At 39.7% G+C, this 72089-nt stretch overlaps 1 protein-coding gene across 4 annotated transcripts; it reads left to right on the forward strand.

Annotated features, from left to right (window-relative positions):
* Positions 1-677: 677 nt before the first annotated feature.
* On the forward strand, positions 678-58071 carry GPAT3 (glycerol-3-phosphate acyltransferase 3). Of its 4 annotated transcripts, none has more exons than XM_082838756.1 (13): positions 678-817; positions 1404-1690; positions 9282-9348; positions 38359-38629; positions 41888-41962; positions 42493-42582; positions 45133-45226; positions 49614-49729; positions 50577-50632; positions 51178-51263; positions 52125-52253; positions 52754-52833; positions 56840-58071. In XM_082838756.1, the coding sequence occupies exons 2-13, from the start codon at positions 1550-1552 to the stop codon at positions 56949-56951; spliced, it is 1317 nt and encodes a 438-aa protein (XP_082694882.1). In that variant the 5' UTR covers positions 678-817; positions 1404-1549; the 3' UTR covers positions 56952-58071. The 4 variants fall into 4 exon arrangements, with proteins under 4 accessions (XP_082694882.1, XP_082694883.1, XP_082694881.1 ...); XM_082838757.1 differs by having other exon boundaries at positions 678-804; positions 1411-1690; XM_082838755.1 differs by lacking the exon at positions 678-817 and adding an exon at positions 989-1265.
* Positions 58072-72089: the final 14018 nt, after the last annotated feature.

A 72089-nucleotide genomic window follows, 5' to 3' on the forward strand; every position in this document is an offset into this window, starting at 1 on the left:
GGTGCAGAAGCCAAACATTTACATTCTTTGCAGGGGGTTCTCCTCTCTTCCGCTCTCCATTTCCTCCACACCCTGGGCCGAGGCAGCCTCTTTCGCAGTATTTGTTGTCAATACTCTTTGAATTCAGTTTGCTTGCCGTCCCAGTTTTTCTAGCTTGAAATTACACCCGAAAGAGACCTGTACGAGATTTTGGTCCCATTCAGTGACGATCTGGAAACGCTGGGAGCCTGATTTTCTTATCTACTACATCTCAACATCCCTTCTCAGGCTTACTCTTAAAAACAGATCAGGTTTCTAAGAGGCATGAACCGCAGTGAAGTAAATACCCGTACAAGCTTTTTGCCCTTTACTGTTCTAAGAAGGGCTAACGAGGCAGCGATGCGGGCACTGAATTCCCTGGAAGCGCGCGTCAGCTGGATGAAGCTTGCGGGGGCCCGGTGTTTTTCTGTGGCTTCTGTGAGAATCGTGTTGGGTGAAAGGTAGGGGAAGCTGTAGTTGGAATCTTGCCCCAGGAAGAGAGCGACCCTCGGCGGAAGGATTTCTGTGCCAAGGAACGGCGGCTGAGCCGGGAAGGCGACTCGTGGAGAAAACTTTCCACTTTCAGGAAGAGCAAGATCTCGCCCGGTAGCTCCGTAGAGTAGGGAGGGGAAGGAGGAGGGAGAAGAGGGAGTGGGAGACCTGGAAGCGGAGGAAGCCGCAGCTCAGCAGCGCCGCGGGCATTTCCCTCTCCTTGACAGCCCTGCCGAGAGGTCGTTTTATACACACACAAGCAGGACCTTCTCAAGCGTTCCGGACACTTCAGTAGTTCATTCCGGGGGTGAGAAAATTCTAACGTGTTGCAGATGAAAACTCTGTTCCCTGAAGAACCTCCTCTGGGAGTGCTGGCGAGGCGGGGCGCGGGGAAGACTGGAGGCCGCCCGGGAGGCTGCGGCGCTTTCCGTGCAGATCCCTACTAGAAGCTCCCCGTTGGGTGGCGGAGGAGGTGGGGCGAGGGCAGGGTGCAGAAATTGGGCGCTGGGCGTCCGAGCCAGCCCACCAGCAGCGCAGTCCTGGACCAGGCGTCAGTTCCGCCAGCGGCTGGTGTGAGGTGGTGCGGTGCACGGCGCCGCAGGGATCCTCGTTCCGGGAGGGCCTCCGTGACTCAACGCTGAGTTGCCCCAATCACCACCCAACTGAAATCAGGCACAGGGTGGGATACGTTCCCCGCTGCGCTCGCGTGTCTCCACGCTCACCCCCAGCCCTGGTCGCCTGGCGGGCGCTACCAGGTCTGCGCAAGCGGCAGCAGGGGGCCTGGGCCTCCAGCCCAGAAAGAGTCAGCCGGCCGCGGCGAGGTGGAGCCCGAAAAGGAAGGAAATTGCTGTCCTCCTGAAAGTTTTTCCCGTCCTCTCTTGTTTTCCCTGCAGAGGTGAGTGGCAGGCGGCGGCGGCGCTGACTCCGGGGAGCCGGGCCCCGCACCTCTGCTCCCGGAGCTGCCAACCGACTAGCTGGGGACAGGGAAAGCTGTCGCGCTCGGACCTCCTCCGTGGACCCCTTCTGGGTGCGCCGAGCCATGGATAGCGCGGAGCTGGCCGGGAAGATCGTTTACACCTGGCTGACTCTGGTGCTCGGCTTCATACTCCTGCCTTCGGCCTTTGGGTTGTCTTTGGGCATCTCCGAGCTCTACATGAAGATCCTGGTGAAAACTTTAGAGGTGAGTGCATGGGGGCATGCCGCGGCCCCTCCTCCGAGGGCTTTAGGGAGATCCTGGGGCGATGCGAAACGAAGGTAGAGCTGAAAGACGAGTAGACGCGAGGGGACCAGTGAGGAAAGTCAGTGGTCTGGAGGGGTGTGCGTTTTAGTTTATTCGCGGCTGCATCCCTCCTCTCCCGCAGAGCTGGAGGGATTCGGACTAAAACCACTGGACCACCCTGTTGTTGCTGTGGTTGGAGGCAGAATTACTTCCACCCCCTGCTGTTGTTATTATGATTTTTACTGATCAGAATATCAATGCAACCACCTTTTCTATCACCGAATTTCTTTATATCCTTTCTTCGGGGCAGCTGTCACCTCAGTGTCCTTAGTTTTTACAGCCCCAGGTTTCAGAGGTCCTTTCGTGGACTAAGGCATCCTGTCCAGAAAGGCATCATGTTCTAGTGTATGCTCAATATAAGAAACCAATTGCTGGATGGTAGAAAGAAGTCTGATTATATTTTAACAGAGTCATGGAAATTTAATCTAACCAATGGCACTTGAAATGTCATTGAAAATCTATATTCCTTGACCTCAACTCTAAGTGGGCCGGATGGGGAACAACTACAGCTTACCCTTAATACAGGGCTTTGTTAAATCACAGAGGTTTCCCTGTTGATCCTCTCATCAGATGCTCCCCAAAGCCTTGGAAGGTAGGGAGAGCAAGTGTTATTCCCCCTTTTACAGGTAAGGAAACTGAGACTCTGAGACGTTCAGTGGTTTGCTTGAATTAAGTGGTGGAGACAGGAGTCTTAACTGAGGAGAGGGCCTGCAGCTATTGGTTAATAGTGCAGACTTTGGATGCAGATTTGCTTTGATTTGGTACCAAAATCACAGCTCTGCTTCTCAGTATATGACCACAGGGAAGTCACCTACTTCTTGTGCTTCATTTGCCTCATCTATAAAATAGGAGTAACAATAACAACTATTTCCATAGGGTTGTTTAAGTGAGTTAAAATATGTCAAGCATCCTAGAATGGTATCTGTATGTGTTTGCTACTATTAAAAGAATAATATTATTTTTATTATTAAAGTAATAATAAAGTAATAGTATTATTACTTAGATTCTAGCATCCTTGTTTCTGTAGCTACTAAAGTACCTTCTAATACGGTTTGCAGTTTTCTGCCCTTATTCTATGTCTGCCCCCAGGCGTGGCTTTATTTGCTGTTCTCCCTCAGGCAGGAGGGTGGCTCCCAGATATACATCTCTAATCTTTTATCTCTTACCTGGAGATTACCAGCAGATCTCCCACCAGCTAATCTCCTGCAAATCTATTCTAGCTGCTTATCTCCTGTTTTACCCCACATTTTTGTTGTACTTCTCTTTGTGGCTATTTTTCTGTCTAGTCTTTGAAGTTATATTTGATTCTTCATCCTCAGCCCTCATGTTTTAAAAGTTCTGTTGTTTCTACTTGGGAGATATTTCACAGTCTTGAACTTATCTTGTTGATGTCACACTCTGAACTTGGTCACACTCTACTGTGAATTTCTTAGCTACCTCTTACTGTTAGATCTTCAGAATACTCTCCCTGTAGCAGTTGATCCTCTTCAGCTGGTGTTCACTCTTTCTCAGAACTGAAATGATTGAACTGTTCTCCCATGTAGCAATGTCTTTTGGAATTGATACCCCAAGTGAGGATAGAGTAAAGTAAGTTGCACACCTGTCTTCCAGGTGCTGACTCCTATATGCTTGCTTGAGTAAGTCAGGATACAGCTAAAGAGATGTCAAGGAGAGAGGCCTGCTAGTTGCTGTTAGCCTGGCAAATAACTATTATACTTTGAAGGGATGTCTCCAGTCCAGGGTCTGGCTTCAGTGTGGCAGGGCCTCAAGTTTTAATTTTTGTCCATCTAGACTTGAAGAGACTTAGAGGTGCACTCCTTGTTCATCAAACTCTCAAGAATGCTAGTTTTCTAATTATAGTGGGAGATACACCACCTAGCTTGGAAACCAGGTAGATGGCAGCATAAGGAACCATCCTCTTAGCTCAGACCAAAGTTATTAGGTCAGAGAGATGCTTGGCATATATGGAATTAGAATGGGGATTCATTTTGTGAGCCAACTCTGACTTGGTGGTAGCTGCCTGGAGTGCCTGTGTTTGGAAGCAGCTGGGCCCCTCAGGAAAGAGCTATCATTCCATAGCGATATCTGCTTTAGGCACAGAAGAGGGAGATGGCAACCCAGGGTTTTCCATCCTCTAACCAGAACAGCGTTAGATGTTTCAGAGACATTTCTGTTAGGCAGAGGTTGGTACAGTGGATTGCTTTTTTTTTGCCAACTATGGGGATAATTCTCTTAAAAAGTGTGCTGGTTGTTTAATATTAGAACATCTTTAGATCTGGAAACATACCCTGCCTTTTTGTAGAGTCCATTCAAGGCCCTGCCCTTCTGCTACTCATTATTCTTTAGTATGTTCTCAACTGATTTGCTTCTTTCTTTCTTTTGCATTCCAGTCCCAAGAATATTCTTTGGGCTCTTTGATTGGAATTAGCTATTTCACAGGTTTCCTTGGTCACAATTTATACACCATTTTAAAAGGTCATTTAGTTTGGTACATGATGTGTTTACTTTGATAAGTTTTCTTGACAATGGTTAGATTTTTTGTGATCATAAACTCAAATTCTGGAAGTTGCAATGTGTATGGGGTACCTTCAGAATAGCTGACTGTGGTAACTGCTAATTGTCAAGTAACTCAGCCAGCTATATGCTCTTCTTGGGCCCTTTCTTAGCTCATCAGTTCAGGTAATAATTATTTATTGAGTACCTACTGAATGCTGCCTTCTGCATTGCTGAATATCTCTAGATGTGTTCATAGGTCCCTGATATGGCAAGCTGCTTGAGGGTAAGGCTTGAATTCTTAGCCTAGAGTAAGTGTAGTGATTCTCTAAACCAGTGATTTTCAAGGGGGATATAACAATTTCTTAGGAGTATATATGCCAATATGGTAGCAGTATATTAGAGAAAATTGTTTTAGGAATACAAACCATGAAAAGTAAAACTTTTGGCTGAGAGGATTTGTAGAGGGTAGTCCGTCTGCATGGTGGGACGTATATATCTGAATCTCTGGGAGAGTGTGTGTGAATTTTTTATGTTTGTCAAACAGGAGCATGGATTAAAGGTTGAAATATGCTGTTCTCAGCCCTGCAAGGTTAATGATGCTTCCTATTGATTGACCTAAGGATTGCTATTCATTGGCCTAAGGTTCATAGAGGGAAATAAAGAATGGGAAGAGAATATAGGATTGATGGAGAAGAAGGCGGCAGGGGAATGATATGTAAATTATCTAATCTAACCAGATAATACAAACAATAGACAGAGAAGATAAATGTTAATGGACTGATTTTTCCCTCAACTTTTGAGGAATAAGTTGGACGCATGAACAACTTACTCCAAATTTCTGGCATTGTAACCTTGGGCAAATCACTCAACATCTCCACCTTAGTTTCTACATGTGTGTACAGGAATATGCCTCACAGAGTTATTGTGCAGATTAAATGAAGAGAAGTGAATAAAAGCACTTGATACATAGTAGGTGCTCAAATCTTAGTGGAGTTTGAATTGGAACACTCTTTGGTTGTGTTTTTTTGGGGTTTGTTTTGCTCCTGTGTGGCTAAGATTTAACCTACCTTCAGATCTTTGATGGGTCAGCACACATACATACTCAGAACAGCCTACTCCTGCCTTTTATTTTAGTTATTATTCTTTCCCTTACCATTTCCTCCATCCACCAATTAGTTTTCTGTCATTTTAAAAAGGCAGGTCAATAATTTTCAGATGATAAACACCTCTTATTATAACACTCAGGTATTATCCCTGGTGTTGGAAATATAATAAATCTGCTAGAAGGCCATGACTCTTTATGACAGAAAGTAATAATAAAAGCTACCAAAGCAATATGCTTTTCAGATAACTTAATTCTACAGCACCTCTCTGGGTTAGGGTCAGTTACTATTCCCATTGATAGACTGGAGAATGGAGGTTCAGAGAGGTGATTTGTCTGGACAGTCGCATACAGCTGTCAGTGGTAGAATCAGGATTTTAATCTGAATCTAGAGCCTGAGTTCTACTCTGCTAAAATGACAGACTCTGCTGAGAGACTTTTGTTTTGCTACAGATGATGGCCAGCTATTATTTGAGTAAGCCTAATATTTTGAATTTTTATATAATTTTATACATTTTTCCTTTTTTTCTTTCCCTCTATTTAGTCAATTCTAAAATGTCTTTTTAGTGTGAAAACTGAAAGTTAAATTGTCTAGGTGACAGTGTCTCGTTTTTGCAAGCTTTTGGCCTAAGCTTTAAAAATTATACTTAACCCTTTATTTTGGTGAATTGTGGACAGCTACTTATTTTCTTCCAAGAGGATTTTGAAATTAAGTGGGGGTGAAAACCGGATTCAAAGTTGTCATCCTTCTTGGTAGGCGTAGTGAGATGGGGAGTGGTAGCCAGGATTGTTCGAAGCTGCTATCTTCAGGGCCCTTTGCAGACAGAGCTGCGTCTTTCCTGGTGCCTTGAGGTAGATGCGTCCTGAGATACCTCAAGAGATTTAGAACCTCTAAAGAGATATTCTTCCTCTGTATTTGGGCTTACCTGATCAGCTAGAGAAGCTGGCGTGGTGAAAGAGAAATAGCAATTTATTGGGAGATGCACTGATGGTCTGGAAAACAAACTGATCATTTTGGCACCTATATAGATGTAGGGAGGGAGGAGAAAGCCAATGTTTTTCTACCTTGTGGCCGATTGTGTGATGGTCATTGGATAGATTATCTCCTTTAATCTTTACAACAGCCCTTGGTATTGTTCAGAGATGATGAAACTTAGACCCCAGGAGGTTAAAGTCTTATCTGAGATGATTACAGCAAGGAAGTGGCAGAACTGCAGTTCACATGTACTTCTGTCTGTCCAGCTGCAGAGCATAGGCACTTGGTCATTTTCACTGGAGAGTTAGCCCAAAGAAGAAAACCGTTTTCCAGCACAAATTCCTTTTGGCATTAAGTGACTTCTCCTCCAACCTTAAAACTTGCTAATCTTGAACATTGTAACTACATTTTGGAGGATAGACCTCAGAGTTAGCATTTCAGGAGAGGGTCTGTCTTCTGAAACTTCTGATGATGGCACAGGGAGCTCTTTGGAGCACATAATGTTATTGGAGGAATGCCCCCATATTAGTTTGCTGCCATAACAAAGTCCCATAGACTGGGTGGCTTAAACCATGGAAATTTATTTTCTCACAGTGTTGGAGGATAGAAGTCCAAAATTAGGGTGTCAGCAGCTTTGGTTTCTTCTGAGGGCTCTCTCCTTAGATTTAGATGGTGCTGTCTTGCTGTGACCTTACATGGTCTGTCTTCTCTGTACATGACCCTGGTTCTTTTCCTCTTGTTATAAGGACACCAGTCATACCGGATTAGGGCCTCACCCTAAGGGCCTCATTTTAACTGAGTCACCTCTTTAAAGGCCCAGTTTCCAAATATAGTCACATTTTGAGGCACTGGGCGTTAGGGCTTCAACACATGAATTTTTGGGGCGCTTTGTGTGGGACACAATTCAGCCCATAATAGCCAAAGAATACTAATGTTTTCCATCTTATAAGCATGGACTAATTGTTCTAGTCTAAAGTAATTACCATTTATATAAAATATAAAATCACATGCCCACAATGAAAAAAGTGAGCTCCAGGATAAGGATGATTGATTGTTGACAGAGTTTTATTTTAATCATGTCTTAGGTCTCCTTACAACTGATAATAGGTAACAAGACTTTAACGTGAAAAACTGTGGAAATAAACCTTTACCTCTATTGAGAAGAGATGGGAGGTAAAGTCCGGAGTTTGAGAATTCCTGCCTAGATCAGCAAGGAAGAGAAAAGGACGCAACCAGGTTAAGACTCTGAGCCTATTATCATTTGTGACTTGCCACTTGAAGCTGGGAAGATTAAGCCTCTATTCATAGGCTGTTTTCTAAGCACCCATGGCATGTTCCTACTTTGCTCTTTGGGATGTGCAGGGGTCCTGACGTAGTCAGATCATGCTTTGCTCCTTGACCTTCGTGTACATGTTTTAGGTTATTTATTCTCTACTACTTATTTTCTTATTTATTTGAGAAAAAATGTTTACCTCTCTGCTTGAGCCCTTCAAGCCCAGCAACAACTGAGGTTTTTGCCTTGACATATTTAATAAATTCTGTCTTTTTGCCCCTTCAAGTGTGCCTAAGTCGTAATTATAATTATAGTGCCTTTTACCTCTTGTTTTGCTCTTCTCCCACCTCCCCAAATAAGGTCAATTTAGACATTGTAGCTTCTAGAATTGTAGTCATCTAGATAATATATATATAGATTTTTAAAATTAAGTTATTTATTTATTTATTTTTGGCTGCGTTGGGTCTTTATTGCTGTGCGCGGGTTTTTCTAGTTGAGGCGAGTGGGGGTTACTCTTTGTTGTGGTGTGCAGGCCTCTCATTGCGGCGGCTTCTCTTGTTGCGGAATACAGCCTCTAGGCGTGCGGGCTTCAGTAGTTGCAGGACGTGGGCTCAGTAGTTGTGGCTTGTGGGCTCTAGAGCACAGGCTCAGTAGTTGTGGCACTCGGGCTTAGTTGCTCCACGGCATGTGGGATCTTCCTAGACCAGGGCTTGAACCCGTGTCCCCTGCATTGGCAGGCAGATTCTCAACTGTGCCACCAGGGAAGCCCCCACATGTCTTTTTAACTTTCTGTTTGTTTGTTTTTAAAACTTTTATTGGAGTATCGTTGATTTACAATATTGTGTTAGTTTCTGCTGTACAGCAAAGTGAATCAGTAATATATATATATCCACTCTTGTTTAGATTCTTTTCCCACATAGGCCATTACAGAGTGTTGAGTAGAGTTCCCTGTCCTATACGTAGGTCCTTATTAGTTATCTATTTTATATATAGTAGTGTGTATATGTCAATCCCAGTCTCCTGCCAGATGTCCTTTTAGTTAGTGATTTCATGGATTCCTTTCCAGCTTTCCAAGTCTCACACTGCTCCTTTTGAAAGCTTTTGTCTGATACAGGCAATTAGGCATCTTTGAGTGTGTCTCATCCTTGAATGCCTAATTTCTTATGAAAATAATATTCTTTGTGCCCTGTGTTTATGTCTTTACATGTGTTAATCTCATTTAATCTTCATAGCAACCCTATGGAATAGGAACTATTATCCTCATTTTACAGATGAGGAAACTGAGGCTGAGAGGGATTAAGTAATTTTAAACCCAGATAGACTTGATGCCATAGTCTATGCTCTTGCCCTTCATGCTTTCTGACTTTTCCAAGGAGTAATTTATTGGGGTACCAGGTGTGTGTGAGGGTTTTTTAATAGGGTAAACATGATCTTTTCCTCCTTTTATTTGGGCATTACCAGTAACTAATATAAGAGTATACCTGGGATTTGGAATACTATTATATCAGAGATTCAGTGGGGTATCTCTTCAATTCACATAACACCAGGGCTTAATGATTAATTTCATGTCTATATAAGCATGGTTTAAATATCTTGCATTGTGTCTGTGGCACAGTTTACATTAATACTTGTTGTTTTTGAACAGTGGGCCACGTTACGAATTGAAAAAGGAGTCTCAAAGGAATCGGTTCTTAAAAGCTCAGCTTCTGTTGGTAAGTCTTCCTTTTCATTTTAATGGTTAAAGTATCCAAATTGGGTAGATGTATCTACCCAATTTGAACTTCAAATATGCATAGAGTAGTATATTTTATGGCCTTGGATTGTTCATAATTCTGACCGTTATGCAAAATAGCCGCCTTCTGACTTTTGGATGAGTTTTTACTGTAAAGTAAAGATGTAATATGTGCTGGTTCATCTATGTGTTCATATAGGGTATTTCTAAAGGTATGTATTTAAAGGTGGTTGCCCATGGTAGTTAATGGTCTTAAGAAAAAAAAGGCTAATCGGACTACCTGGTGTTAAGTTAAACCTATGTCTGAGGTTTCATTAGCACCTTATAACTTGTGGTTCTCAAAGTATGTTCCTCAAAATATTCTTTCCTGCTAAAAACTAATTAGTAATGCATGAAAGAAAAAAATAACTCCCTTGTGAAATAAGCTTGGGAATCACCACATGCTACACATTCCTTTTGGAGACTAATAATGTATAGTAACAAAGGCTCAGAAAAGTCCTGTAGTAAAGAAACTCACTTAATTTTTGTTAGAAGTGAGTTAACAAGTCAACCGAGCTAAGCAGTCCCTGCTTCTATATGTGTGCTTTGCCTTTGTCCCAATAAACCCTTTCACTTGGGTTAAGAATTTTAAGAATTTTTAAGACACTGGGTTCAAAGGGGAGTAGAATTCTGTGGAAATGCTGGCTGTGAAATTAAGGAGAAATAAACCCTTGATTTAATTAAAAGATTAAGGCTTTATGTGTTTTTCAAAAATAATATAGAAACAATTTTGTGCGCATCTGATTTAGGGTTAAAGATGGTCAAAATGTCAAACACTTCACTAGAAGGAATTTATCTTCTGAAGGCTTGTCTAAGAGGAATTGTAGAAATTATATGCTATAGTGCATTTAGGAAATAAAGAATCTGAGTGAAAACATCTGTGCATTTTTGTGTAATTAGATTGTTATGTTCAAATGATTAAAGCAACTAGTAGAGCTTCATGGTGTCCACTTAAACACCAAAGGGTTAGCACCAATAACATGTTAACCAAGATTGGATATTTCTGGCTCTACTTGGTCCTCTTCTTATTGACCTGAGAGATACCTTCTCTCAGGTGTAGCAGATATACTAAATTTTTTTTCTGGGTTCTTTTTAAATGTGTGCCCTTGTGATTTAAGGAGAGAACAAACTTTATTGCTGATTTTTTGTTGTACTTGGTGAGATTTTGGGCTGTCATTGTTCTTGGGTGAAATTCTATGGGACCCTACAGGTTGGGGTGGTGGTGGCGCATGTCTTGGGCCATGAATTTAAAAGGGCACAAAGTGTTTCAATTTGGTAGGTTAAGAGGATTAAAAAACCACTAGCTGAGGGTGTTTGTAGCGTTGTTTTAGGTTTTTCAGCCTAATGAGAGTGAATATTTCCACTTGTTGGATTTTTTTTTTTTTTAATCATGCATCTGTCTTTTCTATTTTTGGTCTTTGCCTTTTTCTTGGTACCTCCAGGAAAGAGTGGAAGTGAGTAGGAGGAGAAAATATATATAATAATGGTTTAGAGTGTGGCTAATGCCTACAGAATATCATATTTCATTCAGAGTGGCTGCTCTCCCTTTTAGCCTGTGCAGTTGGGAATTGACTATTGTAGTTACTGAGCATTTGCTACCTGTGAGGTTGACAGGGGATCCCAAGATGATTAAGACATGGCTCCTGTGGGGAGACAGGCATCTGATAGGACACTGTGATAAATGCTAAAATAGTGGCATAAGCAAAGGATGAGGTGAGATCTCATTTAGGCTCTGCTATGTGCTGCTTTCATCTGTATTAATACCTCAACTGTACATGGTATGCACCTCTACTCCCATCCTGACTTACATCCTGCTTGAGTCGCCCTGTGGCAGGGTGTGTGCCCTGTTGAGAGTCAGTCTCAGCTGACTCTAAACACCTGTACATTCTGGTGTTTAGAGTCAGCCGAGAGGTAGTATCACAGTCCTAGACAGAGGCAGAGGGTGATGAAACACTGAGCACCTGTGTGCCTGGCTGGTGCAGTCGCCTGCCCTCAGAGCATCGTGTCTCTGTACCGCAGCCAACCGAGCACAAGTCAATGTTGAGCCGGCCAAAGTTTAGGCAAGGGTCACTGGCAGACCGTGGGTCCCAGGGGTGTGGGTGCAATTTTGAGATGTCGAATGATACAGTGCTGATGATAGGTTTAGGGAATTGAGAGGGAGAGATGAGGTAAAGAGGGACAAGAGTTATGTTTATTTTCTGCACCAGAAAATTCCTTTTGCTGCTCTTTTACTTGGTGAAGCACATTTCTGGAAACAGTTTTCAAATCTCCCTCTCCAGTTAAACCCCTCTTGTGTTGTACTTCTTCTGTGCTTTTATTGAATAAGCCAACTGAAAGCTGAACCTCGGGAATTATTATCTTTGTGCTTAAATACTTCTTTGCTGTCCTTGGCTGTACTCTATCATGTCTTCTGTTAAAACACTGTCCAGCTCATTGAGCTTCAGATATGATCATGAATAAAAGCTCTTTAAGAAGCTCTATCATTGTACCTTCCTCTTCTGGGTTTAAGGACTTTTTCTCATTGTTAATACAGTGGTGAATATAAATTTTCTCCTCCCTTCAAGTAACTGTGTTATAGGTAAGCATTCAACTTCAGTGGAGAATACAGAGTTACCCTCTACCGTAGTTTTTGTTCCCTGAGAACTGTGTGGTAAAACAAGAAGAGAGAAGGGTATTGGGTCTTTTGCTTTGCATCAGCTGTACTTTTACCACTCTAGCCATAGAACAAATGCATCTTCTCAGACCCTGGCTTGTGGTCTGATGGAGAGTTTAGCAGCTTTCATTTTACTCTGCTGTAACTAGTTCAAGGGACCGTTTGACTCTAAGAAGCCACCAGTCTCGCTCTTTGGGTACCTGATTTCCAGAACTTATGCTGTCAGACTTGAATGAGTCAGTAATTTTAATTGTGATTGAAATGAATGTAATTAATTATGTCATTTTCATGACTCAGGATTAATGCCACTGTAATTGCATTACGATGCTAGGACATCACAGTGATTAGCGACTATATTTTGACAGGCAGGAGTTAAGGCCTGAAGGTGCCCTTGCCCGGGGAGTGAGTCCTAAACAATACAGATAAGTAGAGGCTGTGGCTCAGTCCTTCCGGTGTTTTTCCCTGGGTTGTGTTGCTGGCCGGACTCGGCATTGTTGGCAGTGGGAAATGCACTTGCTTCCTCAGGTCCTCCACGTTGCCCTGTCCCAGCAAGGATTTGGGGTCACCTGGCCCACCGTTAATTAAGCCCCTGGGCTAAGTTTCTCTTCTGCCCAGTATCTCTTGCCCTCAGCCCCCTCCACCTCTTCCTCCCCTCAAACACACACAAAGGACAAAATGCTACGGTGAAGCCTTTGATGTTGTACGTGTCCAGAGAGAATTCAGGCTGCCTAACGTTTCTCTCTACTTTTACATTTGGGATTCTTTTTTTTTTTTTTTTTTTGCGGTACGTGGGCCTCTCACTGTTGTGGCCTCTCCCGTTGCGGAGCACAGGCTCCGGACGCGCAGGCTCAGCGGCCATGGCTCACGGGCCCAGCCGCTCCGCGGCATGTGGGATCTTCCCGGACCGGGGCATGAACCCGTGTCCCCTGCATCGGCAGGCGGACTCTCAACCACTGCGCCACCAGGGAAGCCCTACATTTGGGATTCTTTTGTGAGAATTGACTAGCCATGTTGATGCCAATACAATATTAGTTGCATCAATATTAAGCAGATCTGTGAACTTCACAGAAAATGCGGGATAATACGTTGTAACAGAAATTTGAGAAGTGTCATGTTCTATACTCATTTTGTCTTGGGCAGGCCGTTTTTGATAGTCTGTTTAAATCAGCTAAGTTGATTTCGTACTATTGTCTTGGTGTAAGTTCTCTGAATATAAATCAGTGTCTGCTGTCCTCAAGGATATGGACTATAATGCATTTAATGGGGTTATCTTGCTCATAAAATCCTAGAACGTGTCTGACTACTTGCAGAGAGAAAAATAATCCAGTTATGGGTTCTGGAAGTGTTATAGGTTGAGATTTTCTTTATCACAGCCAAATGTCTACCTGCTTTTATTAGTCTATCTGCCTGATGGTGATGATGATTATGATGACAATTTTCAAACATAAGCAAAAGTAGAAAAATAGTATAATGAGACCCATATAGCCAACTTGTTTTTGTTTTTTGTTTGTTTAATTGAAGTACAGTTGATTTACAGTATTGTGTTAATTTCAGGTGTATAGCAAAGTGATTTGGTTATACATGTATATATGTGTATATCTCTATCCGTTTTTACTTTGATTCTTTTCCACTGTAGGTTATTACAGAATACTGAATATAGTTCCCTGTGTTATACAATAGGTCCTTGTTGTTTATCTATTTGGTATATAGTAGTGTGTATTTGTTAATCCCATACTCCTAACTTATCCTCCCACCACTCGCTGGCTTCCCCTTTGGTAAACCATAAGTTTGTTTTCTATGTCTGTGAGTCTGTTTCTGTTTTGTAAATAAGTTCATTTGTGCTACTTTTTTAGATTCCACATATAAGTGATGTCATATAATTGTCTTTTTCTGACTTATTTCACTTAGTGTGATAACCCATATAGCCAACTTTTGTCAAGATTTTGCCACACTTGATTCATCTATCACTCCTCAGTTTTTGCTAAAGTATTCAGTGCAGATATAAGATTTCATCTTTTTATACATTTTTTTAAAAAGGACTTTAAAAAAGAACCACAATGCTTTTATCCCTTTTACAAGCTTAATATTTTCTTAATATCATCTAATACATAGTCCATATATAAATTTCTGTAACAGTTTCAAAATGGTTTGATAACTGTTTTTTTATTTTGACATTCAGTCATGGTCCACAAATACGTTTGCTTATTTATTTATTGACGCTGCCTTTATTGGACATATGGAGTACAGTTTCTCTTCTTGGAACAAAAATTACTTGATAGAAGGTGTTTCTGAAAAAATTCACTAGCATACCATGTATTTTAATCCTCATATGTTAATATAGTTCTGCAGAAGGCCAAGGTTTGTTTGTTTGCTTGTTTTAAAACCGTAAGATCAGTCATCTGCATTTCTAAGTGCAATATAATGAAAACTTAGTTCAGGGACACTTTGGAGAGCAATTTGGCGATTCGTAGCAGTGTAACCCCACAATTCCACTTTTCCTAAGATACCAGACCTACCCAAACTCTCAGCATGTGTGTGTTAGGAGACGTGTTACAGGTGCATACAAAAAGTGGCAATGTGGAGACGACCCAGTCACTCCTTAGGAGGAAAATTATGTAAGCTGCTTTATTTGTACTGTACAGTGATCAAAATGAACTAACTGGATTTACATGAAGAAAACAAAATGGACAAACATTGAGAGAGAAGAAATGTATAGTATAATAACATTCATTTAAAATTTAGTACCTTAAACAGATAACTATATATTTATGTAGATGTATGTAGATAAGTATAAAATACATATGGAAATGATATATCTTCTAGGAGGGAGGAGAATAGATGGGGAGGTGGGCTTTAACTGTACCTATAATTTTTTTCTTCAAAAATATCTGAAGCAGATATGACAATGGAATTTTTTCTTTGTTGAACTCATATTTTTTGGTTAAACTTGTATTTTAAACATAAACATTAAGAAAACCAACCAAATAAAATATCATTAAGCCTTCAGCTAGAGTCTGTAGTCTGATAAATGGAACTAGTTTCATATGAATAGAAAATAGGTACCTGTCTCAGGGGTGTGATTGATGCTTACATGCTCCAAAATACATCTCTAGTCAGCGTGCCTAGTGCCTGGAATAGAAACTTAAACCTGTGGAACAAAGGCGTTGTTAACTGAAATATATTGCCTCCTAGAGCTGGGTTTCACAACCTCAGTACTACTGACATTTTGGGCAGAATAATTCTTTGTCACAGGGAGAGGTCCTATGTGTTGTAAGATGCTTAGCAGTGTCCTGGGTCTCTACTCACTAGATGACAGTAGCACACCCCTAATGTGACAACCAACAGTGTCTCCAGATATTGCCAACTGTCCCCTGGGGGCAAAACCCTCCTCTTTCCCACCCCCCCTCCCTCCTTTGGGACCATTCCTTTGGGAACCACCTCTCTGAGTGAATAATGCATTAATCTATTATGCCACTCTCACTGGCATAATTATGCATAATTTATTCTAGCTTTCTAACTAATAGCCCCTTGAAGGAGCAGAACTTGATTTCTACAGTTTTTGGTGGCTGGTTTGGGGGAAGATAGAATGCAAGGTAAGGCATGGGAATCACAGTGTTAACACCATCCAGGGTCTCTGGATGGTGGCAGAGGAGGCATGTTCCTTAAGGAAAGGTAGAGGTGAGACAAACTTCAAACTTCACCTCGTAATCCGAGGAAAATAGACTGCTTCTTTAGGAGAAACTTTACTTTAGAGTGGGTTAGAGACTTGCATATGAGTATGTGCTCTCACCTCTGAAAGTAGATGACTTAGCATGTAATTCTGGCCAACAGTGAGTAAGCGAGATGGAGTGGTTCTGGCAGGAAAGAGGAAGGCAGAATGTCAGAGCAGACTAATACTTTTAACTGCATTGTGAGGGATGGGTGGAGAAAGAGCAATTTAAGTGGTAAGTCACAGAAAGAAAGGCTCCCATGCTAATAAACCAGGTTTTCCGGTATACTTTAGCCCATAAAACATACTCTCTACTGTTTTTCAGATTGTTTTTCTTTTCATACAGCTGTAACAAAGTGGATGACTTGCCCTGTGCCCTGTCCCTATTTTCTGTGAAATTAGTTTTTAAAAAAATGTACCTAATATAAACAGGTTTTAAATCTTTCTATCCTCAGCAGTAACTAGTTGGGGATCTTGTTGGTGATTTAGCTCTCTTAGTCCCAAATACCTCAGTAGTTTAGAAGAGGGTACCTTCGTCTCAGAACTGTGGAGGTTTGAAAAAGCTGGGTGAAAACTAAGACACAAGGATTCTTTGAGAGTGAAAAGATAATAGGATCAGATTATAGGACAGTCAACTTGAGAACACATCCCCTGTTTATTTAGAGTTGTCTTTACTGTTGGGAGGAGCAGACATCTCCTCAGGTGCCCATCAAATTCAAAATCCAGTTTGTCATTTTAGAAGTGTTCCCAGGGACTTCCCTGGTGGCGCAGTGGTTAAGAATCTGCCCGCCAATGCAGGGCACATGGGTCCGGGAAGATCCCACATGCCGTGGAGCAACTAAGCCCATGCGCCACAGCTAGTGAGCCTGCGCTCTAGAGCACATGAGCCACAGCTACTGAGCCCGCACGCCACAACTACTGAAGCCCGTGCTCCTAGAGCCCGTGCTCCGCAACAAGAGAAGCCACTGCAGTGAGAGGCCCGTGCACCACAATGAAGAGTAGCCCCCGCTCGCTGCAACTAGAGAAAGCCCGTGCGCAGCAACCAAGACCCAACGCAGCCAAAAATAAATAGATAGATAGATAGATAGATAGATAGATAGATAGATAGATAGATAGATAAATAAAAAAGTGTTCCCAAAACCAACCTCCCATTCACCGTACCGCTTCTGGCCACCCTACCCCACAGAGAAAACCCTGATCAAAACTCCAGAGCTTCTCCATTTTGTTTCTGCCTTATAGATAAGAACCTATCAATAATAATAATAATCACCACTATTTCTTATATACCAACTCCACTGTGCAAAATTAATTTACATTATTTACAGAGGATAACATCTTGTTAATCCTCATTTTACTGATGAGAAAACTACAGGTGAAGAAGGTCAAATAACTTGCTTCAGATCACATTGCTAGTCAAAGATAGCCTGAAAAGGAATCCCAATTTGTCTTTCCTACTCAGAATCCCTCGCCACCACTTCCTACCCTAAATCATGCCTTCCTTACCAGCCCCTCTGGCCAGTGTCTTCTAATTCTCCCTTTGAAGGTTGAGGTGACTTTTCCACAAATGGAATCTCCTCTGCTGAGTGTTGGCTTTGTCACATCCTAGGAAACTCATAACATTTCAATCCTAAATCATCAACAGAAATTTTAAAGAAAACAAATCCATTAAGACTATCCAGCATTATGATCAAAGATACTGTACATAAATGCCAAACCATAAGGTTGACATTTTAATTGAATTGATGGTTCATTTGATGATGAAGTTTATGGACTCTTCTGTGTTGTGGGATTTCTTGTTTAATCAGACTACTTATGTCCAAATAAACGAAGTTAATGTGGAAGTCAGTCAAGATATGGGTCAACAGTGTATTGAATGAGATGTTAAAATGTTAATTGTTAAAATGAAACTCTGCCTGTTATTCTAAATGCCTGTTGGTTTCTCTGCAGTGTTGATTGGCAACTGATTGCAATGTCCATACTTCCACCCCACTTATGCTTTAAAATGGATATACACACATATTTAATTCTGTGATTAGTATTTATATCTGGGGCTAAAATCCTCCCATTTTATAATCAGCATTGATTATTTTATAAATTTCTGGAGAACTAACTGGGGTAAATAATGATAAAAAAGAAGGTAGATTTTCTCATCCACCTTTCTCAAGAGACTAAAAGTACATCTCCAGTACTTCTAGCTTAGTACTTTTAGTCTTGATAACTGAGAGATACTAATAGAAAATTACTCACAATACAAAAAAGGCAAATTATTCTATTATAGTTATATAAACCATGTAGAAATCAGGAAAATAGAAGCTTTATTTCAGTAAAGCTTTTGCTTTTATCTTAATCCCAAATAACACAGTCAACAAATCCATTCTACCTGTTACCCTTCCCATGGCCCTGACAGACATCACTAATTGATGACGTCTTTGTCATGAACCAAGATGTGGCCTCAAAAGTCCTCTTTAGCACAAACCTGCAGACAGCTTCTCACTACCAACTGACCTGGGGTTGGCCTTCCTGATGAAACCTTGTCACACTCCTGATCTGGAGATTAGATGGGGCTTCTCACACTGCTCATCAGAGGACCACTAACTGAAAGGAAGGGAACCTGTTGAGTAATTGGGTTTGGCTTAGATTTGGTTGTATTGTTTGAGGTTACGTTGATGACTTTGACATCATTGAAGTGCAGTATGGTGGACTGAATGCTCTTAAATTAGTCAGGTTTTAAACAGCCTAGGAAACAGGAATAGAGTTTAAAGTAACCTTGATGGTTTTGATGAATGAGCCACCAGAGAGAAGGAAAACATTCAAGATCCTTTACCCAAGGAGGATGCTCCAAAATGGGATAAGAAACTAGGCTTGGTTAAATACATGATAGGAACTGGCCCCTTCAGAAAGCCACAGGCAGAGTTTTAGATAAGCAGGCAGTGGAAAGCAGGGCATAGAACCTAGACTGATGCTGCAGTGCATAAAAGAGCCAGCATGTTTAACTACACAGTGATGCGCTGCTTTGAATCACTAGCCCTGGTCTTGGCCATGAACAGTGATTCCTGCGTGTCTTCCATGTGCCTACGTTATATTCGGAACTATGCCCACAAGCAACCCTTAGCCTAGTTAAGGAGATATCACCAAGATCCGGATATCCATGTGGCAGTTGAGAATCAGGCAGCACTGGTGTTATTGAAGTCCACAAACATAGAAATATAATAAATTTGAGGAAGAAACTTAATGAGCATAGCATGAAAGGAGATCATTTTGGATGGGGGACATCAGAGAGGGTTTTTTGTGAATGTTTGGTGTTGAACTGGCCATGTGGAGGTGGATTGAGGTTAACTAAGGTGATGGCTTTCTAAACTGGGAAAATGAGGGAATCATTTAAATAGCAATGGGAGTGAGCTTAGTTTATAGAAGAGACAAAAGATAGAAATAAGATTAGGTTATGAAGGACCTCAAATGCAAATCAGTTTAGATGTGATATAAAGGCACAGGTAAGTCGAGGTTTACTGTTTGTATTAAGGGTGGTAAAGAGGAAATTCTGAAGCCTGTATAAAGGGTTTAATGAGATCTGTGAGGGTTGATTATTGAATTTAGAAAAAGAAAAAAAAAGCTGAGGGATTATACATTTTTCAGTTGGTTAATTATTAGAAGGAGGAAGCCATCCCGCTTTTCCTCCATATCCATAAAAGATGGAATAAAAAGATTGGCTTAAATTGAAGGAAAAAAATTGATAGATGTAAGAAAGAACTTCTCGTTAGCAAAAAAGGATATGAAAACTGGACCAGACTAGTAGGTAGATTACATAGAGATTTTTTGAAAATTGGATAGATAATTGAGAATTTTGGGAGAGGTATAAATTATATAACAAAACTCTTTTCATTTTTTAGCAGTGCCTTTTTGTCTTGGTTGTAACAAATTCCCTATAAATATTTTAAGTATTTCAGTTTTCAATCTGTCTTTATGTGGTGTTTATCTCTGTAACATCGGTGTCTGCTTGTGGGTCACTGGCTCAATGGGTAGAGAAAGCTCTTCATCAGTTCTTTTATTCTGCCAGAAAGTAGCAACAGCTCCTCAAGCCCTCTTCACCTTTTCTCCTTTCTTCAAGAGATTTTGTAATAGCATTTCCCAATTTTCTGTTTTTTTGCTGAAGCACTTGGGGTAGCATAAGTTTTCGAACCAACAAGAAAGTGAGGGGCGAGAGCACCAAAACACGCCTCGTACATGCAAGTTGGGGGAGATAGGGAGCAGATAGTGTGGGTTCTACATTTGTTGAGAATAGGCTCTTGGGCTCAGAGGAAGGAGAGATCCCATTGGACTTGTGATTAGACAGTTTTTTTCATGGGTTGGGGTAGGAAGAAGCCAGTGATGTCTGGATGCCCTGGGGGTGAGCAAAACTGTTAGGCAGGGCCCTCCTCCTTGGTGTGCCAACCTCAGAACAGTGTGATGAAAAGCTCTACTCTGGACCCCTTCCCTCGCTTTTCTAGGTCAGGTGCCTGGTATCTCTGCATCTCTTCCTCAAAAGCTCTGTTTCCGCCAAAGCTTGGGCTGGCTAGAGAAGAGCTTCTATACCCTGGAGCCCTAGCCCATCTTCCGAAGGTTTCTCAGGCAGCAGAACCAGTAGACCCCTTATGTCTCCTGTAACTTCTGGGATACCTGGTGAATGAGAGTAAAGAACGGGACACTTTTCTGTTAGGGCTTTAGAGCCTTCTTCCTTTCCAGGTGTTTCTCTCTGGAAACAGGATTTGCCTCTGTGCTTCTCTGGTGTTGAGCACTGGGCAGCCTGCACCTGCTAATTTCACCTGGGAAATAGAAGTGGACCCTGATGCCTGAGGGTGCAGGGGATGCCATGGACAAACTTTGTCGGTGGATCATTTGGCCTTATTATCTTTGGATACCTGGAAAAATGCATTGTATGCAGAGGACAGCAACTTGGAGGAACATGGCTTCAGGCCTTTACAAAATTTAAGGTACTCTGGAGACAGTGCATATACGTAGCAAATGACAACCTTCTTCAAGTTGCAAGAGAAAACAGCATTAAGGGCAGTGATTTCAGGTATCCCTTTGAAACCAGTGGCATTCTCTTGATTTAAGCAGTGGGGAGGGAATTCCTTGGTGGTCCAGTGGTTAAGACTCTGTGCTCCCAATGCAGGGGGCCCGGGTTCGATCCCTGGGGAACTAGATCCCACACGCCACAACTAAGAGCACACACATCGCAACTAAAAGATCCCGCATGCCGCAACTAAAGATCCCTCACACAGCAATGAAGATCCTGCGTGCCACAACTAAGATCCGGTGCAGCCAAATAAACAAACAAACAAACATACATACATACATACATACATAAATAGCTAACTAGCAGAGGGGAAGTTGATAATGAATTCCAGAGACCATCCCTTAAAAAAAAGGAGAGAGAGAGAAAATGAGATCAAGATTGGATAGAGAGTACAGACGTTAGCTATGTGTGATTAATTCAAGCGTTCACCTGCTTGGTAGACTATGTAAAGTACTCCAAGCCTTTGCAAAGGGTAGGTGTATGTTCTTTTTTTCAAAGTGTGGTAAGCTTTTTGTTTATTAAATTAAGTCGGTATCTGTTAGTGTATCATGCAGATGAATCCTTTCCTCTTCCTGCTTCTGCAACAGCATTAGCACAAATTTACTTGACTAAATGAACGTCCTCATTTTCAGTGACTCACGTTCTAAACAGTGAATTTCCTTGCCAGTCAGTGGTCAACCCGCATGACCCTTGACAACAGACATTGTGTGTGATGCCAGCAGGCATTGCGAAATCCCAGCGTGTGACGGTGCTCAGCCTCTGATGCTTATCTCAATGAGCCTGTGCCCAAGATTGCTAATCAATACAGAGGCATATGTATCAGGGTATGTGTACAAGAGAAAAACAGGCATTTTGTAATCAACAAAAAAGAACTAACTTTTTTTTTTTTTTTTAAGGGAGGGCATTGCCTTGCCATTTCACCCTCACCCTCATAGGACAAGTCATCCATTCTGTCTTTTAGTGTAAGCCTGATTTAATTTTAGAAACTTATAAGTGATATTTTGTAAGTTTGATGTAACATGGACTTTTTCCCCTGTCTTTGCTGATAATCAGTTAAAACAACTCCTGCATCATATGGTGAATGGGGTTGGTGGTTCATGGGCTCAAGGAAAATGAAAAAGGGGAAAATGGAGGTCTGCTGATGTGAAGAATCTTGAGTAATTTTAGAAAAAGGGGTATCAGGTGGAAGAAATTGTAAGCAAAGGCAGGAGAGTAGGAGAGCCTAAGAGATATTAGGGGCCCAAGAACTGATTTAGTCTGGTTGGAGCTAGGATGAGTGAAGATGAGTTGGAGGTGCAAAGTGTCGAGATTGGATATTTCAATCCTAAAAAGCCTTGAAATGCCAAGCCAAGAAATTACTTAATTAAATTCAGGACAAATCTGGTAGCTTTTTGGAAGCAGGTTAGGAAGAGGGTGGGGAAAGTGGAGAAAGGAGGGTGGTAGATGGAAAGCCATTCTGGAAGGTATTGGGGCCTTGAACCGGAGCCATGGGGCTGGTGCAGAGGTGGAGGGTCTGTGCAGCCATATAAAAATGTGAGCCTTGGGGCTTCTCTGGTGGCGCAGTGGTTGAGAGTCCGCCTGCCGATGCAGGGGACGTGGGTTCGTGCCCCGGTCTGGGAAGATCCCACATGCTGCGGAGTGGCCTGGCCTGTGAGTCATGGCCGCTGAGCCTGCGCGTCCGGAGCCTGTGCTCCGCAACGGGAGAGGCCACAGCAGTGAGAGGCCCGTGTACCACAAAAAAAAACAAAACAAAACAAACAAAAAAAAACATGTGAGCCTTGGGGAAGAAGTCAGGACTATAGATGTACATTTGGGAATTATTTGCAGAGGGTGGAAGTTGAAATGGTAGATTGAATGAACTCACTGAGTGAAAGACATTTATAGAGGCTAGAGAAAAAAGGGGGACAGGAAGAGATAAATGAACCAGATGAAGATCAACCAGGGAAAAGAGAGAGAGTGGAAACTCAGAGGAGAGACAGTTCTAACTCTATATTTTCTCTCTCCTCATTCCTCTGTCCACTGATACTCTTTTGTGCTATATTTTTCAACAGATGTTTTCTATCAACTCTTTTTCAGAAATAAAAACAGTGAATACCTTATCTGTAAACTGCTTTTCTGTGAGTGTCTACACATGTGAGGTGGTGGTGGGGTTATTAGGGACTTCTAAAGCTAACGTAGAAATTACGTATTTTAGGGTAAGATTTGAAATGCAGGGATGACACTGGTTTATGTGGAAAGTGATCGTAGTACGGTTTCACTTTGTTGCATCTTTGCAGTTCTGCATAGGCTGAGCCATCAGACTGATGGGATTCTGGGAGAGCCAGCAGATGACACACAAAGGATATGTGTGTGCAAGTTCTTGTGTAAACATTTTAAATTTGGGTTTACACATCTTTTAAAAACTTTCTGGCATAGGTAGTATTTACATTCACATGGTACAAAAATCATAGCAATTTAAAAACATGTGCTTTGATACGTATAGCTTCCAGCCGTTACTTTCTACCTCTGTGCCATGTTAGTGTCTTATGGATGTTCCAGTGGTTCTTTATGTGACCTCAAACGTGCTATTGTAATGGAAATGTTTGTTATTTTCTTCAGTTGCTAATACCAAAGATGATGTACAGTAAACACTACTCTGAGCCAGTTTTTCACTTATAGCCTATAGTCCTTTCCATATTATTACTTAGAAAGTTTCTTTTTTTTTTAACAGCTACAAGAAATTTCATTACATCAATGCAAATGGTTTCTTACCTGTAGTTCTCCACCTCTTGCTATCAAAAAATATGTGGCGATTCACACTATTTGTAACATGAAATACGTGTAACATAAATCTGTGACATGAATGGGATTGCTCTGTCAGAGAGCATTTGTAATTTTGATTGATGGCCAAATCACCCTTCATTAATGGTTGTACTATTTGTACTTCCACTAGGGGTGTATGGAAGTGCCTCTTTCCCCACAGCTTCACCAATGCTGTAAATGTATGTCAGACTTTTGGGTTTGTACCAGTCTGATGGGTGAGAAGTGGAAACTCATGTCTTAATTTGCATCTCTTTATAGAGAGTGTGATTTGGTACACATTTTATATTTAAGGGCCATTTGTATTTCTTTTTCTGGAAACTGTCTTTTGGCAATTTTTCTTTTCTTTTGCGCATTTTTCTCTCTCTCTTGACTTCTGTTTCACTTTGATTTCTGGGACCTTCTCATATATTAAAGTGATTAATTAGCTTTTGTCTGTGCTGAGATAAAAATACTGCTTTCAGTTTGCAATTGTATTTTCCCCTTTGCTTATCATGCTTCTTACTATGCAGATATTTTCTTCTTTTAATAAATTTATTTATTTATTTTTAGCTGCGTTGTGTCTTCGTTGCTGCACGCAGGCTTTCTCTAGTTGCGGTGAGCGGGGGCTACTCTTCATCGCGGTGCGCGGGCTTCTCATTGCAGTGGTTTCTCTTGTTGTGGAGCACGGGCTCTGGGCATGTGAGCTTCAGTAGTTGTGGCACGTGGACTCAGTAGTTGTGGCTCGCAGGCTCTAGAGCACCGGCTCAGTAGTTGTGGCGCACAGGCTTATTTGCTCCACAGCATGTGGGATCTCCTGGGACCAGGGCTCAAACCTGTGTCCCCTGCATTGGCAGGCGGATTCTTAACCACTGAGCCTCCAGGGAAGTCCGATATTTTTCATCTTTATGTAGTCAAATTTATCAATATTTTCTTTGTATAGCTTCTGGATTTTTAGTTTTTTTAGTAGAAAAATCTTCCCTCTGCCAAGTCTTAAGGGAATTCTCCAGTGTTTTCTTTGACTACTTTTATGGCTTTAAAAAAAACAATTTAAATATTTGATTCTTTTATTCTGGTGTATTTGTCCAGATGGCTATCTAGATGTTGCAACACTGTCTATTAAAAAGCCCATCTCTACCCAGATGATTTGTGATGCAACCTTAATAATTTCCTGAATTCTAGTATAGTTTTGGATCTATTCCTGAACTTTCTATTCTGCAGTGTTTACTTGTCTTCTCATGTACTGGTACGTTGTTTTAATTATTGACACTTTAATATCTGGCAGGGATCATTGTTCTCATTGCTTTTCCTTACAGAACTGTCTTGTGAATTCTTGCTTATGATCCGTATGGTCTTGACATTCAGCTTGTCTATGTTCCAGAGGAAATACAACTATCTATTTTTATTGGCATTGTGGTAAATTTATAAGTTTACTGAGGGTGGTTTGACCTTATCTGTGTTGAGTCTTCTTCTCCAAGAACATTACATCTTTCCATTTGTTTAGGTGTTTCTTTGTACCCTCCAGAGGTGTTTGAAAGTTTTCTTTAGACAGTGTCCATTTCCTCTTAAGTTTATAATTCTCGTAGATATTATAAATGAAGTCTCTTCTTCCATCATATCTTGTGATTGTTGTTTGTATATTGGAAAGCTTTGATTTTAGTAAGGCAGAAGGATATAAAAAAGTAAGAATTCTACTTATGTAGGTTTCAGATTTCCTTTTTTTTTTTTCAGGCATGCAGCTATTTTATCTTAGTACTGATAGTTTTACCACTTCTTATTCAACTTTAGTTTGTATTTTATTTCTTTTCCAGTTTATACTTCATTTCTTTCCCTTGTCTAATTGTGCTGGCTGCTACCCCAATACAGCATTGACTAGCAGTGGTGTTAGCTGCTGTTCCTGCTGGGGACAGGCTGTAGTGCCTGCAGCGTCTTCCCTGTAAGCGTCAGGTTGGCTTTGATCTAGTTTTCCATCTTATGGGAAATACTTCTTGATGCTTGTTTTGTAAATCAAGAATGAATGTTGAATTTGTCGTGCTTTTCAGCATATTTGGTGATGTGTATTCCCCCCACCCCCTTAAGCATATTATGGTAAATTACATTAATAGCTTAATATTAGAGTCATCTTTGTGTTTATGGACTAAACATTGCTTGGTCATAATATGGTGCTGGAAACTGTGCCAAAATTGGAGTTAGGATTTTTGCAATTGATCCTTATATTTGAGATTAGTATATTACCTACCTACTTACTTCCCTCCTTCCCCCTTTATGCCCTTTCTTCTCAGATTTAAAGGTTTGGTAAAATTCCTTGTAAAACGGTTCGGGTCTGGGACAGGTAAAGTTTCCTTACTCCTCACAACATTACTGCATTTGTGAAAATGGTTCTCTTTAGAGCAGGGGTCCCCAATCCTCGGGTATGAGGCCCGTTAGGAATTGGGCCGCACAGCAAGAGATGAGCGGTGGTCGCGCAAAGCTTCATCTGCTGCTCCCCAGCACTCACATTACCGCCTGAACCGTACCCCCCATCGTTTAGAGCATTCATCTCTTGGTGTCAGTATTAGTAATGTTTTCTTAGTTAGAAAGCTATCCACTTTGACTAGCTTTTTATTATATTCATTTGCATAGGACTTTGTGCAACGTTGTTTCTTAGGATTTTTATACTTTTCTGTTTATGTTATTTCTTCTTTGTAAATTCTTATTTTGTATTATATGTGGACTTTCTCCCCTGTCCTTATTTTGTTTTTCTTACTTGGATTAACTAGTGGGATGTGTAGGTGTTTAAAGTAAACTTTACCCTTTTCATGTGAAAAAAAAAGTTGAATGTGACTCTTAAATGTGCCAACTGGGGAAGCATTACTGGGGGGGGGGGAGTATGAGTAGTTTCATAACTCTAAAGCTTTTTTAAAAACTAGGCAATCATGATTGAGTAGCTCTTAGGGAACCAAAGGAGATGCTAAGTCAGTATTTATTTTGAGCACATTTCATGTATATCATGGGTCATGATAATTCTGCTGATTTTTGCCCCCTTTTCTTTTTATGGACCTATTATATGGTACATACAAGTCTCATTCTAAAGCAGGGACACTTGTGAAACTTTTATGTAGTGAGGTTTTTTTCCCTTCAGTTTGCATTGTATTCATATTTTTGTTTTTCATCCTTACCGATCTCTCTACTTCCAAGAAGAGATAAACTTCAAACCTTAAAACAGCAACCAAAAAATGACCTAGCCAACAGCAACCCCTCTTACAAGTATATTGCTAATTTGACAATCAAATAGATAAAATATTATCAATAATAGGTGAAACTAAGCAGAAAGATGTTAATGTGTGTCTGTGAACTCTCAGTGTTCTAATACTTGCTGGTAATAACATGTTTCTCTCATCCTAAGTATTTCTTCTTCTAAATCATTTTAGGTTGTAGGGTGAGGGGTTAACATAGATCTGTCGCTTGTAGCAAAAAAATGATATTTTGATTCAGAGGTGGGGACCAATCCAGGTTGTGGGGGCCTGAAGCTTATACAATTTGGAGACTCTCTTTAAGAAAAAGAATACACAAAATTAGGTGTGGGAGCTTGGAAGGGGCCGTGCAGGTGAGGAGACTGAAGCTTAACCTTCTTAGTTTTACAGTCAATCTGTCTTTGGCTCAGAGACCTTGAACTCAATGTAGAGTCATGGCTGAGGATATAGCAGGTTGTATAGAGGCTGTTTTCTACAAACCTTGGCTGGGTGACAGTCCAGGTTAATGAGGATATAACAGAGGTAAATGACTTTAGAATAAACCCTAACAGTGACAACAATAAAACGTCAAGGGTGATTATCCTTTCTAAACCTTGACTAGCCTGCAAGATGCCTGGGGCAGCTGCTTCTGCCTCAGAGAGGACTTGAAGAGGAAGGATACCGGCAGGACATCTGTGTGCTGAATCACAGATTGGACAGAACAGCCTCCTTGGGCAACTTGGACCTGGCTGAACTACAAACTGAGGGAGTATTAAATGGACCACTGCCCAGGGGCTGTTTTCTGTTGGGCTTATTGTAGGAAGACCTAATGGGGTGTGGTCCAGGCTGTAAAAGATTCCTGCCCCAGATGAAAAAGAAAAACCAGTGACTTGAGTTCCTGCTTCCTGGGAGGGATGATTAAGCCTAAATCAGTCAGTGACAAGTGCGTGTCCAGATTAATGACAGGTGGAGGCCACTTATAGGTTTTCCCATATCAAAGTTCCATTTCTTCCTTCAAAGGTAGGACAGATACTCAGTAGAAGTGCTACTCAGGGCTTCTCTTTAGCAAGGAAGAACTGGGGCTGATGTGGAGTTGATGGGAAAGATCTTACATCTTTGAGGTTTGTCAAAGAGCAACTGTTGGACAGAGTGACATGGAATTTGAAGGTTTAGAATATGAGAGAACATTTGGTTTTGGAGTCACAGACTTGGTTTCAAATGCTGGTTCTATTCCTTTCTCTCCCCATGGCTCCAGGTAAGTTACCCAATCATCCTGAGCCTTAGTTTCCTAGTCTGTAAAATGGGGATAATAGACAATACCTCATAGGATTATGGGGATTACATGAGTGTACATGTCAAGGGTTTAGCACACAGTCTGGCATCAGGAAGCATTCAATAAATGTCAGTTGTCTTTTTAGTTTAGGAAGGAAGACAAAAATTATTCGTGGGAAGGGTAGGTATGATTGGCTAGAGCCTCTAATTGGGATTATAGCTAAAAGTTGTGAAGACTCTTAAATGTAACAGTTTTCTTTAAAAAAAAAATTTATTTATTTATTTATTTAGGCTGCACTGTGTCTTCGTTGCGGCTCACGGGATCTTTGTTGCGTCAGGCAGACCCTTAGTTGCAGCATGCGGGATCTAGTTCCCTGACCAGGGATTGAACCTGGGTCCCCTGCATTGGGAGCGTGGAGTCTTACCCACTGGACCACCAGGGAAGTCCCTGTAACAGTTTTCTGATTCCCCCCCAAAATTGAGGCATAATTAACATACATTAAACTGCACAAATATCAACTGTTCAACAAGATGAATTTTTACATACTTGTAAACCAATGTGACTACCACCCAGATTCAGCCGAACATATTCATGATCTCACAGTTCTCTCAGGCCCTGCCTAGTAGGCGTGACTCATCCCTCAGTCCTCATTGTAACCTCTCTTTTGATTTCTGTCATTATCAATTAGTTTTTCCTATTTTTTTTTGAAATTCACATAAATGAAATCATATAGAATGGGCCCTTTTGTGTTTTTTTCAAGCAGCATAATGTTTATGAGATTTCTCCGTGTTACATGAATCAGTGGATTTTTTTTTAATTGTTGTGGAGTATTTCTTTATACAAATACATAAAAATTTGTTTACCCATTATTGTGTTGATTGACATTTGGGTTATTTTACATTTTTTAGCTGTTAGGAATAAAACTGCTATGACCATTGTTGTGAACCTGTTTACTTGTTTTTCTTGGGTACATACCTTGAAGCGGAATTGCCAAGTCATAGGGTAAACGAGTGTGTTTAACTGTTGGAAACTGCTAAATGGTATTCCAAAATGGTTGTACACTCTCAGAGCTGTGTCTGCATTCTATAGCCTCTTCAGTGCTTGGTAGTTTTGGCCCTTTTAATTATAGCCATGTGGTGGGTAAGTAGCAGTACATATCTCACTTCGGGTTTTTTTGTTTTTTGGTTTTTTTTGCGGTACGCGGGCCTCTCACTGTTGTGGCCTCTCCTGTTGCGGAGCACAGGCTCCGGATGCGCAGGCTCAGAGGCCATGGCTCATGGGCCCAGCCGCTCCGCGGCATGTGGGATCTTCCTGGACCGGGGCACGAACCCATGTCCCCTGCATCGGCAGGCGGACTCTCAACCACTGCGCCACCAGGGAAGCCCTCGTTTTGTTTTTTAACAATAGCATTTTTAGTACTTTTCTCTCACTATGTAAAATAATACATATACTTTACTGAAAAATTAGACGTTGCAGATGTATAAGAAAATTAAAAGTTACCCACATGAAATCCTATTACCCAGAAAAGACCTAATATTTTGATATCTTTCCTTATAGTTTTTTCCCCCATTCCTATATATTTTAAAAAGTGTAGTTATTTTAATTTAGTTGATTTGGGGTTGGACCCTGATGTCTTTACTTTTATAGATTCCAAAGATATTCTAATGTGCAGCCATGCTTGAGAATTACTGAGTTAGTTCAACTCCTTTTTTTCCCTCTCCCATCTGTGTATTGAATATTTTAGTGCCTGGCCTGGAACTCTCTCTGTAATGACTGAATGAACGAATGAATGAGATTTAGATGAGGAAATTGATTCCCAGCTAAACTGACATTTCAAATGAGTTTCTTAAACAGATTAAAAAGAAAATACAGTATTCAGTTTTAAAAAGTAAAGAGAATAGTACAGTTAATTCCCTTATAGCCATCACCCTAATTCAACAAGAATTTGCTTTATCTATCCTTTTTTTCAGTTTTTTCTTTGTGGAAGTATTTTATTTAATTAAAAGTTTAATTACAGATGTAGTATGTGAGCAATGTTGAAAATCAGAGAATACAGATAAGCAATCAGAAACATTGTATTCTCACTTTTTTGTGTGTGTGCTGTCATGTATTTTAATGTATAATTGTAGTGACTCATTTTAAAAATTTTTATTGGAGTATAGTTGCTTTACAATGTTGTGTTAGTTTCTACTGTACAGCAAAGTGAATCAGCTATACATATACATGTATCCCCTCTTTTTTGGATTTCCTTCCCATTTAGGTACCCAGAGAGCACTGAGTAGAGCTCCTTGTGCTGTACAGTAGGTTCTCATTAGTTATCTATTTTACACATAGTATCAATAGTGTTATATGTCAACCCCAGTCTCCCAATTCATCCCATACCCCCATCCCCCGTACTCTCACCTTAATGAATGTCCTTTTGTGGGAGTATTTTAAAACTAGATATTATGTCATTTTGCCTCTAAGTACCTTAGTATGCATCTCAAAAATCTGACTTTTTAAAAACATACTCTGGATACCATTATTACACTTAACTAAGTTAATAACAGTAAACTGGATTTTTAAAAAATAACTTAGGAAGGAGAACAGTGGTAGTCAGGAACACAAAGGATTCACTGTGAAATAAGCATAGTCAAATCGCCTAATTTATGTGCTGGAAATTGTAACTTGACTAACGGCCCAGGGAATTTTTTGCACATGGTATATCTCAAGCTTAGCCTTGCGATGGTAAATTATTTTGAAAAAAGGTGGCAAAAAGTGGACTGGAAACCTGTGTAGTTGGGGGACTGCGTAGTTGATGCGCTCATTAGTGTGTTAATATCTATGATGATTAATGAACTGGAGAAGAATGAGGACAGAGCTCAGTGGTCTGTTCAGGGATCTGTCCTTCGCTCTGGCTTGTTAGAATTGTATCAGGACCTTGAACTATGCCTAAGGGATTGAACATGGGTCTTATCTCTCCGGAGGCTGGCACTGAATATTTCCGCTCTTTAATCCCAGCTGCTCTGATCCACCCCACTCCCCAGCCCCAACCGCATACAGTTAATCTTTTTTTAAAAAATAAATTTATTTACTTATTTTTGGCTGCTTTGAGTCTTCGTTGCTGCGCGCTGGCTTTCTCTAGTTGCGGCGAGCGGGGGCTACTCTTCGTTGTGGTGCGCGGACTTCTCATTGTGGTGGCTTCTCTTGTTGCAGAGCATGGGCTCTAGGTGCACGGGCTTCAGTAGTTGTGGCGCACGGGCTCAGTAGTTGTGGCTTGCGGGCTCTAGAGCACAGGGTCAGTAGTTGTGGCGCACGGGCTTAGTTACTCCGCAGCATGTGGGATCTTCTTGCACCAGGGCTCGAACCCATGTCCCCTGCATTGGCAGGAGGACCGTCAACCACTGCGCCACCAGGGAAGCCCACATACAATTAATCTTTACAGCTACTTTACCCTGGTCTCTTTAATCAGGCCAGTCACATTTATGGATCAGGAAGGATATTGGGGCATGGGAGGGAAGAATGTAGGCCTGGCTTTCTTGCCAAGAACCGGAGACCCTCAGAGGAGATTCTCATAGCAGAAAAAGGACCTTGCCACCACTAGTTGGAGCTGGGACAGGTAAACTCCTTCCTGCCCAATTGCTTAATAATTGGGTAGGGGGATATAGAGTAAACTTTTTTTTTAAGGGACGTATTTATTTAAGTATTTATTTAATACTATTTAGTATTTATTTAATCCTATAATAGGTAAATCATGGAAATAGGGGATTAACAGTTATTGTCTCCTTCAATTCTTTTTTTTTCTAAAATTGTGGTAAAAACACTTCACATAAGATCTACCCTCTCAACAAAATTTTAAGTGTACAATACAGTATTGTTAACTATAGGCCATACTGTACAGCAGATCTCAAGTACAATTTTTACAAAATTGAAGCATAATATACATAGACAAGAGTATAAAATTATAAATGTACAACTTGATGGATTTCCCAAAGTAAATGTACTCATGGACCTCTCACCTAGATCAAGAAATAGAACATTAACAGTGTCCCAGAAAGTGCCCCTAACGCCCCCTCTAAGTCACTACAAGACAAGGAAGTTTTTTGTTTTGTTTTTGTTGATTCCAAGCCAGATTTAATTTTTAAATTTCCTGTGGAAATAGTGCTAAAGGAGATTTCTATTTCATGGTACTGCTACTATATGATCACGTATATTTTGGGTTAATTAGGCTTATCATTGGATAGGACTCTAGCTCAAACAGACTAATTCAAAGTTTCCATGAGAGAGTGTGTTTTAAACTCTGAGCTTCTGACTTTTGGAATATAGCCTATTGGTAGGTTAAGGATCAACTTCTATACATAAGCCTGCTGTATCCACCTTTGGTCTGTGGTGGACCCTGATTTTCCGTAATTGCTGACCTAGAAAGCATACTTTACAGCTGGAAGATGGAAAAACTAGTGTGATTTATAAATGGGCAGTTATTCCAATAGTTCACTCAGCTAATTTAGAGTTAATTATATTTGAGATGGTTTTAACTTCAGCCTCCATTTCTTTTAACAGGCCTTTCATAGCTGGTATTATTTATGTACCAGTGACTTGCTCAAGGCAGGTGGCACAGGCAGCTTGTGCAATTCATCTCTTGCATTAGATATAATTGTTCTAATTTTATTTTCATCCAAGCATGAACCTTGTCGTGTTGGCCAAAGCACTGGTTAAGGACAAAGTTCAAATGTTTATGGCTTTCCCTTTTTGAGGTTAACTTGCGAAACAAAAGGAAATATTTTCTAGAATCAGGGTTTTACCAATTTAAGATCTGTGGGTTGCTCTGAAGGATCAGGATTAATTTATTAATAATAACGAGTTTTCCTTAATGACAATAAAACCAGTATAGAAACTGTCTGTGCTAGTTAAATCTGATATGTACTTATATCTATATTTTGAAGACTTTTGGTCTACTTATGATCATTTTTTGGTGTCAAAAGAAGTATTTCCTCTTTTTCTAAGGTGTATTTTGATGCCTGATAGTAGTACATAGTATCCCCTATATGTGGAGTGAATTGAATATTTTTTCCTGTTAGAAGTTCATACTTAGGGTGAATTCAGTCAGTATTTCTGACCCTCCAGTAGTCAATATTTAGGAAGGAAGTAACATTATAAATTCAGCAGTGCTTCTTTTGACATCTAATTTTATAATACCTAATTTCAGATTTTGTGTGCCTTATTAAAGAGCTCTTAAGCTAGTACCTGCTCTCTTACAATATAGAGCTTCATCTTGGGAACAATTGTCAGTTCCATGTAACTTTTCTTTTTCTTTTTCTTGGTTATAGCACATGTGTAGCCACCACCTAATTTAATAAATAAAGCTTTACAAAACAAATTCTCCTGTTTATCCCTCCCTGATTCCATTGCCCTGCCAAACCTGAAACTACTACTCTGATTTTGATGTTTATTATTTTTATGCATATTTTCATACTTCCCCTATACATGTATGTATTCTTAAACAATACATAGTATTTATTGTTTTGCATTATTCAAACTCTATAAAAATATCACCTTTCACATATTACTCTGAAATGTTTGTTCCTTCTGATATTTGCGTATTATCTAATTTGGTAAATTTTAGTTAATTTCTTTTAACTGTTGTGTAGTATATACTTCATACATCCATTTTAAAAAATATGAGCTTCCATTTATTTACGTATAATTGACATATAACATATTAGTTTCAGGTGTACAACATAATGATTCGATATTTGTATATATATATTTTAAATTAAATTAAATTAAATTTTTCTTGGCCACGCCATGTGGGTGGCATGTGGGATCTTAGTTCCCCAACCAGGGATCAAACCCGTGACCCCTGCAGTGGAAGCGCAGAGTCTTAACCACTGGACCTCCAGGGAAGTCCCGATATTTGTGTACATTGCTGTATATCCACCTATTGAATGAACCTTCGTATTGATTCCACTATTTTGCTATTATAAACAATGTGGCAAGATGTTCTTATATATGCCTGTTTGTGCACAATTTTATAAGAAGCTCTCTAGAATATAAGGAAAAAACTCTTCCTTAAAGTGGAATACCAAATAATAAATGTGGAAGGAATGAAGGAGAGAGAAAATACTATTTTAAAAGACACATAGGGCTTCCCTGGTGGCGCAGTGGTTGAGAGTCTGCCTGCCGATGCATGGGACGCGGGTTCGTGCCCCGGTCCGGGAAGATCCCACATGCCGCAGAGCGGCTGGGCGTGTGAGCCATGGCCGCTGAGCCTGCGCGTCCGGAGCCTGTGCTCCGCAACGGGAGAGGCCACAGCAGTGAGAGGCCCGTGTACCGCAAAAAAAAAAAAAAAAAAAAAAAGACACATAATACCAATTTATTTGGGGTGAAAGTGTGAGGAGCAGGATATTTCCGTAGTTTCAAAGCATCTCCCTTTTATAGATACCAATAGGTAATAATTATCCATTTATTAATCAAAAAGAGAAAAATAGTAACTTCACAGTGGGGGAACCCTGTAAGCACTGACTACCTTAAACCAAGTGGTCAAAATTAAACATCACAAATCATGGGACAAACTGACATCAGTGCCTCCCCATGGGATGCACTGAGAAGGATACAGCATCACTTACATAGTATTCCTGCCCAAAGTGTACAACCTGCATCTAAGCATGAAGAGACATCACGTTAACCCAGATTGAGACAGTCTACAAAATAAATGGCTTGTGCTCTTAAGAAATGTCAGTATCTTGAAAAACAAAGAAAGGCTGAGGAAACTTTTCATATAATAGGAGACTACAGAGACGACATGTAAAGGTATTGTACAATCCTGGGTTGAATCCTGGACCAGGAAAAAAGTGCTGTGAAAGATATTGGTACCATTGTTAGAATTTGAATAAGGTTTGTAGATACTAGTGTTGCAGTAATGTCAACTTTCCTCATTTTGGTAATTGTACAGTGGTTATGGGAGTTCCCTGGTGGTCCAGCAGTTAGGACTTGGTGCTTTCACTGCCATGGCCCTGGTTCAATCTATGGTTGGGGAATCAAGATCCCGCAAGCGCCGCGGCAAGGCCAAAAAAAAAAAAAAAAAAAGTACTGTGGTTAAGTAAGTGAAGCTCCATGTCCTAAGTAAATCTATGCTGAAATATTTGGGGTAAGGGGCATGATGTCTGCAATTTATTCTCAAGTGGTTCAGAAAATAGTATTGTTTTATACATACAGAGATATGATAGTAAAGCAAATGTGACAAAACGTTGGCAGTTCGTGGATCTGGGTAAAGTGAACCATCACTGCAGTTTTTCTGTATATTTGCAATTATTAAACGCAGATCTTCCTGCGGTGTACCTGGAAGTAGAGTTGCTGGGTCTTGGGCTGTGAATATCTTTAAATTTACTAGACAGTGCCAAATTGTTTTCTAGTGTGGTTGTGCTAATTACATTCTATTGTCCCAGGTCTTTACCAACACTTGATATTATTCAATTAAAAATTTCCATCGGTCTTCATGGGTATGAAATAGTATCTCATTGTGGTTTTTGCATTTCTCTGATTATAGGGAAGCTGAACATCGTTTTAAATGTTTATTTAAAAGTAAGTAAGTCATTAAGGCTTACTCTTTTTATGAATTCCTTGCCATATACTTAAGCATTTTTTAACTGAGTTCTTTGACTTTTTCTTATTAATTTTTTGTATGTTAATATATTCTGGAAATGAATCCTTTGTCAGTTACCCACATTGCAGTTACCCACACACTTTTCAAAAGAGGCTTAAGGAAAATATAAAATTGAGTTATATTTTATTTGAGTTACGCAGAATAAAGTAGGTCAGAGGGCAGAGAAAACATTGCACATCAAATGTGTAGTGGCTAAGGGATTGGCTTCTGTTTACAGATCTCTTCTCTCCTGGCTCAGTTAAATAATATTAGGCAACTTGAACTTGTATTTTTATCTCTGGTCCTTCTGAAAAAGGTTATTTTTTTAGAAGGGCAGTCTCCTGTCTCCAGTGTATTTCATTCAGCGATTTCCCAAGTAACTGTTCTTCTCTTCCCTTCTAGACTTAATAAAAAAAAGTCTATACATTGCTAAATAATGAAACTCTTGCACTGCTAAATATTGGCCAGTGCTCGGATTGAGTAACCTGCTCTCAGTGGTACTGCATTACCTACAGAGCAAGAGGGTAATTCAGTAGCAAAACTATTTGGTTCATTTTCTAATACTGATTAAACCCTTTGCAGAGATGAGGAGAGATTAAACCACTTGGAGTACACTACTGAAAAAGATAATCTAATGATCATTCAAGAACTTACTTTAGTGCTGGCCTTCCTAAGGTGGTTAGGTATTAGCTTTGCATGTGGGCAAAACCAAACAAAACCCACCAAAAAACTCAAAAGTAAAATTAGAAAACTTTAGCCTTTGTAAGGACTTTCCCAGCCCCCTGCCCCCCATTTTATAAAGGAGGACACCAAGTGAGGTGACTTATTGGTTACCCCTGGTCATAGAGCAAGCTGGTGGTTGTCCTAACAGAACTTGACTTTGGATTCCAGATCCTCTTCACTTTCTACTCCAGTGCATTATGCTGCCATTCCTTCAAAAAATGGGTATATTACAGCTCCTCCCACAGAGGCACATCCAAGTTCTCCAGAGGGTAGATAACATAGCTGTCTCCACTTTCCTCATTGATTTCCTAGTAAACTGAAAAATGAGAAAATCAAAGGGGATCTTCTTTCAGGGAACTTAATGTCTTAAGTCTTGACTTTTCTAATTAATGTAAGAAGTAAATTCATTTGTGATATGCCCCATAGGGACAAATGTATAGCCATGTCACTGTGTATATAGCTACTTTTTATTTTGAAGATCTTCTCATCTATTATTTTTATTCAGTGGGTAGAACTGGGTGGCAGTAGTCATTTTTCAATCTACTAAACTTATGCTACTTTAAAAAATCTTTGAATTATTTTCTTTATGGAAAATACAATAACAGTATAAAGAGGAAAACCTAGTCCTATTGCCCAGAGATAACCACTTAATATTTCCTTCTGGACATTTTTACTATATATATATTTCATAGAGTTAAGAGTAAACCATAGTTTTAGATCCTGACTTTTTTCACTTAACATTATAGTTTTTATTAATGGATATACTATATCTCATTGTCTGGGTCTATTTTTTAAAATTAATTAATGAACTTTTGGCTGCGTTGGGTCTTCGTTGCTGCGAGCGGGCTTTCTCTAGTTGCGGTGAGCAAGGGCTTCTCATTGCGTTGGTTCCTCTTGTTGTGGAGCACGGGCTCTAGGCATGCAGGCTTCAGTAGCTGTGACTCGCGGGCTCTAGAGCACAGGCTCAGTAGTTTTGGTGCTTGGACTTAGTTGCTCCACGGCATGGGGGATCTTCCCGGACCAGGGCTCGAACCCATGTTCCCTGCATTGGCAGGCGGATTCTTAACCACTGTGCCACCAGGGAAGTCCCTGTCTGGATCTATTATAATGAAAATGCTACAGTGAACACTCTTGCCTGCGTTTCTGATTATTTTCTTATGACAGGTTCCTAGAATTGGAATTATTGACTCATCAGCAAAACTATTTTTAGTTTCTTCATGCCAAACAGATTTTGACAAAATTGCTCCCAGTTCCACACTCGTACAAATTGAGTATGAGAGTACCTGTGTCATTTCTGTCTTTGAACTTTATCATTAAAGAAACATGTTGCTGATTTGATCATGCAAACAGGCCACTCTTTGTCTGATTCATGTTTCTTTGATTACTAGTAAAAAGGCTTTGAAATATTTATTAACTATTTATCTTTTTTCTATGAATTCAGTTCATGAACTTTGCTTACTTTTTTGCAGGAGCCTATGTTTTTCTTATTAAATAATTTTTACATATTAAAAACATCAAACTTTTGCTATTTGTGGTAATACCTTCTGCCATTTTGGTTGCTTTTTGGCTTTATAGTTTTTATCTGGGGAAAACATAAATTTGTTTCTACACAGTCTAGATTTATACTTGGGGAGAGTTTGTTTCTGTGAGTTCTTTTGCTAATGATTCGTAGGGAGAAGATGCAAGCAAAAGGGTTATTGAGGACCAAATTCCTCTGTAATGAATTGAAATCATTGGATAGAAGCCATTTCATGCAGACTCAGGGATTTTTACCTCTTTTCCCACTTCAGTTGCTTGTCTTTTATTTCTGAAATCTGCTTCATGTTACCCATTAGAGTTATTTGTCTTCTGCACAGTTAAAGTAGCCTCTTTGATCAGTTGTTCTTCTGTCCTATGGCATTTTCTCATGTCCTGATGCTTTCTTTTAAGGTATTATCCAAAGAGATGAGTCACCCATGGAAAAAGGGCTGTCTGGTCTGCGAGGAAGGGACTTTGAGCTGTCTGACGTGTTTTATTTCTCCAAGAAGGGATTGGAAGCCATTGTGGAAGATGAAGTGACCCAGAGGTTCTCCTCAGAGGAGCTAGTGTCATGGAATCTCCTCACAAGGACCAATGTAAATTTCCAGTACATCAGTCCGAAGCTCACCATGGTGTGGGTGCTGGGCGTCATAGTGCGCTACTGTGTCCTACTACCTCTGAGGTACGTCTCCTGCCCAGTAACTTGATGGTACAATTGGTTCAGCTTTCTTTTTAAATCATGTATGTAATGGCCACCTGAGAGTATTAATGATACTAACCCACCCCTTCCCATTTAGAAAACACCACTAAACGTGACCTCCACAAAAACATATTATTTATTCTCTCACATTTTTCCCAAATGGAAGTGTGTATTCAGAATCCAGTATATGTTAACTGCATCCATGTTGCTCTTTCAGTCATGGAAAATTTGAGGATGGATAGAAAAAGGAAGTTAGAAAAAAGAAGAGAGAGTATTTACAGTTTCACATTCACCAGAGTGTCATCCAAACTGTGACTGCCTCTCTTTGCTGGTCTGTAGCCATTCATAGCTGCACAGGAGAAAAAAAATTCCTCAGAGTGGTTACCACACAGGAGAGGGATATTTGGAAAGGTGAATTTGTTCCACCTAGTTCAATTTTGATCACTCACTTTTCTTATTAAAAGTTCACCAGTTGGGCCCCGTTTTGGTTCTGAGTTTGCGTGCTCCCTCATGAGAAAGTAGCCTCAAAGCTCAGTTTACTGGAGCCACAGTGTGGATTATGAGTTGAAGAGGTGACACTGGGCAGTGGGATGAAGTGGTTATGGTCTGTTTAGCGTGGTGATGGCAGGTAGTAGCACGGGTGCCAGGCATGATATTGCTGTTGATTGTCTTGCTTCATTTCCCTGGACATGGCCTTGGTGTGCTCTCAATACAGCTTTCCAGGCAGTTGCTTCCAGCCGACTAAAATTGCCACATGAGTTGAAACCTCTTTACCATCCCTAGGGTGGCCTATCCTTGCCTCATTCCGATTTATTATGCGGAAAGAGATTGCTTAAGTGTAGGCAAAGGCACATTTCTAAGAAGCTCTCTCTCTTTTCTTGTGCTCATGTTGCCACTGTGTAGATGTTGCGGTATGTCTTTGGAGAATCATTTCAGCTGTGATAACAAAGTGAAATTAGGACACACTTGCTTGAACATTAAGCCAGTGTTCCCAAAGTGGGGTTCATGCACTCTGGGGATGCACAAGATTATCCATTGTTGTGTTTGGGAAATGTTTCAGCTTTTATTTATTAGAAGTTTCTAGTCTATTTATAATTAGTGCTTCCATTGATTTTATTTTTATTCTTATAAAGAAATGAAATTTCAGTAAAGTTGAATATATAGATGAGCTCTTACATCTTCACTTGGTCCATGGGTCAGACACCGTATCCAAGGCAACCTGAAGAAAGAGTGAGGATTTTACAGCTCAGAGTACTTGAGATGCCCTCATATGTTGGTTAGCTTTCACTTGCTGGGGGTACCCACCAAATAGTGATATGATTCTATTATCTAGTTTAAATTAATGCTCATGAAATAGATATGTGACATAAAAGATTCTTGCAAAGAAACCACAGATTTAGGATAATCCAGTAATATAAGCAGCCAAGAACAAGAAGAAAATGGCAGAATTGAGGCTCCTACTCTCAGTACATACTCTTCATGGGAAAGAATTGCTTTGTAAATGCTTTTTAAAAGAAGCAGTTGCTGCAAAGTGAGCATTTAAAAAACAGATTGTGCTAAAATTGTGTTGATGGTTCAATAACTCTGTGAATGTGGCAAAAACTATTGAATTGCCACTTTAAATGGTGAATTGTATGACATGTGAATTGTATCTCAGTAAAGCTCTTAAGCAACACAGATTGTGGCAGAAAACTTGTGTCATCTGTGAGAACTCTCATGTTGGCTCACTGAGACTGGAAAACAGAATTTTCTGTTAATTTAGCAAATAAAAATGTTCAATAGTTTTGAACCCAGTTGTTAAACATGTTAAAATATATAACCTCTTCTGATTTAATGTGTAGGAACAAGTGATTCTCATTAGGACAAGATGGCACAACATTATTTTAAAACTTTTGTGTAATCGATGGATGAGATTAAGCAGTCATTTAGTTATTGCATTAGTGACTGACATGAAAATATGGCATCCAAAGAAAAACTGAATCAGACCTTCAAATCGCTGTGTCAAAAGGTGTTAAACCAAGACTTTAACAAGGTTTAACAACTTAACAAGGCCTTTATAAGGAAGCCCCATTTATTTTGAAAGGTATAAAATCTCAGCTTTTTCTTTTTGAGTAATTCTATTTACATTTCTAAGAATAACTCTTTCCTTTTGGAAGTAAAAGCATTTTTCAAAAATGAGAAAGTGTCTGTGGAAATGAGAGATATTGTCTGTCACCTTGTTTACTAACTTCTGAGCTATCTAGAACCACACAAAGGAACCACATTTAGATTTGCATGGAAGGATTCCTACATGGTGATATAACTTGGTGCTCTTATTATGAAAGAGCCTTTAAGTAAAACTTTTTCGTCATTTGCTATAAATTTCTTTGAGAAAAATTTGAATTGTGCCCTTTTCCCCCCATCATTAAAAAGCATAGAAAAACAAGTTATTTTCAGACCTTTGCAAGGTATTTTCCTTTTACAACCTCACCATGCCACACCAAAGTATCTCAAACAAAGTAAGTTAACTACTTTCAACCTGAAATGACTCCTTTATACAGCATAAAACTCTTTTATTATATAAGAAGTTAAGGGCTTCCCTGGTGGCGCAGTGGTTGAGAGTCCGCCTGCCGATGTAGGGGACACGGGTTCGTGCCCCGGTCCGGGAAGATCCCACATGCTGCGGAGCGGCTGGGCCCGTGAGCCATGGCCTCTGGGCCTGCGCCTCTGGGCCTGCGCGTCTGGAGCCTGTGCTCCACAGCGGGAGAGGCCACAACAGTGAGAGGCCTGCATACCGCATAAAAAAAAAAAAAAAAAAAGAAGTTAATATGTGTATATTTTTAAAAATTTTTAAAAATACTTCAGAAAAACAGAAGGGCAAGACTTTTATTCTCTTCACTAGCCCACTTAACCCTTTGATGATTGCATAGATTGAACATGGCAGTTTTGTGAACAAATTTCCAGGCCTGCTATATGCATCTATAGACTGGTTATGTGCTTGGTGTTATTTTGAAAATGGTATCATACTCTACACATTATTTTGAAGTTTGCTCTTTTTTTTTTTCTCAAAATGTACAAAGAACCATTCTTCCATGTCAGAATCTATAGATTTGCCCGATTCTTTGAATGGCTGCATCATATTGCATAGCATAGATGCTCCTCAAGTTATTTACAGTTTAATTTTTTGTGAACTTTATATTCCTTCCCTTTTCCCCCTACTGTTCAACTAGGTTTTGCATTACTGTTTCTTTTCCTTTTCAGGGTTACCTTGGCTTTCGTTGGGATCAGTTTTTTGGTTATAGGAACTACCCTGGTTGGACAGCTGCCAGAAAGCAGGTGAACTGTTTCCTTCCTCCCAGCCATTAATAGGATTGTCCGTTTTCTTAGCTGTGTCCACAAAGAGAATATTTGTGTGATTCCTATGTACTGCGTCAAATTTATGGCCTCAGCACGCGTATTAAAATGCCACTCACTTCATCTTCATAGTACTTATTTGATTTCCCATGATGCTTACATTTAAATTGACAGAAGTTGCTTTTCAAAAGGGGAAATGAAGAGAAGGAAGCAAATGGACTGAGGGACTCAAGGAAAGCAAGAGAGTCTTGTAGTATTGTCAAGCTAATGAGGCTGAGACCAAAGAAGCTTCAGCTTTCTTGGGCAGGAATTTTATCATGCTAGTCCTTGGTCAGGATTTATCGTTGGTCAGGGTGGAAGCTATTTTCCATTAGAGTTTTGTCCTAAATACCTCAGCGAGACAGTGAGAATTGAACTGTATGCTGCTGTCAAGGAGCACATTGAAGCTTTTATTGTATTGTTTCTTAGGAGTGCCCAGAGCTGCACAATAAAATGTTTTCTCTTTCTTTCAGTCTCAGAAACCGGCTGAGTGAACTGGTGCACCTGACTTGCTGCAGGATCTGTGTTCGTGCCCTCTCTGGTACCATTCATTATCATAACAAGTGAGTATTTGCTGGCTTCCTGCCAGCGTTTCTCTAGGTAAATCAGCATGTGATTGACAGTAGTGGGTGGGAGGAAGCAGGTGAAATAAGAGTATTTTCAGCGTGTTCATCTCTACTGCTTAGAGCATCACAGACATAACAGTGCACAAAAACACTTTTCAAGGTTGTGAAGAACCTAGGGCCAGGACAGGAATAAAGATGCAGACGTAGAGAATGGACTTGAGAACATTCTGGGATGAAGTGAGAGAGTGGCATGGACATATATACACTACCAAATGTAAAATAGATAGCTAGTGGGAAGCAGTTGCATCGCACAGGGAGATCAGCTCGGTGCTTTGTGACCACCTAGAGGGGTGGGATAGGGAGTGTGGGAGGGAGACGCAAGAGGGAGGGGATATGGGGATATATGTATACGTATAGCTGATTCGCTTTGTTTTACAGCAGAAACTAACACACCATTGTAAAGCAATTATACTCCAATAAAGATGTTTAAAAAACAAACCAAAAAAACCCCTACTTTTCAAAAGCAATCCATTTGCAGAGGGAACATAATAATAAACATGTAATGACCTTAATAAATAGGCATTTATGGTGTGCAGGCCAGGCCCGTACTTCTCATAGGTCATCCCTTTGAGAAGGCGCTGTGTTATCCTGTTTTACGGGGTGAAGAAATGGAAGCTCTGGGTTTGCTTGTCTAGGTTCACGTGGCTAGTAAATGGGAGAGTCAGGTTTTAAACTGGATCCATGTAAAAATTTTTAAATGGTGAAGGTGACAGGCCTGCAGAATGGTGGAAAGAGGACTAGAGTTGGGAATCCTGAGTCTGGTTTCTAGTCTCAGCTCTGCCACTTCTAAAATCCCACAACTGAGCCTTAAAACAGAACCCAGCATTCTGCTTACCTTACCCCTCATCAGAGAGGAGAAAGGTAGTAAGTGAAGTTATTAACTACATGGAGGTCATTTTGATTGTTTTTGAATTACATTTCTGGAAACTAAATTTTATTTTTTTATATTTAATATCATTATTTAAAATGTTCTAGGACAAGCGTCTCTTTTTTTACTGACTGGATCTTTTAAAAAAAATTTAAAAATTTTTATACAACTTTTAAAGATTACTTGCCACTTACAGTCATTATAAAATATGGGCCATATTCCCCGTGTTGTACAGCACATCCTTGAGCCTGTCTTTCGCCCAGTAGTTTGCACCTCCCACTCTCCACCCCTGTGATGCCCCTGCCACACACACTTTTTTTTTTTTTTTTTTTTTTTTGCGGTACGCGGGCCTCTCACTGTTGTGGCCTCTCCCGTTGCGGAGCACAGGCTCCGGACGCGCAGGCTCAGCGGCCATGACTCATGGGCCCAGCCGCTCCGCGGCATGTGGGATCTTCCCAGACCGGGGCACGAACCCACGTCCCCTGCATCGGCAGGCGGACCCTCAACCACTGTGCCACCAGGGAAGCCCAACACACACTTTTAACCACTCGTTTGCTCTCTATATCTGTGTGACTGGATGTTTGTGTCTTTTTTCTAGAAGGGAAACATTTCATCATTTGGCTTTACCATGTGTTACCAACATAAAAGGCCCCTTAAATTTCTAAAATTACAGGATTTGTGATTGGGCTGTGAGTTTTGGGGTGAGGATTAGAAGAAAATGTTTTGTGAAAAGTATGATTAGAGGAAACATCTTCTACAGAAAAGGAGCTTTAATTACACGGAGAGGAGTTCACAACTTATTGTAGAATTGCTTCTAATTTTAAGGAAAACATACTAACATTGTTATGCATTTGGTTCCCTTTCTTCTCTGTATGGGTCCAAAGAAAACCACTTTGCTTCATTAGTGTGAAATACCATTTAAACTTTAGGACAGAGGTTGGCACACTAAACTATGGGCTTGTAGGCAAAATGTGGCCTGCCATCTGATTTTTGTAAATAAAATTTTATTGGAACACAGCCATGCTCATTCATTTAGGTATTATCTGTTACTGCCTTTGTGCCAAAACCACAGAGTCCAGGAGTTTTGACAGGGATTGGCTGGCTTGTAAAGCCTAAAGTATTTACTCTCTGGCCTGTGATAAGAAGAGTTTGCCAACCTCTGTTTTAGGGGGATAGGAAGGAGGAAACTACAGTGAATTTACTCTGGATCATCCTGAAGCCACTGAAAGTGATACTTACGAAGATTGAAATAATGTGAAAATACTTATGGTAAAATAAGTAAAACTTACATATCACAAAGTTTATTAAAGTTATGGAATCTTTGTAATTCAGTCTAATGTTTTAAAATTATTTTTTCATCATAAAAGGACAATATGATCATTACAGAAAAGTGATATAAATGTATGTAAAGGGAAAATCATGGGCCCCTCCTCCTATACTCTTAGCCCCCTCCCATCATACTGCCTGGAGACAACCTTTTTAAGATGAACCCATATACTTTGAAACTTTATTTTTTTAGTGTACTTTTAAAAACAAAATAGCGTGAATTTCTACATGCTGTTCTGCAAAATAGTGCCCATTTTTCAAGATTTAGTATTAACCGTTGTTTGTAATTGCAGGCAGTACAGACCCCAGAAGGGAGGCATTTGTGTTGCCAACCATACTTCACCAATAGATGTTTTGATCTTGACAACGGATGGGTGCTATGCTATGGTAAGAACAACGCGTTGATATTTCAAGTAATTGCATGTGTTGTGGATTGTTCAAACTTTTGTTTTATTTTGGCACAAATTAGAAAGTTAGTTTTATATTAGAAAGTGACGTGTTATACTATGTAAGTATATGTTATCAATATTAATATATTTACATGAGGAATATATAGTGCAAGAAAAAGAAGGAAAACAGCCATTATATTTAAGGTAGTAAGAAATTAACTTAATGAAATGTAGACATACTTGAGCATGATTGGACTTTATAAAGTTGATACCATCTTGCTTGTAAAATCCCTGCAATGTTTAACAAGCAATAAAAAAAGTTAAAAAAAAAATCCCTGCAATGTTTAATGACACTTTGAGATGTTAAAGTCTTCCCCCTTAGAGCTGTACAAATCCCTTACCAGCCAATTAGTTCTGTCTCCCTTCAGGGAGTCATATGCAATTAAAGAAAAAAACCCTGTCCCTTTAATGAAGGTGAAGCAAGGAAGGCAGATATATATACCACATTGCCTTTCTCAGTTCTTGCCTACAGCCGCAAAAGAAAAGAAAAGGAAAAAACCCATCAACAAACCACAAAGTCCACAGTAAAAATCAGACACCTCACAAGACCTTTTTGTGGCATTTCTGGCATGTTTTCAGTTCAAAGGGTGTTTTCTGTCACCCTGAAGAACTTGTCAAGATTTTCTTCCTCTCTTTTATTTGGAGGATCACTAAAGATGTTCTTTCCTGCTGGTGGTAAATATGCCCTAAGCTGATGTGTGAATAGAATAATGAGAGAGGAATCCTGGGGAATCTTCTTTTCATATCTCATGGTGGTGGCTTGCGCTTCAGAGAGAACAGATGGATTTTATTTCACATGTCAGCTCTAGTGACTGTTAGTCATGGTCTGGTGTGCTTTCCTGGGAAGGCATTTGAAGGGAGCCATTATTTAATTTATTTATTTATTTTGAGGTATAGTTGATGTACAGTATTATATAAGTTTCGGGTGTACAGCATAGTGATTCACAATTTTTAAACGTTATACTCCATTTATAGTTATTATAAAATATTGGCTATATTCCCTGTGCTGTACAACGTATCTTTGTAGCTTATTTATTTTCTACATAGTAGTTTGTACCTCTGAGTCCCCTCCTCCTATGACTGATACTCATGGTCTGGTGTGCTTTCCTGGAAAGGAAGGCATATGAAGGGAGCCATTGTTGATTTAAGGGTCTGCTGCAGATAGGCAAGTAGGGAGTGCTGGCATGTGTGTTGGTAGCTGACAATCTGTGGCTTATACAAGTCATTGAGGGGGGTTTGAAGACCTTTGTAAAAGCTCCTAGCTCACTGCCAGATATTTAATCTAAGACACAAGTTCATATATATAACTCTTGGGCAAACACATTTTAACATGTTATTAAATTTCTCTAAGTTGTGGAGCTCTTTCTGAATTTAAGGAAGCTTTAACCACCACTCTGAAAAGACTTAATGGGAATTGGTAGTTCTTAACCTTTTTTAGGTTAGCAATCAGTTAATATTTATGTATCCTTTTTTTAGAAAAACAACAACATACATTTGCATCATACAAACAAAATTTTGTCTATAATTTCAAGATGTTTATGGATCCCAGAAAGCCCATCCAGAGACGCCAGAAAGCTCGTCCAGAAACCCTCATGTTAACAATCCTGGATAGACCCCACCCATTTCTGGGTGTATATAATAATTCCTTGCATTTATGTGGACAAGCACGTTCACATCCATTGTGTTTGACCTTCCCTGTAATCCAAAGGGGTTAGGGCTGAGATGTTGTAATTGACAAAGCAGAGGTTCAAGCGTATTAACCAACTTGCCTAATCATGATTTTGTGTTTCTGATACAATATTCATTCCCTGTCCTGGTCAACAAAGAGTTGAGTATAACTCATTTGTGACTGAAGGCCTCAGAATTTTGTTAGCATTTTCCATGCTTCTTGATCATATATAACTGCAATTACAGGTGCAGTATACAATTGTATAAGTTACAGTATTAGCCAAGGCTTAGAAAAGCATAGAACCTGCGAACTTTCTGATGGGTTGAGTGATAGAAACCAAAAGCCAGTTGGATTTATTTATTTATTTTTTTAGTTTTAATTTTGTAATTGTAGTTGAGTACAATGTCATGTTAGTTTCAGGCGTACAACATAGTGATTCAACACATATACATTATGAATTAATCACCACTATAAGTTTAGTAACCATCTGCCACCATATAAAGTTATTGCAACATTATTGACTATATTCTCTATGCTGTGCATTACATACCATTCCTTATTTATTTTATAATTGAAAGTTTGTACCTCTTAATCCTCTTCAACTATTTTGTCCCACAACCCCCTCCCCCCATCTCCATCCTTTCTAAGCCAACCAGATTTATATCAGAGGCAGCAGAGGGCAGAAGTGGGAGGAACTGTACAGCTAACCTCCAGAGGTTGTATTTGTCCTCTTTTGGCTAAATATAAACTATACATCAAGATCTCTTCTTAGTGCCTTTTCAGAATTTTTTTTTCTTCCTAAACAAAGCTCTCTACTTTTTTTTTAAAATCTAGAAATATTTTCTAACTTAGAGAGAAATTGTAATAATAAGAATGTTGCATGGAACATCCATATGCCCTTTATCCACATATACCTGTTGGTAACATTTTGTGCCATGCTTTATTATTTACATTCTCATGTGCTGCTTTCTCTCTCTCTATGTAAAAATGTGTGTAAAATATTTCTACTTTTAATATGTTTATATGTCATATTTATGTGTAATACTAATATAATATTAGAAATCTGAGTCTGTAACAATTCATTCAATTCATCAAGTTCTTTCTTAGTTTTCTGCAACCTATATTTGTATCTCTCTTTTCTTCACAGTGAATACCCTTTTTCCCAACAATATCAACATGTTTACTCATTTTCTCAATCCTATAATACATCTAAAATTGCTTCAGAATTGCTTCACCTGTTTTACTACAAAAAGAAAAATATATTGTAAAAAGAATTCAGGGTATTTTGCATTTCTTGGTACCCCACCCAAGATGGAGCAGATGTGGTCAAATACTATCTTTGTAAATTTCTTAGATTTTTTTTTTCCTCCCCCTTCCTTCAGTGTTCTTTTATTCATTTGAAATACAGTTGGGTTCATTTGTTTAAATTTGCTTTCACTTTGCTAGTTGCATCCTTGTTGATTTATTTTTTAAATTTGTGAGACATTAATATGTTTTGAAATGTCAAAACTAGACAGAAAACTACATTCATAGAAGTCACTCCACCCATGTCCATTCTACCCCATTCCCTCCTATCCTTGTAGGTTTCCAACTACATTGGTTTTGCATATGTTTTCTTTTTGTAGAGGTAAACAAATACATGTGTATATTTCCCCTTCCATCTAACACAAAAAGTGGCATACTTTATTTGCTCTTTTGCAATTGCTTTTTTCACTTAACAATATCTCCTAGAAATCACTCCTTATCAGTCATAGAGATCAACCTTATTCTTTTCCTAGCTGTACAGTACTCCATTGTGTGCATGTATCATGGTTTATTCATCTAAGTTCTTATGTTTGGACATTTAGGTATTTTCCAATATGTCGCAATTACAAATAATGCAGTTATAACTTTGTGCATATATATTTCCATTTTGTTGGAGCTATATCTTCAGGGTAAATTCCTAGAACTGGAATTATTGAGTTGAAGGATAAATGTATATGTAGTTTTGATAAATTTGCCAAATTTCCTGCTATGGGTGTTATAATCTCCTCATCCCAAGCAACGTGTGAGAGTGCCTGTTTCCCACAGCCTTGGCTCAGAGCGCATTGTCAAGCTTTTGAATCTTTGTTGATTTGAATGGTCAGAAATCATATTTCAGTGTAGTTTTTTTTTTAATATTTATTTATTTATTTGGTAGTGCCGGGTCTTAGTTGCAGCAGGTGGGCTCCTTAGTTGCAGCACTTGGGCTCCTTAGTTGTGGCATGCGAACTCTTGGTTAAGACATGCATGTGGGATCTAGTTCCCTGACCAGGGATCGAACCTGGGCCCCCTGCCTTGGGAGTGTGAAGTCTTAACCACTGCACCACCAGGGAAGTCCCTCAGTGTAGTTTTAATTTGTATTTCCCTTATCTTGGCTGAGTTGAAAGACCTCTACTTTTTAAAGCTAGAGTAAAGCTAGTATAGCAACATAGCTTAAAATTCAAAGGCGCTACTAAGAATACTTTGTGCTAATATTTGGCCAGTCATGTCCTTTGAACTGACTAAGAACTTCAATCAGTAGAAGAAGGCCAATCTTTTCTCTGAGTGGGGAATAGGAACTTACTGGTACTAAAAAGAAAAAAAGGCTTTCTTTGGACAGCTATGCCTTTGCATCTTTTTCTCATGGTCCTTCTAGGTTGGCCAGGTTCATGGTGGATTGATGGGAATTATTCAGAGAGCTATGGTCAAGTCTTGTCCACATGTCTGGTTTGAACGCTCAGAAATGAAGGACCGACACCTGGTTACTAAGAGGTAAGCAGCATCATTACACAGTATCTATTGGGGTAGCATAAAATCTTTCAAGCCTTGGTCTTCCTGCCAAAGAAGGCAGAGCAGTACTAAAGGTTAAAACTAAAACATATGGAGCTCTATTTGTGGTTGGCCTTTTCTGGTGAATCACCTGTCTTAGCTAGATTTTAAAATTTTTGAATTCTGTAGTTATAGTGGGATACATGATGAGATTAGAAGGCCCATACATTTACATTGCCATGACTTAGATATAGTCCAGTCACTGAATTTTTAAAGTTGAAAATTACTACCTTGAAGGTAATAATTGGTAACCATTGGCTGAATAAATAGATGGTGGATTAAGTGTTTGCTGAATGACCGTTATCACTTAAATCCATGTAGAGACAGACAGAGCTAATGCTATTTATGGAACAGGAGAAGGAACTCCTGGGGCTTGGGGTACAGTTGCTTACCAGAAACCTTTGTTTGGAAACAGCTTTTACCTGAGGCCTTTAACTGAAGGCACTCTGATCATTGCTATAAAGATGAAGGTGGGCCATGCTTTTAAAAGTAAAATGGAAAGTACCTGTTGAAATCTCTTTAAGGTTAGAAAACTGTTCCCCATCTTGAGATTACTGAGCAGTAGTATATACTCTGGCAGCTGTAATCTCTCTATCTCAGCTTTACCAACCTTTACACATTTTTTAGAAAGGGACCAACTTGAGTTTATTTTCTTTACTTGTATCTTATTTCTTTCCCCCTTATTGCTTTACAAGTATATCTGTGTTAGTAGAGAGTAAAGAATACCAAAAAGGATTCCCACCTCTCTCTTTTTTATGGTATAATTTTGATCCTTTTTGTTTCTTCACAGACTAAGAGAACATATTGCTGATAAGAAAAAATTACCCATATTAATCTTTCCTGAAGGTAAGAAGGGACAGTGCTTATTACCAAGCTATAGTTGCTAACAAGTACCGAAAGTATATGAGGAGTTGGATTGTTCTAGAATTGGCATTCTTAGTTCAGATCTATGCTGTCCTGTAGGGATGGGACGGCCTCTGAGCTAGTAATTCCCTGCTTTCTTTTGAGATCTGATGGAAGTCCTGGTACCTTTTTGACCTTAGAAGTTGTTTCTGGGTAATGAACTTAGAAAGGTATTGTCCATAACTTTTTAAAGTCCTTATTTTAAGATGTGCTGAAATTGTCACCTGTCATGAGGAAATTGTATCTTTAGAGTAACCAATAATAAAGTAAAAGTTCGTTATTAAACCTGCTTAGAACTGTCGAATTACTACTACTTAAGCAGGAATTGATTTGTAAAATGATAATAAAATATCTGTAATTTTTTTCTTTTTAAAAAAATCTGTAATTTGATATGACTTGAATATTTTAACTTATTTTATATCAAAATGATTCATTTTAAAAATGGCTGCTTTAAAAAATATTCACCCTCTTCTCCCATTTCCTTATAGGAACTTGCATCAATAATACTTCAGTCATGATGTTTAAAAAGGGAAGCTTTGAAATTGGAGGAACCATATATCCAGTTGCCATTAAGGTAAAATGCCCTCACCCCCCCAAAAGAGGGCAGTGACCTGGTAATGTCATTTTGATATAATTTCAAACTTAAAATTTGCAAGAATAAGGAATACTTGTGGACTCTTTACCCAGATTGACCAATTGCCCCATTTGCTTGATCACTTTTTCTCTCTACTGAGTTATGTATATAGATATGTGGGGTGGCACTGTGTGCCAGGCCAGTGTCTGAGTACTGAGGACGCCATGATAAGCAAAACAGATACTGTTCCTTCTTTCACCCACCTTCCAGTTAAGTGGGAAGACAGATATTTAAGAGTCATGTCAATAACCCTCCTGTATCAGTGCTCTCTGACTCTAGTCAGGTGAGTTATATGGCCTGGTTTGCTCTTTGGGTTTTTTGTTTGTTTGTTTTTTAAATTTTTAATGGAGTGTAGTTTTTTAAATTGTTCTTTTAATTTTTATTGGAATATAGTTGATTTACAATGTTGTGTTAGTTTCAGGTGTATAGCAAAGTGAATCAGTTATACAAATACACATATCCACTCTTTTTTAGATTCTTTTCCCATATAGGTCATTACAGAGTATTGAGTAGAGTTCCCGGTGCTATACAGTAGGTCCTTATTAGTTAACTCTTTTATATACAGTAGTGCATATGTGTCAACCCCAATCTTCCAATTTCTCTCTCCCCCTCTTACCCCCTGGTAACCATAAATTTGTTTTCTACATCTAGTTTGCTCTTTGGATCCTTTCTGTCAACTAAAGTAGCTTCTCTTTTTTGGGGTGTCTGATAGAGATGTTTGGCTTATCATCCATTGACATGGATAAGAGAAACTGCCACTTAATTCCTAACTGGAATGCATTTTCTTTTCTCTTTTCTCAGTATAATCCTCAGTTTGGTGATGCATTTTGGAACAGTAGTAAATACAACATGGTGAGCTACCTGCTTCGAATGATGACCAGCTGGGCAATTGTCTGTGATGTGTGGTACATGCCCCCCATGACCAGAGAGGTATGCCATAGACAGCTGGTCTTTGGTGCTTTATCTAGTCAGATAAAGGCAAGAAAACCTTTACCTGAAAACCTGGGTGTCTCCCTTCCTCACATTAGCTACAGTTGGACTTTCTGCTTTCTCAGTATTAGTCATTAAAAAGTACATATACCTAGCTCTCTTCAAAATCAAGCTGGTTTTATATTCAGAGACTCTTTTCCGTAATAGTTTTTACAATTGCCATTGGTTTCTTGAACCTGCAGGTATTGTAGAATTTTGTATCTTGAATAAGGCTAGTATAGAGCATAATAAACATATATACACGTGATAAAAATATTAAACAGTACAGCACTGCATTTTCTTAATAGAACAAATGATACTTGCTATGATTCAGAATAGAGCATATTTGAGCTAAAATATGAATCTTATACTTTAAAACAAATCTAAATGATTGTGAGACATTTGAAAGCATTATTTGAAAACTCTGCCTTAAGAAAGTACTTGTGATTGTTTTTTTCCAGGAAGGAGAAGACGCAGTCCAGTTTGCTAACCGGGTTAAGTCTGCTATTGCCATACAAGGAGGGTTGACTGAGCTTCCCTGGTAAGAAATTTTTCAGAAGTACTATCACTTTTTTTTAAATTAAAAAAACTCAATTTTAATAATGTCATTTATTATGCTTGTTAGCTGGAGATTTAGCTGACACTGACAGTGGCTTATACAGCATAACGATGGCTTAACTAAGAGAGAATTTCATCGCCCGTACATAAACATAGGCAGTCTAGACTGCTATAACAGCTCATTCTGTATTGGTCTACCATCCTTGGTGTGCTTCTACTTTATGGTCCAAGATGGCTGCTCCACCTCTACCCAGTGAGTACAGCAAAATGGCTAGCAGGGAAGAACTAAAACAAGAAGGACACATTCATGTCTTTAAGAGCACAGGCTGGAAATTGGACAAGCCACTTCCACTTGTATCTGTTTGAACTGACACCTTGCTGCAAAGGAATCTGGGAAATGTAGTCTTTGTTCTGCATGGCCACGTGTCAAGCTAAAATTTAGGGTTCTTTCACTGAAGAAGAAAGTGAGAATGGATTTGGAGGAATGGGCCCTGGGAGGCAAGGGGCAACTTACAGACTTGTTCATATTTAACTCCAGCTATAACTATATTAAAGAAAACTTAAAAACTTGACAGGAAATATTTTAGGTATGGATATCTATGACTTCAGTTTTTTGTTTCTTTGAGCAAGATTGAATGTAGGTGGGAGTATTAGTCTGCTCAGGCTGCCATAACAAGCTACTATAGACTGGGTGGCTTAAACAACAGAAATTTATTTTGTCACAGTTCTGAAGGCTGGAAGTTCTCTGTTGTGTCTTTTAAAAAAAATTAATTAGTTAATTTATTTATTTTTGGCTGCGTTGGGTCTTCGTTGCTGCACACGGGCTTTTCTCTTTAGTTGCAGCGAGCGGGGGCTGCTCTTCGTTGCAGTGGCTTCTCTTGTTGCGGAGCACGGGCTCTAGGCATGCGGGCTTCAGTTGTTGTGGCACATGGGCTCAGTAGTTTTGGCTCACGGGCTCTAGAGTGCAGGCTCAGTAGTTGTGGCATGCGGGCTTAGTTGCTCCGCGGAATGTGGGATCCTCCTGGACCAGGGCTCGAACCCTTGTCCCCTGCATTGGCAGGCAGATTCTTAACCACTGTGGCACCAGGGAAGCCCTGGTGTGTCTTCTTATAAGGGTACTATTCCCATCTTGAGGGCCCAACCCTGATGACCTCATTGAAACCTAATTAGCTCCCAAAAGCTCCATCTCCAAACGCCATATTATTGGGAGTTAGGGCTTCAGTACATGAATATTGGGGGGCACACAAACATTTAGTCTGTATCAGTGAGGGTTATAATAGGAGATTGATTCTTACACACACACAGACATAGGATTTGCAAACTTGCACAAAATAGTCCATACTTCAAGTCCTGTAAGTGTAATAAAGTCCTGCTGTCTTTTCGGTGTTTGAAAAGTTCATCGGAGGCAATTTTGGCAATGTTGTAGGAGCAGGATGTGGCTCACCAAGTCAGGCTGTCAGCCAGGCAACCAAAGCCTTCTGAACCTGCAGAGGAACGTAGGACTATTTAGGGATTAAGCCTCTGGAAGAAGGGCTGGCTAGATTCTTATATACCCTTTAATGCAAGGGTGGGGAATGTCTCTAAAATATTTTATCCATTCACATACCTTGAATACAACTAATTTCACCTAGGAAAGCCTGTCTCTGGCATCTGTCATGCTAATGAACAAACTACTAATTTCTACAGTGAAAACACATTTCTAAAATTCATTATGCTAATTAACAAAGCTTGGGAGGTTGATGGGAGATCAAGATAGCTGAAACCTTATAGTGGCACCTCTGGAGGGTGGCCTTCTGATTAAATGCCTAGTTGACCACTCTGGGAGTATGAGTTCTTGATTTAGGGCAACTCACTTTAGGGCCCTAAAGTCAAGACTAGGGTTAAGACAGGTTAAGACTAATATTTGTATTACACTCTCTAAACTGGAATATGTGAAACTAAATTGCAGACATCCTACCATCATGAAATGACAGGCTTACCAATGTCCTAGTTTACAGATGTCCTAGTGACCCACCCATGTTCATATGTGTAATGGGCTTCCTCTTCCTTGTTCATTGTTCTCTACTCTTTATCCCCCTTCCTCTTACCTGACATCCCAGCCCCGCTCCTGCCCTGAAGCCATTATGAAAAGCTTAGAGCTTTGGATCTATAGTCTCAGATACCAAGGAAAGGAAGAAACCCTTGCGAAACAAAAATAACCTAAGGGAGTTAGCTCCAGGACAGACTCCCAGTCAGATTGGCTTGAACGAAATGGCACAAATGATCCTCAGAGTTTTAAAATTTCCTTTTATCAGGCCATCTGCAGTTTAATAATAAAAAGTTACTTTTAACTACCTGGCCTCTTCTTTAAAAAGAAAATAGGCTCACTGCCTTTCCAGATGTGTTTGTCATTTGGATATGAATTAACATGTCTAGATTTTTTTTCCCCCTAGATTAAATGAGAATTTAATTGTGTCATCTTAAAGTGGCTTTTATATATGGCTACTGCCCTCCTTAAGAGCTAAGATCTGCTGTCATTGCAAAGGGGAATTAGGTAAAACTTTAGTCTCTAGGGGTGGCAAGTCACAGCTGGGGTGCTCAGAGCAGCGTGAGGTTTACTGGAGTGCTTGGGAGGGAGAATTGTGTAAAAATAATGTCAGGATGCTCAAGGACAAATGTTGCTGACTGTGAATTTTTATCTGTTTTGGCCTGGACCTCAGGAAAGTAGGAATGGCCTTTCTTCTGTCTCTCCCTCCCTTCCCTAGTTCTTACTATTCAGAATTCACAAAGATGCTCTGAATAGTTAGAGGCAGCTCATGTGGATAAAAGAGGCTCTTGTGGACAATTCTGGAGACCTAACGACAACTTATAACCTTATTTCATGGAAATTTCCTACAACTGACCCCCTGGAAGATTTGTGGACCGAAGTCTATTTTTAAGTTGAGGACCTCCTGGTGGGCCGTGTCTTAGTTTTGACTTTAGAGGCCAGGACATGGCAGTTGTCTCAGGCGGCCGTCTGTCTGTAGGTCACTGTCTTCATGGCATTGAGTTCACTGGCTAACCTATGATCCATTCATCATCATTAGAGAGCACTTGGTAAACATTCATGCTTAGCTGGGTTAAAATTAAACAGGCAGAGTATAAAGTAAGCAAGTTCTTGGTCCATGCTCTCCTAGGAGTTAAAATCTAAAACATGAGATTAGGAGAGAGAGAGTGGCCCTGACAGTCCAGTCCCCTTCCAGCTCTTCCAGCTTGTTGTTTCTTTGTGTTGTCTAAAGAAGGAAGTGCACACAGAATACTTATAACCCAGGCAGGTCTGTTTTCTCCACCCTGGAGAGAGTTCAAAGATTCACAGGCTCTGAATTAAGGAATGCTGCTTACATAGGCACTATTATTGGTTGAATGCAGTTTATGTTTTTGTTGCTTGTTTTATTTTGAGTCTGTTTTGGAATATGGAAGATTATAGTACTTGAAATATAGTGGTTTGAATCAAAACATGATTTGTTAGACATAGGATTAGATTTGAATAATGATGAACCCATTTCTCTTTAAGGAATTTACCCACGCATACTCAGTATCCTCGCCATTTCTTGTGTGTTTATTTAAAATTTTCCATATGGCTTTCTAGTAAGATATAGGTCGATTTAGATTAAAAATACCTAGTACTTTACTTTCCTTGGGGAAAAAGATAGGTAAACAATCCTAGTTTTAATACAGTATCCAAATATTGAATATAGCAGCCCTAACTTACAAAAAGAAACTGAGCAGAGAGATTGTTTTATGTTAATCAAACATCAGAGAGATTGTTCCTGCCTTAAAGTAACACAGGTCTGATTGAGTGGCAGAGCAGAGATTGAAATCTGGTTCCTTCTGCTTCCAAATCCAGTGTTTTTTTGCCTAATCGCTGACCAGCTGCTAAATGTCATGGCACCGTGCAGCATGTATTAATAGGTAACACTTTTAAATCGCTGCTGGGAGTATCTTTTATTTATTTGTCTTTCTGTTCTCAGGGATGGAGGACTGAAGAGAGCCAAGGTGAAGGACACCTTTAAGGAAGAGCAGCAGAAGAACTACAGCAAGATGATTGTGGGCAATGGATCTCTCAACTCAGAATTAGACTGAATGCCACCCAGGCTTTCCAGAACTAGTCCTTAGAAATGGAATGTGGTGGAGTATATTTTTGGGGGGAGGGCGTGTTGTTTTGTTTCACCGTTTTTGTTTTTATTGTTAATCTTTTCTACCCAGTGATTGTCTCTACCTCTTGATGCCAGAGGCAGAACCCACGGTGCCCTTTTGGCTTTTGTTGTTGTTATAGCATTAGCCTCATGAACTGTAAGGTAGTTTACTGAGTTTGAACAGATTCTCTTTTGTAAAATGATTATGTCATTGTAGATTGAATGAAATATTTGTACAGGAAAATGTGCTTCTAAAACACTTTGGGAACTCATTGTGTTTGGAACTCGTTGATATGGTAATTCTCAAGAAAATACCCCAAACTTTGTTCACGATTAGCTTTCTCACGCTCTTTCCTCCCACTCTCTTTAATCACTGAAACAGGGATTACACACGAGTTTGAGTTACTATCATGGTTTTGTTCTACTACAAGGTTGAAAAGAAAAATGGAAGACAGTATTTAGGAGAAAGGACAACTTTGTGGCCACTTGATCTGAAAGTTGAAAGGAAATTAAATATTTTTTACTAGCGTGTTAGAAGAGACATCCTGTTTGGTGAACTTTACCAAAGGAAAGTGAGTCCACATGACTATGTGTGCACACTTATCCGCAGGCAACTTGCAAATAAACATACGTTAGCCAGCAACTCGTGATAAAGTTTTTAGTTTTCCCGTTTGTTTACTAAAGGTACATACCTAAGGCCTCTCCCATCTACTGATTTGTTTGATCTTGTAACTAAACACATTTCAGATAGGAGGAGCCTTTGACAAAACCACAGATCACACTGAGTGTCTTCAGCGGGGGTAGGAGTGAGTGAAGTGTGTGGCACTGTCCTTCCTCCTCCACCCCTTTGTCCTTTATTTCAGAACTTTCCCAGTTCCTTAAACAGGAAAATAAGTGGTAAAATTACCTTTTGGAAACTGAGCCTTAAGTTTTTTAAAGGAGAAAATACATGTTTCCCGACTCCGCAGAATAAGCAATATTGATAGCAATCTAGTGCAATCAGAGTGTTATTCCTCTTCTGGTAGCCATGTACAAAATGTGACACTGTCTTACGGTGAATATAAATAAACTCTATATTTCTAAATGTCTGTTGCATTATTTTCCCTGCACCTCTACCCTCTTACCCTCTTCTGATTTTGAATAAGTTAAATTCTTTTCCATTACAAACAAGGATTGTTTGTTTTTCATTTCAATGACAGAGTTAGATATTCTGGGGCTGGAACATCTGGGAAATGAGAAACATGAACCGCTGGTTTTGGTGTGTTTTTTCTTTTTTTTTTTTTAGCCTAGTTGTCTGGACTCTGACCCTTGGATTCCGTTCTTTTGCAGGTGAACTCAGGCAACTCTCTCTTAACTGACTCTAGGTAGGCCTGCCCCAATGCTATCAGTGAGTATTCTTCTTATCAAGCTATAGGAGTTTGATCCCAAGGGAAGATTTGTGGAACAGTTGACCATCTTGGTCAGCTACCCTTCTTTTCTCACTTCCTCCCATCTTTTCCCTTTGTTCTTGCTTTAACCTTTGCCCCCACCCAAAACAAACAGAAACTCTCCTGAGGGTGAACTTGACCGAAAATCAGCAAATCCAAATATGTATGTTGGGGTGACTCTTTGTCTTATTTGTTTTTTCTCAGAAGATTTCGTTTTCCGTTTTCCTTTTCATATTCAATATAGCTTGAATTAATAAATCCATTTTATTAATTGGGTCAGTTCTCAGAAAAGCTGATAGAACAACTAACAGCTGTTTTGTTTGGACACTGATAATATGTATCTTTCCAAGGGCACTGTGAAAGTAATAATGCTGTCATGTATTCACTAGAAAATCTAATGCTATTTCAATCAGAACCTTCTTGTAGGTCTTTGACTTACACAACTAGTTTTCAGGTTGTTTTAGGAATTACAGTGTTACTGAAAACATGTTTTTAGAAAGCAAATACTGCTCAGATTTAGTTTATACTCCTTCTTTGGACTTGCCTTCCCTAATATTATTTTATACCCACTTTAGAAATATTGTGCCCGAAATATTGTGTGTATTCCTGAGTCTTCTGTAACTGTATTGGGATATCAAGGGTAGGCAGGATTTGGTAGAAAAATCCCATTAGGTAAGAACTTTCATCTAACCCTTGTACAGATTCATTCACTGAGCCTTGAGGTTACCTTTTTTTAGTCCTACCCTTTGTCATGGTGACATTTATAGACATTGAGTTTCAAGAATGCCAAGGGTTTCTGAAATGTCCTGGCACATTCTGGAACTGGAAGAGCAGCCATGTCTGAATCAGCAAATACACTCAGAGCGTAGGGGGAATAGTCCGAGATCACAGCCTGGGACAAAGAACAGTGGCAAGGAAAGTTTTCTTGTATAAGCAGACTTTCCAAGGCCAACTCAACTTTGTCTTAGTGATTTGCCATTATCCCCTCGGTGCACATGCTGCGTTTGGGTTGTTCTGTTGATACCTGCAAATATATGATAAGGGCTATTGGTTTCTCGTGACTACAGAAAAGTTACTGTGGTCATGAGGGCTGCCTCTTGACCAGAGTTGCCCTCAGTCGTTGTTTCTGAAATATGGTGCTTTCTTAAACGTGGTACTGCAGATCTAACCTGCTTCTTGCTGGGTCTGAGTAGCTTGTGCTGGGAGGCTGGCGGGGAGGATGGGATCTGGGATTGGTACCAAAAACTAGGGGCCCTATTAGGAACTTGACAAAAGCTATATGATTGCTTTTGTCTTTTTTTAACACTGGTTTCTAGCGAATTGATGCTACTGGTGTTTGATGTTTTTTTGGAGTAATGGTTAAGATGAGATAAAGAGTCATAAAGACATTTTCTAATTGTGGCTCTAGCACTCATCAGCTTTTCAGCCTTTGACAACTTACTTCTCTGATTCTCACTTGTCTTCTTTCTATTTATTGTGAAATTCTAGAACACACACAAATGTATATGAAGGTGTGCAGGTACACTTTAAGGGCAGTGATAAAAATAGATACCTGCATGCTTGTTACCAGGCCAATAAGTAGAACATGACTGGATCCTGGAAGGTATGAAAAATCACAAACTATTATTCCATTTACCATCAATGGACAGTAGGTTTCCTTTTAGCTTATTGTAAATATGCTTGCATATCTCTTTTTAGGTATGCGCAAGAGTTTCCCTAGTTGTTTGTATAGTAGGAATTAAGGCTGCTCCAGGATAGGGTATGAGCATTTCACCTTTAGCATAGAAGCAGCCAAACATTTCCAAAAAGGTTGTGCCATTTTACACAACCTAGCAGCAGTGTATGAGAGCAACACTTACATTTAGTGTAATAACATATTTGGATTTATTTTTAATCTTGTTTTGTGCTTTCTCTTTCTTCCATTTTTTAAAATCTCTCTCTTCTTCTTGCCCTCTACTGGATTTATTACTTTATCCATTTTCTCTACTTAAATTGGAGTCTAATGGTCTTAATTTGTTTTTATTCTGTGGTTACCTTATAAATTTCAACTTACATACTTATCAAAGTCTAAAATTGATCACTATCCTTATACTCCTGAATAATACAAGGACCTTGAATTCCAGTCATTCATTCCTCCTGCCAATTTATATGATATTATGCATTTTAATTACTTATATAATCCCACAAAATATCGTAGTCATTGTTGTCATCATCATTTTGGTTATTTTATATAGTCAGCGTTTACCCACATGTTGACCACTTTCTTTCTTATTCCTTACCTCTTTTATCTCAATCCTTCCATCTGGGATCACGTTCCTTATTGAGAGTCTGCTGGTGGCAAATTCAGTTTTTGTTTTCTGAAAGTTTATTTATTTTGTACACCTTCTTGAAAGTTGTTGCTGGATATAGAAGTTTATGTTTATATCAACAGTTATTTTTCTCTAAACACATTAAGGGTCATTCCATAGTTTCTATTGAGAAGTCAGCTACCAGGCATAAATATTACTTCTTTGAAGGTAATATTTCTTTGAGTGTATTTAAGATTATTTGTTTTTGTTATTTTACCACTTCACTATGATGTATCTACGTGTGGATTTCTTGTTATTTATCTTGCTTGTGACTTGTTGGTTTCTCATCTGTGGTTTAGTATTTTTCATCAATTTTCAGTTATCCCTTTCAATAATGTCTTTTTCCCATTTGCCCTCTCCTGTCTTTCTAGAAGTCTGCTTAAACAAATATTAGACTTTCTCACTGTATCCTACCTGTCTCTTAATCTCTTTTTTATATTTTCCATTTCTTTGCCTCTAGCTAGACTTCTTTCTGGACAATCTTATGATTGTACCATTTCACTAATTCTTCAGTTCTAATCTACTGTTCTGTCCCATCATTGAGTCTTTAATTTCAGTTTTTATATATATCATTTCTATGAGTTATATTTGATTTTTTTCCCTAAATTGAAGTACAGTTGATTTACAATGTGTTAGTTTCAGGTGTATAGCAAAGTGATTCAGTTATTCATATATTGGGTTGGCTATAACATCTTACAGAAAAACCCAAATGAACTTTTTGGCCAACCCAGTATAGCTATGTACATATAGATAGCTATCTATTTCAGATTCTTTTCCATTATAGGTTATTATAAGATATTGAATATAGTTCCCTGAGTATTTGATTCTTTTTCAGATGTGCTTACTCTTCAATAAGTTTTGAAGCATCTTGCGTGTATTGATTTTATATGTTTTTCCTACTATTCCAAAGTCTTCGATCTTTTGCGAGTCTGAGTCTTTTTATCCCCCTGTGGCTTCTCATTAACGGAGTCATTTCTTTGTGTGTTTAGAGAATTTTTATGATGATGTCATCTTTGGAATTTTATCTGCCTTCAGGCCTTTAGATCAGGGATCAGCAGCCTACAGCCCATAGGCTAAATCCTGTGCTCTGCCTGTTTCTGTAAGATTTTATTGAAGACAGCCACATTTATTTGTTCACTCACTGTCTGTGTTTGCTTCTGCGCTACAGCAGCAGAGTTAAGTAGTTGCAACAGTGACTGGATGGCCCACAAAGCCTAAACTATTCACCCTCTGGAGCTTCACCTGGAATAGTTTGCCTACCCCTGCTCTAGGGCACAGTCAATCCAGGACCACTTTAACTTATTGGCTTGAGATTTATTGAACCATGTAAATAGTGAGAATTTAGCCTGTAAACCCAAATGAGGCCATCTGGTGGTTTTGAATTCTCTGCATAATGTTTTTGAGATTCTTCCATGTTGTTATGTTTATAAGTAGTTTTTGCCTTTTAATTGCCAAGTGGTTTTAAATCCTTAGGGGGAATTATTTTTCCCTTTCACTTAGCACTAAGGTTTGACACAGACAATTTATCAGGCTGGCATCTGGGAGTGAGGGATGGATGATTTCTACTTTCTTCTTACTTAAAGGGTGTAGCCCTTTGAGATCCCACCCTTCAGAGAAGGGTTTCTAGTTAGACTTCCCACCTTGGGCTGGCCTTCAACTTTGTCTCTTGTCCCTTAGGTCCTTGAGGCTCTGGAAGCCACTGCTGAAGTTTGCTTGGCTCAGCCAACACCCTCAAGGTGAAAGCCAACAGCTGGCCTCTCTGCTCTGCTTATCTACTGGGATAACCTATCTTCCTTCAGTCTTTGGCTTGAGTGGTCATAACCTTCTTGCTAGTTTATGGAAGCCATCAAAATAATTTTCTTTTATCATATAGAAAGAGGGTGTGTACATGTTGGTAGAAATAAAAGTTCTAGAAAGCAACAACTTTCAAAAGAAATATAGTTTCTCTGAGTCATTATTTTAATATAAAGAACAAAAATACTTCTTTAGAATTACAACTTAATTTGAAAATTAAATACTCTGCTGAAGGCTTTTTATAAGTTAAAGCGATATACAGGAAAATATGGACCAACACAGGGAAAGTTATGAGGTTTTTAGCATCCATACTGCTAAAACCTAACAGCATGAAGGCAGCTGAAAGCAGGTGCAGTGGTATTTTCTGCATATTTGGGTGACTGGCAAGTTCTCTGACTGCCCATGTTACAGCCTGGGCTAGGGTCCCATCAAAGCCTTTGATGGCCCTTCATGGGAGTCAAAAATCCCCATTATGGGTGCCCCCTACTGTTGTAGGAAGCATATAGCAGTTCTGGCTACTTGTTGGCCTCTTGGCTCTATGTCTGGAAAAGATGCCCAAGATAGCTTTGAAAATAGAGTATTTATACTCTGTCTTGGTGAACTAAAATATTTTGAATCCCTTTGAGCTCTAAGCTATGATTAGGGTGTGAGATGCCTGGAAGACTGAGACCGAAGAGTCAGTCTCTTCACAAGGTGAAATATGATACTCATTACTATTAAAAATAAGTGAATTTAATTTTTTTTGAGTAGAGTTGAAAATTGTGTCCCTTGACTTAAGTTCTTGCCAATTGTAAAAATCAACTGGGAACGAAAGCCTTCTTGGGAAAGCATTCACATTACTGTTTCTCAAGCCTTATAAAGTAAAACACCTGTATTTGGTGACTGCTATGTGTGGCTGTTCTGGGTCTGGGGACACAGCAATGACAAAGGAAGACAAAGTTGATGGGCTTACGGAAATCCACTAAAGCAGGTGGAAAACAAAAAAAATCAAGAAACATGTTTGGACAAAACCATCACAAGGAATTCAGAGTGATCTTTAATTTTTTTATATAAGCCTGGGATAGTAAATGCCTAAGCGTTCTTTAGAAGGAGTTTACAGGAAAGTATACTTCTCTTACAGCTAGAGTATAACATCAGTGCAATCGAGCTCTGTGACTGGGAGAAGGCGGGGGAGGCCTAATCTCTATGGAATGCACACCTGACAGTGCTCATTGCTGAGCAGACGGAAGGTTTGCCCTTGGTTAAAGCTTGCTTATTATAGCAACCATCTGCTGATACAGGCAGCTCTGACATCTGGTTGTTACTAAATCAGGCACAAGTGAAAGAGTTCCAAACTTCCTAACTGGAAGGAATTTTCAGCGCTGATTGTTTAAAGCAGGTTCTGAAATTGTTCCTGAAGAGCCAGAATTTTGCTCAGGATGGGGCAGAGGAAGGACTTATCCAGCAGGTTCTACAGTAATTTGGTTAACCAGTAGAGGGACGAATGAGATGCTGTAGCTTCGCCCAATAAATCCGTTGGTTTAATACCTCTCTTTTGAAAATGCTTCTATTAAACAGTGATTTTGTTTAGATATTTAACACATACTTTATGAAATGCATATGATGATTCACTCTGCTGGTACTGAGGCTCTGTGCTGCCCAAGACAGGAATCCACACTGCAGGAACTTAGAATCTGGACCTGAAGACGAACACCACTAACCACAAGAGGAAGTGGCAAGGCAAGGCCTTTTTTTTTTTTTTTTCTGGCCCAGGAGCAAAATGCTGTGGAGTCTGAAGAAGTGGTTAATGCAGGGGTTGAAAGGGGGTGTGGAAGGGAGGACATTTGAGCAGCGAGCTACAGAGGGTAAGTGCTCTCTGATGAAATTAGGGAAAATGCAGGTGACTGGATTCCTCATTCTGCATGTGCACCTACATGCACCACGCCCTCCCTTCCCCCCACCCAAACAAAACAAAAAATTCAATAGGAGAGGGTTGTTTATAACCACAGAACTGTTTGCCTCTGAAATGTTTCCTGTTCTTATTTTTGGAGCCATTTATTCTTTCTCACCGTTACTACCTGAGCCCAAGCAGTCATCGTCTTTCACCTGGGCTACAGTAAGAGTCTTCCAACTGATTAATCTGCCTCTGCTCGTCTCTCCAAAATAGTCTATTTGATGAACTGCAGCTGGTCTGATCCTTTAGCATCATAATCGAATCATGTCATTTCCCCCTGAAATGAGTCCTGTGGGTCCTTCCTCCATGGACGTTCTCTGGCCCCTGCACAGGCTCTGACACCTGCTCTGGTCCACCGCAGGCTTCCCGCCACCAGCATGGGGCCCACCTTACTCTGCACCACCTGTGGCTTTAGGACTGAAGGGTTCAGGAAAGGGAGAAGCAGAGAAAGGGGAAGTAGAAGAGCCATTCCCATCTTTTTGAATTTTGGGACGGTGGGGGGTTGCTTAGTGGTTGCATATTGTATCGTTTTTCAACCTTTACTTTCAATCTTACATGTTTCTTTAAATTACACATACATAAGTATACATATTTCATGTCTCTTTAACTGGGTGACTTTCCTGGATAAATTCTAATTTGGCTTTAATGAACAAAGAATATTAAAGATGTTTTAGGACTATGCTTTCTTTTGAAAACTGAGGTCTGATACTACTGCGATGCAGAGGGTAAATGTTATTACTTTTACCCGTATTCTTTCCTGTTGTTGCCATGTTACAGTATAGGGCAATCGATTTCCTCTGCCACAGAGGTTGGTACATCCGCCCAAGGATGGCCAGTTAGAGGACTTCCTTTGTTCCCAGGGTGTACACATGACCTACGAGTGTCAAGGAGAGTCTTTTGAAAGAGCAAAAGGGATATAGAGAGATAGCTTCTTATTTTTTCTGAGATTGGAGAAAGAGAACCATGCAGATCTAAAGATCTTGGGGATCTTCTTTGCTGCCACATGGAAAGTACCTTGTGAGAATAAAGCGAACATAGAGGAAAGTGGAGAGAAAAAGCGAGACCCATCCTGATGGTATAGTTTGATACCCTTCATTCACTCATGCCTGAAGCCAGAAAACCCTATGAATTTCCAGATACAATAGTCAATAAAATCTTTTCCTCCTACTTAAGCTAGATGGGTTCACATTTAGAGTGAGTTCAAGTTTACAGCTATAGTATGTTGAAAATGAAACAGTCTTAAAACAAATGGTTTTATAAAAATGTATGTATAGTATTTTATACGTATACATGTACATACACAAGCACTTTTCTTTTTTTAGCTAGGGAATTCTTTTTTTTCCCCCCAACTGAAATTGCCCTTAGAACTTCAAAAGATAATACTTTCATTGGATCCAGGATAGGATTCCAGATACCCAGAGCTCCATTCACTCGGTCTCCTTTTGCCTCCATTGATACTCTGGGGCAACCCTGTGAAACCCTAGGGCTCTGCAAGACAAAAGGGAAAGCTCAGGCTTGGAGCAATGAATACGCATTTTTTTAAAAAAATTATTTTTGGCTGCATTGGGTCTTCGTTGCTGCGTGCAGGCTTTCTCTAGTTGCAGCGAGCAGGGGCTACTCTTCGTTGTGGTACGCGGGCTTCTCATTGCAGTGGCTTCTCTTGCGGAGCACGGGCTCTAGGCGCGTGGGCTTCAGTAGTTGTCGCTCATGGGCTCAGTAGTTGTGGCTCACAGGCTGTAGAGCGCAGGCTCAGTAGTTGTGGCGCAAGAGTTGTTGCTCCGCGGCATGTGGGATCTTCCCGGACCAGGGCTCGAACCCGTGTCGCCTGCATTGGCAGGCGGATTCTTAACCACTGTGCCACCAGGGAAGCCCCTGAATATGCATTTTTAAGGAATTTCCCTTTCAATTAAGTAGGGCCTAATTTTTATTTATTTTTATTTTTTATTGGGGTATAGTTGCAAGTAGGGCCTAATTTTAATGGTTTAAATATAAAGCAAGTTTGGGATTGACATATATAACTAATATGTATAAAATAGATAACTAATAAGAACCGGCTGTATTAAAAATAAATAAAATAAAGCTAGTACAATAAACCTTGCTGACAATGTTTATAGAATTTAAATGTCTCCCTCAGAGTACTTTTTTGGACAGCATCAACTATTGAGCTAATTAAATATTAGTGTGATTAAACCTGAGTCTAGCTAAGATAGATAATTGTGTCCAGGAGCTTCTGGCAGCTTCCTGCTTGATGCAGAACTCCTGTCTGAGGTAGAGAAGCCAGGCTGGGGCGTTACCCCAGACAATGGAGGCCACAGAGGCATGGATTCTTTCAGCAGCTGCAGAGCACAAAATCTCTGGTCAGGGCCAGGGCAGACAGCCAGCCAGTCTGAGGCAGGGCAGAGTTATCACAAACTCACAGGAAGTAGAGGAAGACGTTCCAGAAGTCTCCCTCTCCCCTTTTAGAGTGACCTGGAGAAAAAGAACATTTGAGGCCTCGAATATCTCTCGTTGTTAATCTATACCTGATTCCACCCCTATCGCCTGAGGCACGTCCCCATGTTCAACAGTAAACACACACATTTTGTAATGCTGCAGAGTGGTAGATTTTGGCATAGAACACAACGCTGACCTGAACATAAAAGGTGTGATTGAATAGACTCTCAAAGGGGTTTAATAATACTGGGAGTTAGAGGTTCCACAATGCTATAGTTACACTTTGAGGGGGACCAGTGAGAAGGCAGGTATCAGTGCTTTTCTTCTGTAAACAAACCCCTATTTTTAGGAGAGAATGCTGATCTGCAGGAATACAACTCTCAGAAAATCTCAGAATGTGTAAACCATGACAGCTTTCCATGAAGCAATGTAACAAGTAACCCTTTTCCTCACTGTACCCTGGGAATCTCAGTCTGTATTAAAGAAAAACATTTTGGTTTTCTTTTTGACCTTGTTTTCTCTCCATCTTTTCTTTCTTCTATTTATACTGTGACCCCAACACTCAGTCTGGCTTTGGTTGCCTGTGCTCAGTTCATTTTGCTTCGCTATTTTTAGCACATCGTTGAGGTAGTTTTGGATGGAAATCATGTGTCTTGGCAGCACAAGTCATTCAGCTAACAAAAGGCATAGTCATCACTGAAATGACACCAAGTCAGATTTTCTTTTTTTTTTTTAAGTGTAGCGTTTTCCAGGTGGTTATGTGAATTCTAGTGAGATTTGCTTTGGAGCAAGAAGCATTTACTTCTTAGTACTGATCTCATTTCTTTCTAAAGTGGTCTCATCAAATAATTGCTTACATCATTAGAAGAAAACCCAGTTTCATAGACACAAGCCAAAGTCTGAGGCCAAAAGTTCAACTTCGTCTTCTACTAAGAAAGTAAGTAATGTCATATAAGTAACTTCCTTTTTTTGTTTAAATAATGGGAAATTGCTACATGGCCAAAAGGTCTTAAATTTCTTCCTTCTCTCAACTCCTAATAAATTCCAATTCAGGAGATTTTGTTCTGCTGTTGTCATATTATATTTACAGATGAAATTGAGAGAGTGGATCATCTTGTGACAGTTCAAAATACTTTGTGGATTAATCACCTGTCCTATATCTATAGTTCAACTTTCTGAACAAAAGCTTGGAGACATTGATTCATTCATTCACTCAGTGGTCACTGAAGTAGAACTTTTCCTGACAACCCTCTGATTGGACAGAAACAAATGTTAATTTTCCACGTTGGGTGTCTCACCTGTTGTTCTGTGGGTGTGGCCTTGGGGCAGGTGTTAAGGTTGCCTGCAGATCTTTTTCTGGTCTTGGGGTAGATGTCCCCAGCCTCTCATTGTGGTGGTTGGAGCGTGGCCTGTGAGCTGGCTAGTAGTGCTCTCATGGAGGGACTGGATGCGGCCCCAGCCATGCTGGCAGTTGCCGACACACACTGACTTGTTTGTCAGTGGCCAGTGGAAGTGGTTGGCGTTTGAAGACTCCTGAGTTCAAACAGGGGTAAGGGAGACTGTGTTTCTCTTTGCTTGTCCCCCAGTGTTGGGTTTCCCACTAAAGCCACTAGATTCATGTAATTTCCTGGAAGAGAAAGGAACTTGACCTGCTTCAACAGGTGTCTGTTTGAGCCACACAGCCAGGCATGTGGTCACCCGCCAGATGTGCCTCTCTTAATCTTTTGAATTGAAAAAGTAGGTGTCATTGCTACTGTGAATTCTGTATACCAGGAACTCTAACCCTGCAATGTAAGAATTATTATCCTCATTTTCAGGTGAAGAAAATTGAGGTCCACAGAGGGTAGGGGGCCTATCTAAGGCCCCACAGCTTGAGAGATGGTATATATTTAAGATATTTCTCTCATACATATTTAACTGCTTTATTTTTCAAATTTACTAGCCTCCTCATCATTTGTTTTCCTTAATTCTGGTGGTTTGCCTTGGAGTTCTAATTGCTTTTCTAATTTATTGATACTGTATGTCCTTTGGTTCTTCTGTCTCACCTTTGTCTCCCCATCAACTTGGCTGGCAACATCTGAACCTTCTTTACACTCTCCAGCCCTCTACACACAACTGGATTCTTCCTTTAAGATCACTCCCTTATTTTCTTCTTCTCTGTCATCACCATTCAGGGAGTGTTCAAACCTTTTCACTCTGTTGCTAGATTACAGTAGTCTTAGAAATAAAATTCTCCAAATATGAAGTCACCATTAGATTCAGCTTCCTAAAATACCCTTTTCTATGAAAAGGTGTCCTTGTTCCTTATTAGGTGCCAAATGAAGGCCAGTTCCTTAGCCTGAAATTCTAGGCTCCCCACAATATGGTTCCAAACTACCAAAATTCTTATTTATCGTCTTTCCTCTGGGTAGATGTGTATACTTGATGTTTCCAAAACATCCCACGGCAAAAACTATTTATTGTTCCCACATTTATTTTCTTCCTTCTTCTTATTGACAGAACCCCACTTTTATTCAAGATATCAGCATACTCAACTGAAAACTGTAACTCTCAGTCTCTGTTGTAACCAGGTATAGCTATGGGACTGAGTTCTTGTTAAGAGGACATCAGTCCAAGTATTGGGTGGGACTTCTGGGGAAGCATCTATAAAATAAATTTTTTCTTCCTAGCTGCCTAGTTTGGGGTTGTGCTGGCTGGAGCTCTAGTAACCATCATGGACCTTGAGGACAAGAGCCACACTCTAGACCAAGCAGACCAGAGATCTGGAAGGAATCTGGATCTCCAGTGACTCTGTGGATCTATATTATGAGCTCAGCTTTCAATGTTATTTGAGCCATCATTTTGTTCTTTTGTTATGTGAAACTGAACCCAGTACCAACTGATACACATGCTTTGTGGAAGACATAGGGTAACATTTAGATGGTCCTTGAAGGAAGAGTAGGGTTTAAACAGACAAGAAGAGTAAAGAAACATCACAGTCAAGGGGATAAAATAGTAATAAATACCCATTAAATTTACAGAGTACTTTATAGCTTATAGAGTGTATTCACATCCACTATTTCATTTGTTCCTCATAACAACTGGGTATGTTATATGCAAATATTATCCACATTATCATAGATAATAACTTTGGAATCCAAAGCTGGACACATAATTAAATAGAAGGAACACTAGATTCGTAGTCAGGAAATCTGGGCTTGAGTTTCTTTTTGTGATGGACAAATTTTAAGATAGCCCCCATGTTCCCTTTCCTGATATTCATGTTTTTGTGTAATCCCTTCCCCTTGAGTGTAGGTAGACCTGTGACTTGCTTCTAACCAGTAGGATATAGCAAAGGTGATGAGATTTTACTCCCATGATTACATTACATTGTATATCACTCTGTCTTGCTAGCTGACTTACTCTAGAGTCTTTCTTCATTGCTGGCTTTGAAGAAGGAAGCAGCCGTGAATCCTGCAGCTGGAAGCAACCAAATGCTGCTAAGAACCATGTGAGTGGGAAAATGGATCCTTCCCTAGTTGAGCCTCCAGATGAGCCCACAGCCCAGACTGACATCTTGACTGTAGCCTAGTGAGACTCTGAAGCAGAGACCAGTTAACCCATGATCAGATTCCTTACCCAGAGTAACTGTAAGAAAACTAATGCGTGTTGCTTTAAGCTACTGAGTTTGTTGTAGTGTGTTGTGCAGAAATAGATAGCTAATGCACTTACCTACTAGTTGTGCAGGTTTGAGGTAAATACAAAACCTCTCTCTCATGGCAGAGATGATTATTCACCATAAGTTATGCTCTCTCTTCCACCAAATGGCATCATAACTGAGAAGTGGCTGCCAACCAGGAGCTACATTGCTCAGTGACCCCTTGCTTCTAGGTGGAGCCATTAACTGGTTCTCACCTAGGAGATATGAGTGGAACTCATTTGAGTCACTGCCAGGAAGAGTTTGCTTAGAAGAGGGTGGGTTTCTCCACTCTCTCTTTGTCTGTCTGCTAGCTGGAGGCAGGAGACTCCAAGGTCCTAGGGCCTTATAGAGCCACAAGACAGAAGGAGCCCGGGCTCTTCAATCATCTCATGCTGGAAAGCTAATCAGTGTCCAGGAATACCTGCCTTACACTGTTACATGAATGTGAAACAAACCTTATTGTGTTAAGCCACTGATGTTTTACAGCTTATTTATTATAGCCCTGCTTTTCCCCTAATACAGCATCAATTTTCTTGTCTATAAAATGGGCATAAATTTGTTGTGAATGAAATAAGAATATGTTTGAAACACTTACTAAATTGTAAAATATTATGCTAACGTGAGGTGTTAAAAGTATCTTCACAGAAAACTCTAAGGTGTAAATAGGGAAGGAATTATTTCTTTTTTCTTTTTTTTTTTTTTTACCCTGATTACATTTCTTTGTTTTTAACACCTTTATTGGAGTATAATTGTTTTACCATGGTGTGTTAGTTTCTGCTGTATAACAAAGTGAATCAGCTATACATACACATATATCCCCATATCTCCTCCCTCTTGTGTCTCCCTCCCACCCTCCCTATCCCACCCCTCTAGGTGAACACAAAGCAACGAGCTGATCTCCCTGTGCTATGTGGCTGCTTCCCACTAGCTATCTATTTTACATTTGGTAGTGTATATACGTCCATGCTATCTCTCACTTCGTCCCAGCTTACCCTTACCCCTCCCTGTGTCCTCAAGTCCATTCTCTATGTCTGTGTCTTTATTCCTGTCCTGCCCCTAGGTTCTTCAGAACTTTTTTTTTTTTAGATTCCATATGTATGTGTTAGCATATGGTATTTGTTGTTTTTCTCTTTCTGACTTACTTCACTCTGTATAACAGACTCTAGGTCCATCCACCTCGCTACAAATAACTCAATTTCATTTCTCTTTATGGCTGAGTAATATTCCATCATATATATGTGCCACATCTTCTTTATCCATTCATCTGTTGATGGACATTTATGTTGCTTCCATGTCCTGGCTATTGTAAAGAGAGCTGCAATGAATATTGTGGTACATGACTCTTTTTGCGTTATGGTTTTCTCAGGGTATATGCCCAGTAGGGGGATTGCTGGGTGGTATGGTAGTTCTATTTTTAGTTTTTTGAGGAACCTCCATACTGTTCTCCATAGTGGCTGTATCAATTTACATT

The sequence above is a fragment of the Leucopleurus acutus genome (assembly GCF_964270905.1).
Source record: "Leucopleurus acutus genome assembly, chromosome: 4".
In the NCBI taxonomy this organism is placed as follows: domain Eukaryota; kingdom Metazoa; phylum Chordata; class Mammalia; order Artiodactyla; family Delphinidae; genus Leucopleurus; species Leucopleurus acutus.

Coding starts and splice junctions, on each gene's coding strand:
- GPAT3 (XM_082838756.1), top strand. CDS start 1,550: ATGGATAGCGCGGAGCTGGCCGGGAAGATCGTTTACACCTGGCTGACT. Junction 45,227..49,613: donor CGGATGGGTGCTATGCTATG/GTAAGAACAACG, acceptor TGGTCCTTCTAG/GTTGGCCAGGTTCATGGTGG. Junction 52,254..52,753: donor TGCCCCCCATGACCAGAGAG/GTATGCCATAGA, acceptor GTTTTTTTCCAG/GAAGGAGAAGACGCAGTCCA.